General features: G+C 43.3%; 2 protein-coding genes across 4 annotated transcripts; one reads left to right on the forward strand and one right to left on the reverse strand.

The window, feature by feature from the left end:
- Positions 1 to 15,828: 15,828 nt before the first annotated feature.
- Positions 15,829 to 35,915, reverse strand: CLIC2 (chloride intracellular channel 2). The gene is made up of 6 exons (XM_081964155.1): positions 35,470 to 35,915; positions 27,091 to 27,200; positions 25,540 to 25,665; positions 21,160 to 21,266; positions 19,517 to 19,698; positions 15,829 to 18,518 (listed from the first exon to the last, which is right to left on the reverse strand). The coding sequence occupies exons 1-6, from the start codon at positions 35,524 to 35,526 to the stop codon at positions 18,357 to 18,359; spliced, it is 744 nt and encodes a 247-aa protein (XP_081820281.1). The 5' UTR covers positions 35,527 to 35,915; the 3' UTR covers positions 15,829 to 18,356.
- A 3,850-nt stretch (positions 35,916 to 39,765) lies between these two features.
- Positions 39,766 to 55,736, forward strand: LOC309397928 (protein eva-1 homolog C-like). 3 transcript variants are annotated; one of them, XM_081964375.1, is made up of 8 exons: positions 39,766 to 39,945; positions 40,365 to 40,564; positions 43,894 to 44,017; positions 45,278 to 45,430; positions 47,915 to 48,058; positions 49,386 to 49,460; positions 52,800 to 52,892; positions 54,919 to 55,736. In XM_081964375.1, exons 1-8 carry the CDS (start codon positions 39,792 to 39,794, stop codon positions 55,299 to 55,301), a joined length of 1,326 nt encoding a protein of 441 aa, XP_081820501.1. In that variant the 5' UTR covers positions 39,766 to 39,791; the 3' UTR covers positions 55,302 to 55,736. The 3 variants fall into 3 exon arrangements, with proteins under 3 accessions (XP_081820501.1, XP_081820502.1, XP_081820503.1); XM_081964376.1 differs by lacking the exon at positions 52,800 to 52,892; XM_081964377.1 differs by lacking the exon at positions 45,278 to 45,430.
- Positions 55,737 to 70,446: the final 14,710 nt, after the last annotated feature.

Here is a 70,446-nt window from a genome sequence, read left to right on the forward strand (position 1 = left end):
TGTTGCCAAAAGGACTCTATCCTGTTGATGGTTGATCCTTAACTATGTTGCACGCACCACTTCTTTGGATTGGGGTGCCTTTGCTGGAAAACGGTGGTCCCATCAGTTGATTCTCATGGGCCCACTAGGGTGAAATACTGTATGTACTGCTGTCTGTCCTGACAAATCAATATAATGTAATGTATTACCTGATCCTGGAGATCTGTAGTCATGATTTTTTTTTATTCACTTCAAACCATTGTCATCTTTGAGCATCATCTAAGGCTATTGGTACCTGTCAGGAATCAAGTGGCTGGAACATGCTCACGGTTGAAGATGTTGAGGCCTGTTCTCAACTCTATTCCTCCGTAAGTATGTCAAGATAGCTTGTCCCCCCAAATGGAAGTGGTGTCCGAAGAGACATTTCAGCACTTTACAGCGGGACAGTCAACCTTTCCTGGAGATTTTGAGGGTGTCCTCGCAAAATGACTTCCAGGGCGGGCACCGCCAGCTGTAAACCATTTGCATTCCAGAACTCCAGCTGCTGATGTTGGGTCAATTTGCCAGCAACTCTAACTGATCCCCCTTGTCAAGCGCGAAGTATCGGGGCCACATGTTAAATTCTAGCTAAGGTGATTTATTGCTCATGCGTATACAAATAATCTAGTCAACTTGCGCTCAGCATCAAATTGGTGCTAGATAAGAGTCAATGAATATATATCTGCTGAAAAAGAAACCTCTGCATTGGCGACATGAAGGGCATCTGGCCAGTAAACACACAGAAGATGATAATAATCAATGGAATTTTAAAAAGGGCTGGACCTTGACCGCTTGTGGGAACGTAATGATTCCACGCTGATTCCTCTCTTGACTCCACCCACAAGCTCTCCCTGTACTACAGTCCCTGCACGACACCCTCTGCTGATTTCTATTGCTTTACACATTTTTCTAGGCAGCTGAGAATTATTCAGATTGGGAGTGGGGGGCCGGAGGCAGTGCATTTAGACTTGCAAGACTCTGTTACTCTTACCTTTATCATAAACAATAATTGATCTGCCTGACTGATTTCCTAGTCAAGTCTACCTTAAAGGCTGACAGGCCAAAAGCGTGTGGGTTACGCCAAACCTGACTTTAAAGGTAAAGGTTCCCCTCCCACATCTGTGCTAGTAGTTCCTGACTAGGGGGCGGTGCTCATCTCCGTTTCAAAGCCGAAGAGCCAGCGCTGTCCGAGGACGTCTCCGTGGTCATGTGGCTGGCATGACTAAACGATGAATGCTCACGGAATGCTGTTACTTTCCCACCAAAGGTGGTTCCTATTTTTTCTACTTGCATTTCTACCTGCTTTCAAACTGCTAGGTTGGCAGAAGCCGGGACAAGTAACGGGAGCTCACTCCGTTACTCGGCGCTAGGGATTCGAACTGCCGAACTGTCGACCTTTCTGATCGACAAGCTCAGCGTCTTAGGCACCAAGCCACTGCATCCCTAAAACCTGACTTTACCTGCTTGCAAAATGCGAGAAGGTTGGGGGCCAAAGACATCACCCAAAAGTCCAAATTCGTGATGAGCATGAGAAAATACCCAGATACTTCAAAGCCAATCATGGCACCCTGTCATCTTTAGGCTCATTCCATGGATATTCTATAATGGTCCCCAACCCCATCTGTGGACTGACATTGGTCTGTGGCATGGCTGCACAAACAAGTGAAGCCCCATCTATGGGAAGATGACTTTCTCCCCCTAACTGAGTGTTGGGCATTTTCCCCCCTTTATAGATTCATTGTGCTTGTGTCTTCAAAGCTGCATTAGGATTGCTTTTGATAAAGTGGGATCTAAACAAATGTATCGCGTGTTTAAGAGGTGTTTGCTGATTGAGGAGGAAGATGGAAAACCATACTTCCACATCCTTACCCTTGGGCAGCTTTCTTTGATGCCCCATTTTGCCCTGAACTAGCCATAGCAGTTTAAATACTTTTAATCTGAAGATGCCTGACATCCAGTAAAAAAGGGACAAATTGAAAGCCAGGCAGAGATGGATGTGATTATGGGCAAGGGAACTCGAGCAACAATAAGCTACTCCAGCACACCAAGTCAAGATGGATGAGGACATGGAGATCATCTGTCATTTGCCACTCCTCACAGATGAGCCATAGATGGACGTCTAGAGGGAAAATGAGTCTTTTCAACACTGAGGATGACAAATGAGTTTCAAAAGAACTTCCATAACTTTTCTGAACAAGTTCATGGAAGCTTTTTTCTCATTTCTATTACACTACAGAAAAGCAAACCCTGCCATAGGGAGGAGGAGGCGGAGAAGGAGGAGGAGGAGGAGGAGGAGGAGGAGGAGGAGGAGAAGAAGAAGAAGAAGAAGAAGAAGAAGAAGGGGGAAGGGAAGGAGGGAAGGAAGGAAGGAAGGAAGGAAGGAAGGAAGGAAGGAAGGAAGGAAGGAAGGAAGGAGGAGGAGGCTACCATAGCTGAACTTTGAGGTGGATGGAGTTCAATTACCAAATGAAGCAAAGTTGGATTCCTACATGAAGAAATAGAGATGTGTGGTCTTCTAAAGTGCCCCCACCCCATTAAACCCTTAAATCCAAGATCTAATGATCAAATCTACTGTGGCCAGAAGTATGGGATGGAGAGAAACAAGAGATGGCAGATGCTACTTTTGGGTCATTCAGCCACAATGTGGATCTTCCAATATTGTTTGTTCCTTGTGTAATAAGGAAACACACACATTTTGGAAACACACACACACACAATTAGACATAGGTTGTCTGGAGAAAAATCATCAGTATCACCGACTAAGTTGCAATTCAGAAAGACTTGTTAGTCAAGCCTATATGGCCGCAGTGGCTCAGTGGTTAGAGTGCACTACTGCAGGCTACTTCTGCTGACTGCCAGCTGACGGCAGTTCAGCAGTTCAAATCTCACCAGGTTCAAGGTTGACTCAGCCTTCCATCCTTCCGTAGTGGGTAAAATGAGGACCCAAATTGTTGGGGGCAATAGGCTGACTCTGTCAACCGCTTAGAGAGGGCTGTAAAGCACTGTAAAGCGGTATATAAATCTGAGCGTTATTTCCATTGCTATACACAAGAATGTAGGCAAGGAACATCCCTGTGCTAGATAAGGGTCAATGGAATTCAAGAGGGCAGGGACTTGAATCTTTGGTAGCAATGGTAAGATAAGATCTTTGCTTTTCTGGGAAGGATATTTAACTGCTGTGATACGCCTACATCAGTGAAGTTCAGAATGGTTCAGGCAACAATTGTCCCGTCCCCCCCCCCCCTGTTAAATTGTATGGATGTTAAAGCTGCACTTGGAAGAAACAAGACAGAACGAGCAATTGAACTTTGGTGCTAGAGAAGCAAGCAGGAAAGCAAGCGCATGGGCTACAAAACAAATCCTCTGTAATTCTCACAGGAAACTTTAATGATCAAGGCAATGTAATATTTTGGATGTATTATGCAGAGACACAGTTTCCAGTTAATATTTGTGGGAAAAGTCAATGGAAAGAGGAAGAGACAAAGAACAGCAAAGAGATAACCATTAGCAGACTTAAAAGGCCACGTTGAAGACAGATCATTCTGGAGAAGTGCCCGGAGAACAATCACCAACACTAACGCAATCAATCCATCAACAGAAGCCAACAAAGGCAGTCATTAATGTCTTCCGGAAGTGATCAAGGCTAAGCCCTTCTATAGAATCACATCCCAGTTACAACAATTGTGATATCTGGAGTCTACACTATTCTAACAAACCCTCCTTATACCTTATGCGTCATTTCACGACTCTACCTGTTGTGGGATCCGTTGAAGGATTCTTGATTCCAACGAAGCTTTCTTAAGAAGTGGGAGTGAACTCCGCTAAATGTTGGAAATGCCACCAAATACCTGGATCTTATTAACATAGGTGGTGAACATGTGGAGAGGCAAAGAAGTATTGGACAAAAATTAAGACACAGTTGGAAGAGATAATACAACAACGTATTGAGCTGAAGCCAGAGACATTTCTGCTAGGAATTCTACCTGAAATTTATAATAAAGAGAATGCATATTTAATCATTCATGTATTAACTGCAACTAGAATTGTATTTGCAGAACATTGGAAAAGTGTAGAGATTCCTACTGATGAGAAGTTGATAAGGAAAATATTAGAACGTGCAGAAATGAACAGATTAACATTAGCAATTAAGGAGAAAGAACAAACTAAATATTATATGCTTTGAGAAGTATTTTACCAATAGTTGGAGAGAGAAAAAAGGAGTTTGGAAATGAAGAAAGCTAAAAAATAAATAGACAATACACTTGGATAATGATACAAAACTGTTAATATGTGTATGATGAGAATAATGATGTTTAATGTTGATATATTATTACTAGAAGATAGTAAGAAGAAAAATGGAGAGTTTTATAACGTTTAAATGCTCAATATAATACTAAAACTAGGGAAATAATATTAATATGAAAGATGTAGCAAAAGAGGAACGATGTTGCATAAAGATGTTTGTACCCAAATGACATATTGCATAAGGAAAGATGGAATCTTTATTTTTGTAACTGAAAAATAATAAAACGCTCTAAAAGAAGAAGAAGTGGGAGTGAAATAGATCACTAAGGGAGAGATGTTAGAAGCACGTTCCTGCTTTTTTATTTTTATGGAAGGGGAAGATGGTTTTTGCACAGTAGTAGTATGTAAAAAGGAAATGCTGATTAGTTACTCATACCCAAAGAAAGCTTATACCCATTTCACTTTCAGTCCCATTCATTCCAGGCCAAAACCATCCATTTCCACGAGCATTTGACGTCAATTTACTGTTTCTATTCCAAGTAGGTCGGGATTGAAATAAACAGTGATGAAGTCTCCAGTTCAGGCCAAATATTTATTAAGGGCTACCTGTTCAAGCGATGATACCACTGAAGCGCAAAAGGGGGAGGGTGAAAATGATGCACCAGGATGACAAAACGTGCAATAAGGGCTTGTTGGTTTGTCACTGAAGTGGATGGATGGCTTGGACAATGAGAGTCATTTGCAAGTTGATGATAACGTATTGATCCTGCAGAGATGGATGGACGGAGAAGGTATAAAAGGAGTCCCCTTCTACTCGGCATTCTCATGACCGATCCAAGCTGCAAAGGGGTCAGAAAGAAACAGAGATGCATCCCCAGATATTGTATGTCCTGTTTATGCTTTCAGCGAACTGCTGTATGAACGCTTACCCAGTTTATCCAGATATGGATGGCATGCAAGGTAAGGACCTTTGCTTATCACGAATCTGAATGTCATATTAGCTTTCAAGTGCAGAAGGTGTAAGGAGAACCTGTTGGGTCAAGGTCTTATCCCGTTGGCTGCCCTCCATCTGGGAACTAAGGGTTTTGTTCTTCCAAGACAGCTAGAGGATGATCGGTAGGGGAAAGATGGGCCTCGGGCATCCTCTGGTTTGCTAAAGTGGCCATGCGTTTGGGGAGTCTATAAGTTAGATTATACAATTTATTGAATCCAAGCAATTGGCTTCGATATTGTACAACCAAGTCTCATGTAGTGTTGTGGCCCTCCAGCGGCCAGCGGAAATGGCAGCAGATTCGGGCAGTGAAAAGGTCGGGGAGGAACATGGGCCAGTCCTGGAGTCTGGGGAAGGCTCTGATGAGGGCTCTGTGTCAGAGGCAGAGAGGGGGCCAGAGCCAGATGCCAGTTATCAGCTGCTTTCAGAGTCAGAATCCTGCATGTGCAGGATTGCCAGGTGAAGGGAACAGCTAAAGAGCAGGGGTCGACTTGGGAGTAAGGTCACCGGTGGACGATGAATGGCCCCTCCCAGAGGAAATAAAAGAGGAGCGAAAGGGGAGTGGAGTTTGCAGGAGACAATTAGTTCGCTTCATTGGTTCGTGACTCTCCGAGACTCCTTGCCAAGTTTTGCAGATATCAGCCTGGCAGCTCTCCAAGCCAGAGAAGGCCTGTGACTATAAATCCTCCCTTGAAAGACTTTGCTGGATGTGAATGAGCAGAATTCACAGTCAATTAATAAAAGGGTTTTTTTGGGGGGGGACCTGGAGTTTGCTTCATGCTCTTGGGAAGCCTCGGTCAGAACATGTAGGAGAAATAAAGCCAGCCTCCAGGCTTTGCTTACTTCGGCTATAAAGTTATCTAATGCAATGATCTATTATTAAAATGTACAGATGAATAATAGCTGTACGGAAACATACTTCTGGGTGGAGTCTGCCCAAAGTTCTTGCAGTGTAAAACAAAACAAGATGACCTGACCCAGAAAAACCTGATGGGTTTTATAGTGGTTCTGGAGGACTCCATGTGAAATTTTCTTTAGATTCTTCCAGGTGAAGAAAATTGGCTTAAATTTATCCCTGAGTCTTTGGTCTTCCATCATCAACTTGGGTTGATATGATTACCAAGACATTATTTCTTGATAATACCATAAGCCTAAAACAGCTTCTGTTTTTAGTATTGTCCATGTGTGTACTGGTCTGTCTACTTCTCCTTAAGATGTTCGTAGAGTTGGAAACCATCCCACCCCATCACTTCTGCTCAGATTTTGTGCCTACAGATTTTAACTTGGTAGACAATACAATGAGCTTCGTGCCTGATGACGTACCTTCTATTGGGCTTCGTCAACCTCGGAACATGAATTCAGCTCACTCTGTTCTGGAAGAAGAAACTAATCAGATCCAGAAAGGTGGATGGTGGAATGGTTAGTGAAGATGAATGGTTTACCATCCTCTCCTTCCCCTTGCTTCTACCTGCTTCATTGTGACAATGCAAGTGATGTGTTGAACAAGATTGCATCTTAATCTCAGCCTTCATTGAATCTCCATCTTCAGTATCTGGGGTTTTGATCTCTTGTCTGGGTTCCTAGGTTGTTGTTTTTTTAATTTCAAAATCTTCAGCTTTTCTACATGCATGACATGTAGAGTTGGTCCCTTCCAACTCTGTTATTCTGTAAAAATAAAGGTAAAGGTTTCCTTTGCACAGATGTGCCAGTCATTCCTAACTATGGAAGCTCACTCCGTTACGCGGCACTAGAGATTCGAACCACCGAACTGCCAACCTTTCTGATCGACAAGTTCAGCATCTCAGCCACTGAGCCACGTCGTCCCTTTGTTATTCTGTATTCTGTATCTAATTTAGAATGTTTTTTTCTTCTTCCTGAATTAATTAAGGACATCCTTACTGTATAATTCATTTTCTCTTTCCTGGAAGAAAACCAGGAAGTATTTCCATACCGTATACAATTAGCTATTTATTTGTACATGCCCTTCTACACTACAGCATAAAAACACTTAGGAAGTAAAATACTTTCACTTCTGCTCTATGCTTTTCAGGTTCTTACAATTACTCTTACCCCCCGGAGCATCGCATAATCCCTGACCTCCGGTCCTTCCGACGCACCCTAAAAAGTTGGCTTTTCCAGCAAGCCGGCCTGGCCTGTTAATTTTAATTTTAACTTATTTTAAATGTATTGTTTTTTTAAAAAAATCAGTTTGTTTTTTTGGATATGGATTTAATCTTTTTTAACTTTTGGGATGTGTGTTTTTTAATGTTGTACGCCGCCCTGAGTCCTTTTGGAGAAGGGCGGCATATAAATCCAAATAAACCAAACCAAACCAACTCTTACAACTAAAAAAACAAATCAATATATGAAAGGAAGGGAGTTTCATTTAATTTATTCAGGGAGATCTGAACTGATGCCTGATATTGTTTTCTCTCCTTTTCCTTCTTTTCCTTTCTTACCATTTTCTAAAGTCAATTATAAATAAGAGAATGTCCATCCCCCGATTTACTACATTCTTACACATAATGTTGATCTTAGCTACGATAACTGTACGATTATTAGCAAGAACTCAATTCAGCTTTTTTGTGTTAATCGTAGTCAGTCCACCCATTTAAAATGCATGTCTTTAATTGTGTTTGGATGGAACTATTCCTAACGATACAGAACAGGGTTGCTCAATCTGTCGGTCTTAGTTTTCAAACAGTATTTATTCAGATGCAAGTTTCACCAAGATTAATAGATCCATGGATTTCTTGAAATTTGCACTGGCATAACAGTAATGGGAAAACTCAAGTGTCATAGAATGGAATGGGAATGGCATAGCATAGAATAGAATAGAAAGGAATAGGAATAGGAAAAGAATAGCAAAAGAATAGGAATAGGAATAGAATAGCATAGAATAGAATAGAATTCTTTATTGGCCAAGTGTGATTGGACACACAAGCAATTTGCCTTTGGTGCATATGCTCTCAGTGTACATAAAAAGAAAAGATACATTCGTCTCGAATCATAAGGTACAAGCAATCAAAACATATTAGGAAACAATCAATATAAATCATAAGGATACAAGCAACAAAGTTACAGTCATACAGTCATAAGTGGGGGGGGGGAGATGGGTGATAGGAATGATAAAAAGATTAATCGTAATAGTAATGTAGACTTAGTAAATAGTTTGACAGTGTTGAGGGAATTATTTGGCAGAGTGAAGGGGTTCAGGTGAAAACTCTCCTTGTGTCTAATTGTCTTGGTGTGCAGTGCTCTATAGCGTCATTTTGAGGATAGGAGTTGAAACAATTTATGTCCAGGATGTGAAGGGTGTGTAGATATTTTCACGGCCCTCTTTTTGACTCGTGCAGTGTCCAGGTTCTCAATGGAAGGCAGGTTGGTAGCCATTGTTTTTTCTGCAGTTCTGATTATCCTCTGAAGTCTCTGTCTGTCTTGTTGGGTTGCAGAACCAAACCAGACAGTTATGGAGGTGCAAATGACAGACTCAATCATTCCTTTGTAGAACTGTATCAGTAGCTCCTTGGGCAGTTTGAGCTTTCTAAGTTGGTGCAGAAAGAACATTCTTTGTTGTGCTCATCTAATTGTACCTATTTCCAGAGTTCTTCAACACTGCATGATGCAACTTCAAAAAACCAGGTGCAATTAAAAAAAGGTTTGAGGAAAAAAAATCAGATGCAATCAGGAATCCAGAGGCTCAAAGTAGAAAGAGGAAGGAGGCATTCTTCCTAGTCAAATCTATTTGGTGATTTGACGGAGTCCCGTGACAGATGCATAGATCATAAAATGTTCCACTAATAGCGCCCTCCTTGTCTTCGCTCTCCTCTTGTTCTTGCAAAATGACCCCACAACATTTCAGTGGTATAAATTTTTCATTTTCTCTCTTTCTTCTTCGCTGTTTGGGGGAGATAACTATGTTTAGATCTCTTTGTCTCTTTGTAGGAGGAAAAGAACCAAACCAGGACGATGCCCCTTCAAATCTGGTGAGCCTTCTAACGCAGTCTGTCCAATTTGTGGTGTGTAATAAAGGACCAATTTTACTTAGTGCACACATATTCTGCATGCACAGACCAAAAATGGCTGAACCTGTCCAATTCATTTTTCTTCATTTTCTCACTCTTCTCCATCACAAGTTCATTTCCTCTGATCTCATTTGGATTGGAAAGGCTTTTTTAAATTGAAAAATGCATGATCATCTGTATAAAATGCTGTGCATATTTCTTCAAGCTGGTGTTTCCTCACTGGCAAGATTAGCCAGTGTTCATGAGTTGGACAGATAATTCCACCCCCACCTCCCTCATGTCTGGAACACATATTTTCACCAAAGATGCACCTTCTGTTGATTGCAGAATCAACATTGCAGAATTCAGAGTAATGCAAATTCTGAAGAATGTTTCTCCCATAACCAAAAGGTTACAATAAGAGGTTAGAGTGGAACGAATTGCCTCCAGAAGTTGTAAATGCTCCAACACTGGAGGTTTTTAAGAAGAGATTGGACAACCATGTGTCTGAAGTGTTGTAGGTTTCCTACCTAAGCAGGGGGTTGGACTAGAAGACCTCCAAGGTCCCTTCCAACTCTGTTATTCTATTCTGTTCTGTTCTGCTCTATTCAAATTCTATTCTATTCTGCTCTATTCCTATTCTGTTCTGTTCTGTTCTGTTCCTATTCTATTCTATTTTATTCTATTCTATTCTATTCTATTCTATTTCCTTCCCTTCCCCTCCCTTCTCTTTCATTTCTTTCTCTCTTCTCTTCTCTTCCCTTCCATTCCTGTCTTTCTTTTCTTTTCTTCTCTTCTCTTCCATTGCATTTCATTCCATTCCTCTCTCTCTTCTCTTCTCTTCCATTCCATTCCATTCCATTCCTCATGTTTAGCAGGGTCATTTCCCCCAATAAGCCATTGGTCATTGTAGCAATGTTATTTTTTTTTAGATTGAAGATGTCAAGTCAATACTATGGAAATTGGAAGCTGCCGATAAGCTCCGGACTCAAGCTTTTCTCAAAGCAGATCAGGCTCCTCAGAAACCAAACAAGAGAGGTGAGCTATCTTTCAGCCTCAAATCTCCTTCTCGAACAGAGTTGAGTTCCATCGCTGGTGACTTCATGGACAACTCCCCGAGATGGTTTGTCATTGCTTTCTTGCAGGATGTTTTTTTTTTTTTGCTGAGCTCCCTAAATTAGTCTTCAGTTCTTGGACTTCCTGGTGGTCTCCTACACAGACAATAACAAATCCTGATTTTGCTTAGTTTTTTGAGATCAGCCAAAATTAGCTTGGTTCTTACCCCAGTTGAAGAACTCTGTGGCCTGTATAGAACAAGGATGGGCAATCCATAAGTTACCCCTCCCAAGCTTACTTGCAGACCCCCAAAGAATCTTGATATTGTAGCATAAGCTGTTCTGATCTAGGCTTCCCCAGCAGCACGAAGTTGAGTCCTTGGCCCAATAAACCCCTTTTATTTAATATACAGTGAATTCCCCTCCAGCAAAGTCTTTCCTCTCCCACAGTCTTTCAAGATAGTTCACAATTACCCACCTTTATCAGGCTTGGAGAGTGGCCAGGCTGATATCTTTCAGATGCCACAATAGTTGGCAAGAATGAAGGAATGAACTAATTGCCTCCTGCAAAGACCCCTCTCCTTTCGCTCCTCTTTTATTCCCTATGGGAGGGGCCATTTAACGTCCACCTGGGGCCTTACTCCCAAGTCGACCCTTGTTCCTTAGCTGTTCCCTTCATCTGGCAACTCTGTGCATGGAGAACAGGCTGTCCAGCTGTTCTTCTGCCCCACTGATCTCCGACTCCGAAGGCAGCTGATAACTGTCAGACGGCCCTGGCCGCATCTCTGCCTTTGACGCAGGCCCTTCCCCAGACTCCAGGGCTGGCCTATCTTCCTCCCCAACCTCCTCACTGTCCGAATCTGTTGCCAGATCTACTGGTGGGCCACAACACAAGCAAAACGTTTGCATTGGGGAGACTTTTTTTTTTAAAAAATTCAACTCTTAAAAAATAAGAATGGAAAGGATGTTCTACATCCCTAAAGTGAAACCACACCCATTTTCTATTTTTTTAATAAAGAAACCATGCCCCAAACAAAGGCATGGGGCTGCCAACTATTCATGGCTCCTGTAGTAGAACCTACACTTGGTTGCTAGAGGGACATAGGAGATACAGATATCATGCGTTCATCATGTAAACGCTGGAACTGATGTATGGGATCAGATGTCATGACTGCATTATGTTAATCAATGAGATTGTGACTCATGTATTGTCACCCTGATGTCATTGTAGATTGACATGGACACCCCTGAGTGGGTCACCATTTGCCCAAAAGTAACACTTTAGGTTGCAGGGAGGTGACTTCATAAACACATCTGAGCCAGGAATGAGGACAAGATTGGGGGAGAATTCAGGCAGATTGATTGCTTTGATTTATATCTCCTCAGAGGAGAGCTTCCTCTATCATAATGCTCTCCTGATGTGTGGACTCCAGTCCCGCTAATTCTCAGCCAACCAGAGTGGAAGGTAGCTAGAGGATGGGGAGAATTCATAATACTGCAGTTCTAACAGCAGAAGCCTTCGGAAGGAAGAGAAGCGCAGACCATTCCTTGCTGTTCATTCATTTCTTCTTTTTCTTTTTTTTCCCAGCTTGTTTCTGGAAGTACTGTGTCACCAACTGAACTTGGGAAAGAGCTGTGTCTTGTCTGCTCAAACTGCAATTTCCACCCACCCACCCCTAAGAAAACATCTTCAGATCAATCCTTCCAGAAAATGGCTTTCCCTTTTGCAGCCACCCATCACTTCCCCATCTAATCCAGATGAGCAAAGTCATGTTGGTTACGGTTAAATACTTCGCCTCGCCCTGTAAATAAAACACTTCTGAACTCTGTGAGTTTCAGTTTGCTTCCTGTTTCTTCAGCAAGGTCTTTGTTTTACCGGGCAGGGGTGCTTACCCTATGCCCAACACCCCCCTTCAATTTATCAGGACTTGGGACCAACTGGTTTATCTCAAAACAGAGTCGGCCCAATTGCAGTTATTAAGATAAGGTACATAAAGGTAAAAGTTCCCCTCACACATATATGCTAGTTGTTCCCGACTCTAGGGGGCAGCGCTCATCTCCGTTTCAAAGCCGAAGAGCCAGCACTGTCCAAAGATGTCTCCGTGGTCATGTGGCCGGCATGACTAAATGCTGTAGGCACATGGAACTCTGTTCCCTTCCCACCAAAGGTGGCTCCTATTTTTCTACTTGCATTTTTACCTGCTTTCGAACTGCTGGGTTGGCAGAAGCTGGGACAAGTAACAGGAGCTCACTCTGTTACGTGGCATAGGGATTCGAACCACCGAATTGCCGACCTTTCTGATTGGCAAGCTCAGTGTCATAGCCACTGAGCCACTGCATCCCTTAGTTAGTAAGATAATTAAGCTTAAATAAAATTATTGTGTGGAGTTAAGATTATTAATGCCTCTTGGGAAGATGCTGAAGATGTTGCGAGGGAGCAAAACCTCTGGAAAACACTCGCTGCCCCATGTGTTCCCCACAGGATATGATGATGATGATATGATGATGATGATGATGATAATCTGTGAAAGCCTTCGGATGGTGAGCAATTTGTAAAGAAGGTGCTGCCGTACTCTGTCTTGTAAAAGAGAGATGGCGGGTACTTCAAGCATCTTCCCACTGGAATCACAAACCCAATCTTACCAAAACAGAATAACAGAGTATGGGAGGGACGTTGGAGAACTTCTAGTCCAACTCCCTGCTCAGGCAAGAAGCCCTCTCATATCAGACAAATGGTTATCCAGCGTCTTCTTAAAGACTTCCAGTGTTGGGGCATCCACAACTTCTGGAGGCAAGCTGTTCCACTGATTAATTGTTCTAACTGTCAGGAAATTTCTCCTCAGTTCTAAGTTGCTTCTCTCCTTGATGAGTTTCCACCCGTTGCTTCTTCTCCTGCCTTCAGGTGCTTTGGAGAATAGGTTGACCCCCCTCTTCTTCATGACAATCCCTTAGATATTGGGACTCTGCTATCATGTTCCCCCCTCGTCCTTCTCTTCATCAGACTAGACATACCCAATTCAAGCAACCGTTCTTTATAAGTTTTAGCCTCCGGTCCCCTAATCATCTTTGCTGCTCTTCTCTGCACTCTTTCCAGAATCTCAACATCTTTAACATCTCGTGGCAACCAAAACTGGATGCATTATTCCAAGTGTGGCCTTACCAAAGCATTATAAAGTGGTATCAACACTTCACGTGATCTTCATTCTATCCCTCTGTTAATGCAGCCTAGAACTGTGTTGGCTTTTTTGGTAGCTGCAGACATGGCTGGCTCTGGGTAGCATTTTTTCAGATATACGGATTTCATTAAAAAGCAGAAGCTCATTTCCTCAAATGCAGAAACTCCATGAATCTGATGAAGCTTGTAGATCCTCCACACCACACTATAAAAACATGTTGAGACTGTAGAAAGAGTGCAGAGAAGAGCAACCAGGATGATTAGGAGACTGGAGGCTAAAACATACGATGAACAGTTGCAGGAACTGGTCTTGGCTAGTCTAGTGAAGAGAAGGACCAAGGGAGACATGATAGCAGTCTTCCAATATTTGAGGGGCTGCCACAGAGAGGAGGGGTTCAAGCTATTTTCCAAATCACCCAGACAAGGAATAATGGATGGAAACTGAACAAGGAGAGATTCAACCTGGAAATAAGAAGAAATTTTCTGACACTGAGAGCAACAAACAATGGAACAGAAGTTGCTTTTGGAATTTGTGGGAGCTTCATCACTGGAGGCCTTCAAGAAGAGACTGAACTGCCATCTGTCAAAAATGGTGTAGGGCAGTGGTCTCCTGCTTGGGTGGAGGGTTGGACTAGATGCCTTACAAGATCCCTTCCAAATCTTAATCTGTAATTGGATGAAGGGAGTCATAGTTCAGGAAAGTTTATGCTTTCAACAAAATTTATCCCTCTGAATAGATGCTACCAGGGACCTTCTGATCGGTGGCTATCACAGCCTAGCATGGCTTTCCTCCTGGAACTTTGTTGTTAACACAAAGTTGTGTCCAACCCATTTTGACCCCAACGTTCCTCCAGGCCTTCCTGTCCTCTACCATCCTCCGGAGTCCATTTAAGCTCATGTCGACTGCTTCGGTGACTCCATCCAACTACCTCATTCTCTGTCATCCCCTTCTTCTGTTGCCCTCAGTCGTTTTCAGCATTAGGTTCTTCGCCTGGAACTTTAGCTATTCATGTTTAATGAGCCATACTTGGAGCTGCAAACTGAAGCTTCCTTCTCATGAACAGTTGAAGATAAGATGTAATTGTGTTTCTTCAATGAAGAGAAAGAAAGTTCAACAACCTTTCTGACAGATTTATGATGCGCAACAAGCTAGAACAGTGTTTCTCAAACTTGGCGACTTTAAGTCCTGTGGACTTCAACTCCCAGAATTCCCCAGCCAGCTATGCTGGCTGGGGGATTCTGGGAGTTGAAGTCCACAGGACTTAAAGTTGCCAAGTTTGAGAAACACTGAGCTAGAAGAATGTTTCTATTCTTTTTCTCCTTCCTGCTCCACCTGTTTTGTAAATATCACGGTGGGGAACTCCAACTGTTCATGAGAAGGAGCCTGAGAAGAAAACTATTCAGAATGAAGGGGCATTGTAGGGGAAAGGCTGACTTACTACCTTAGTTTGGTTTGAGATTTATCAAACTTCATTTGCATCAAATCTTCAGCAAGATTTTATAATAGTGAGCCTCAAAAGAGTTCTATTGTTTCTGGAAGTCTATGGACATTCTCAGTCATTTTGGTCATTCTGTGCTTTTTCAAAAGGCAACTGGACTTTGTTTTTCCTCAAAGATGTTTTGCTTCTCATCCAAGAATATTGATATTCCTTGCCGTTATCACTCAGAGAGAGTACTAAAGACCAGATGGTGCAAAGGAATATCAATCCTTCCATTCTCCACCATTCAACCACAACTGAAGAAGCTTCTTGGATGAGAAGCAAAGCATCTACAAGGAAAACAAAAAGTCCAGTTGCCTTTTGAAAAAGCACCTTAAGGGACATTATTTCTGGAAGGTATTTTCTCTTGGATCTGTGCATTTTTGGATGTAAGGTGTGACTTTAACATCTCTTGAACAGTCTACAACATTGTAGCTGAGTTTGATGGAAGAAACACTTTGAACCCATGTGTTTATTTTACATAAAAGCAATGTGGTGGCTCAGTGGCTAAGATGCTGAGCTTGTCAACCAGAAAGGTCAGCAGTTCGGTGGTTCGAATCCCTAGCATCGTATAACGGAGTGAGCTCCCGTTACTTGTCCCAGCTTCTGCCAACCTAGCAGTTCAAAAGCATCTAAAAAATGCAAGTAGAAAAATAGGGACCATGGTAAGGTAACGGCGTTCCGTGTGCCTTCTGTATTTAGTCATGCCGCCCACATGACCACAGAGACATCTTCGGACAGCACTGGCTCTTCGGCTTAGAAATGGAGATGAGTACCGCTCCCTAGTGCCGGGAACAACTAGCACATCTGTGCGAAGGGAATCTTTACCTTTAACTACCATAAATATCATCTAAGTCAGCAGTGGAGGTTGTATATAAAATAAAGTTTATTATCATTACAGGAATACAAAGTAAACAGACACATCTATTTTTTTTATTAAAAAAGCCAGGATTTTTCCTTTTCTTGTTGCCACAGAGGAAATAGAAAAGCTCTTAGATATATTGTGGCTTAGTATTTTGTGACTCCTAATGTGTGTTTTGCATGAGAAACTCAGAGGTATGACTTAGGTTAAATGAAGGCTTTCACTCTTCAATCACGCACAGTTTCCCAATACTATATGAATATCTGTTATCTTTGCTTTGCAAGTGGGCTGTGATTCATCTACAGCAGGGGTGTCCAAGCTTGGCAACTTTAAGATTTGTGGACTTGTGGACATGCTGGCTGGGGAATCAAGTGAGGTCCTAATACCACTCTATAAAGTCTTAGTAAGACCACACCTAGAATACTGCATCCAATTTTGGTCACCACTCTATACAAAAATATATTGAGACTCTAGAAAGAGTGCAGAGAAGAGCAACCAGGATGATCAGGGGACTGGAGTCTAAAACATACGATGAACGGTTGCAGAAACTGGGCATGGATAGTCTCGTGAAGAGAAGGACCAGGGGAGACAGGATAGCAGTCTTCCAATATTTGAGGGGCTGCCACAGAGAGGAGGGGGTCAAGCTATTCTCTAAGACACCCGAAGGCCAGACAAGGAATAATGGATGGAAACTGAACAAGGAGAGATTCAACCTGGAAATAAGGAGGAATTTTCTGACAGTGAGAACAATCAACCCATGGAACAGAAGTTGTCTTTGAAGCTGTGGGAGCTTCATCACTGGAGGCTTTCAAGAAGAGACTGGGCTGCCATCTGTCAGACATGTGTAGGGCAGTGGTAGTCAATCTGGTCCCTACCACCCACTCGTGGGCGTTCCAGCTTTCATAGTGGGTGGTAGGGGTTTGCTGTAACTCTGCTTTATAAATTTTATAAAGTAAAGTTACTTTCCTACTTTATAAATCACCATTACGGTGGAACCGGTGGGCGGTTAGAAAATCTTACTACTAACAGAGATACAAAAGTGGGCGGTAGGTATAAAAAGGTTGACTACCCCTGGTGTAGGGTCTCCTGGGTGGGGTGGGGTTGGGGGTTGGACTAGATGACCTACAAGGTCCCTTCCAACTCTGTTCATCTGTTATCTGTTTCTAAATTATGGAAGTTGAAGTCCACAAGTCTTAACGTCGTTAAGGTTGGACACCTTGATCTACAGTATCTTCTTATGTTACGTATTTAAGTGATGGACCACTTTAACTTACAAAACACCTGTTTCCCCAAGAGAGGTCACAGGGCAGAGCCCTGATGCCAAGGAACTTGAAAATGGTGCAAAATGATAAGCAGGATGATAACTGTTCCTTAAAGTCTTAACCAGGCAAGCCATGGTTTGACTTGCAGGTAAAGCTAAGCCAGTATTATTATTATTTTTTAAAAAAGCTTGTTAAATAAACCACCTGGCTTGCATGCCATGCTGAGATTAAAAACAAGCATGGTTTAGGATAATCTACAAACTAGGTTAATGGGAGTATTTCCGCCAGTTCGCCCCTGCGATACACAGATCTGTTTTTACCTCCCTCTTGAGTGTGTCCTTCTTACACATCACTGCCCTCTCTTACAGGTCGTCCTTGTTTAGTAACTGCCTCGTGTGTGACTGATCTCAAAGTTATGATAGTGATGAAAAAGGACCAATCCTTGCATCTGTGACCTTCACAGGTTTGAAAAACAAAGGAAAGCTGAAGTAAGTGTTGTGATCTAGGCTTCCCCAAAAAGCAGGAGGCAGAGTCCTGGTCCCAACAAAACCCCTTTTATTAAACGAATGTGAGTTCCTCTCATTCCCATTCAGCAAAGTCTTTCATAGGAATATTTATGACCACGGACCTTACCTAGCTTGGAAAGCTGCCATGTAAATATTTTCCCAAATGAGGTGCTGTGCAAGGAAAGACTGGGCACAGAGTCTCTGAGATTCAGGGACAGATCTTCACACTCCTGAAATGAATCTAATGAACGAACGAACGGATTGTTTCCTGCAAAAGCCCACTCCCCTTTCACCCACCTGCGATTTCCACTATCTGTTGGAGTGAACTGGTCCGAACGGACTGAATACTACCTCTGGGTGGTGATCAGGCTATTGCTAAACCCCAACCTAGAAGTCTGGATGGAAAAAAATATCCTTTCTAGTTGCAGAGGCACGTAATCCTCTTCAACAAGGTAGTGTTTGATCAGTTGATTCTTGGAAGCCTTGCAAAAATGTCCCGGAATCTCTTAACAGAACTAACCATGCTGGAGGGTCAGATTTAACTACCTTTGCACCATGAAAAGTGTACACAATCTCTCATATATGACCAATTCATGGTCAAAAGGTTTGGCAGGAAAAGATGACTATAATGATTCTCCCCCTAAAAATACCAAGTATTTTTTTTAAGACTAGCATATGAAGAATATTCAGCTTGGGGTTAGCATTGCACACCCAATTCCCCGGTAGACCTTTGCAGGCACCAACTTCCAGAGCTTGGACTTTAGCTCATCTTCTTAGCCACGCTGGCATAAGTGCGTTCGATCTCCTCGTCAGCTGGACAAGTGTGGCTGAACTCATTCCGCGCATAAGCCTGGTGGAGATAGCGCCAAACTGCAGCCATCTCCAAAGGGATCTCAAAGTTGCGATACTTCTTGGCAGCAATCTAGAAAATGGGAGAGAAGCAATGGAGAAAGATTTGCCAGTGAGAAAATAAGCAGATCTCTGAGTGTCAGAGCAAAGGATGAGGGACCCAGGCAACTGGTTCTTTTGGATCCAGAGACAATGAGCAAACCAGTAAATAAAGGGGGAAAAATTAAGCTTTCTTATTAATCTTATTAATGGGAAATGAAAGTTGGAAATTTTAACCGTTTTGCAGCTAAAATGAGGACCCAGATTGTTAGCTGACTCTGTAAACTGCTTAGAGAGGGCTGTAAAAGCTCTGTGAAGCTGTATATAAGTCGAAGTGCTGTTGCTATATGAAGATTTTCCTCCCATCTTCTTTATTCAGCAAGCAAGAGCGGAGAACAAGCAAATTAGCTAAGAACAAGCTCTAGACTTCTAATATTTTTCTTAATATGAAGACAAAATCAAAATGGGTCACTAAACTCCTCGGGATAAGAGTGGTCTTCCGCATTGCCACTACAAGACCCAACCTAGTTTCGGGTTTTATATACATATATATTTATGAGCAGCACAATGGCCTAGTGGTGAAGACGCTTGCCTCCCACTTGGAAAGTTGAGAGTTCAATTCTTGAAAGCGGCAGATGTCTTAGCACGCAAAGAAAAAAAAATCTGCTGTGAACTTCATGTAAGCAGCAGGAAGGGCATCCGGCCAGTAAATGCTCAGCTCCATCTAGTTGCCTGACTTTACCCTGAATTAAGGGATTACAGGATCATAAAAAGGGAGTATATGGTGATTTGTTATTCAGATATATTTTTCCTTCCTTCCTTCCTTCCTTCCTTCCTTCCTTCCTTCCTTCCTTTCTTTTTAAATTTCCAAACAATAGAGACCGGAGAGACTGAGATCAAAGGGTTGCTACTACAATTCACCAATAAACTGCTTCCCCGCACCTTTGGATGAGAAAGGAAGACAAAACACAGGGGCTGTAACTCATCTGAGAAAAAGAAATGGAAGTCCATCAAAGAGCAAGATAGATTCACCTTGATGATGTTGAGTTTGGGAAGAAGGTTGCAGTCTGCTAACGTCAACCGGTTTCCATCCAAGAATTTCCTCTCAGAAACCAGAATGTCTTCAGCACAGTTCTGGTCAATTTCTTCAGGCAGGGGGTTTCTTAAGTAATCATCCAAGCGCTGGAACTCTTTCACTAAAGCTTTCTCCAAACCTGAAGCACAAGAAAAAGAGGTGGAAACTAATGCATCGTTCTTCACTTCTAATGGATTATAGATGATCCTTGACTTACGGCCAGAGTGGGGATCAGAATTTTCATTGCTAACCAAGGCGGTTGCTTTGTGATAGCACTAGCATTTAGACTTATATGCCGCTTCACAAGGCTTTGCAGCCCCCCTCTAAGCGGTTTACAGTGTCAGCATTTTGCCCCCAACAATTGGGGTCCTCATTTCACCAACCTCAGAAGGATGGAAGGCTGAGTCAACCTTGAGCCGATCAGGATCGAAATGCTGGCAGTGGACAGAATTAGCCTGCAATACTGCACTCTAACCACTAGGAGGGAGGGAGGGAGGGAAGGAAGGAAGGGAGGGAGGAAGGAAGGAAGGAAGGAAGGAAGGAAGGAAGGAAGGAAGGAAGGAAGGAAGGAAGGAAGGAAAGGCAATAGCACTATCAGGGCTCCTAATAGCAATAGCACTTAGACTTATATACCGCTTCACAGTGCTTTACAGCCCTCTCTAAGCATTTTACAGAGTCAGCCCATTGCCCCCAACAATCTGGGTCCTCATTTTACCCACCTCGGAAGGATGGAAGGCTGAGTCAACCTTGAGCTGATCAGGATTGAACTGCTGGCAGTGGGCAGAGTTCATTATAGCAATAGCACTTTAGACTTACATGCCACTTCACAGTAGTTTACAGCCCTCTCTAAGCGGTGTACAGAGTCAGCCAATTGGGTCCTCATTTTACCCAACTCGGAAGGATGGAAGGCTGAGTCAACTTTGAGCCTGGTGAGATTTGAACTCCAGCCTGTGGGCAAAGTTACCCTGCAATACTTCATTCTAACCACTGTGCCCTCCTTCCTTCCTTCCCAATAGCACTTAGGCTTATATACCACTTTACAGTGATTTACAGCCCTCTCTAAGCATTTTACAGAGTCAGCCTCTCGCCCTCAACAATCTGGGTCCTCATTTTACCCACCTCGGAAAGATGGAAGGCTGAGTCAACCTTGAGCCTGGGGAGATTCGAACTGCCAAATTGCAGACAGTCGGCAAGTCAGCAGAAGTAGCCTGCAGTACTGCACTCTAACCACTGCGCCACCACGGGTCTTTCGGTACCACACTTGTTAAGTGAATCATGTGGTTGTTAAGCGAAACCAGCTTTCCCTATCGACTTGGCTTTTCGGGAGCCATCTGGGAAGGTTACAAATGATGTTCACTGACCTGGGACATTAAATCATCCTAAATGCATGCCGTTTTGCCAAGCCCTGTAATTTGGATCAGGGGAGCATGGGGAATGGTTGTAAGTGAGAGGACTGGTCATAAGTCTCTTTTCTCAGTGCTGTTGTGACTTCGAATGGTTGTTGAATAAATGGTGTAAATGAATAGTGAATGGTGGCTAATTTTGCTTAGCATTTGTAAGAGTTTTTTCCCCCCTAAAGAGTGTTTCCCTTCTTCCTTACTTTTATTTGCTTCCTTATGGGGGTTCTTGATGTATGCGGAGAATTTGGCAAAAATGTTTCTGCCCACATCCACGGACTCCTTGTTTTGGGGGGTGAGCTGTGGGTACCTTAACAAGAAATGGCGACGTTAGTTTTCCACCACACCAATGAATAACACAAGACATTTGCTTCCAAATCAATTGTTACAGAAATCAATCTCTGAAGACAGACAAGACTTTTAACGCAGAAAATGTTAACGATGATTCACCTGGGATCAAAAACCTGAATAACCAGAGTCCTAGATAGGTAAGAAATAAGAACAGTCTTTCTCCACCATTACAAAGTGGAGTTAGTAATGTGGAATTACTAATTCTTACAAGAATTAGTGGAATTAAAAGTGGAATTACTAATTCTTACAAGAATTAGACAAACGTCTAATTCTTGTAAGAAGCAATTTATGATAGAATTCTAGACTAATAACCAAGGATGTTATTAGACTACAATTATTATTAGGTTAGATCAGAGGGGCCTCCAAGCTTGGCGACTTTAAGACTTGTGGACTTCAACTCCCAGAATTCCCCAGGCAGCCATGGCTGGGGAAGACATGCTGGCTGGGGAATTCTGGGTGTGGAAGTCCAGAAGTCTTTAAGTCGCCAAGTTTGGAGACCTTTGGGCTAGATCGCAATGACAAGGAAACCGGGAATGTAAATTTGAGAATGCTACAAAGATACAGAGTGAAATGGAGGAATATCTTTATCTGCTTGCAACTCCATGTACTATAGAAATAGTCAGTTTAAGGGGATAGAACCCAGCAGATTAAAAGCAAGCTTGTGAGAAGGGGTCAGACACATTGAGCAAGGAAATAATTAAATGCTTAATCAATCAGGGCTGCTCAATTGCAAGCTGTGCGTTTCAGCTACTGTAGCCTAGAAGCCAAAGAGCATCATCTGAAATCTCCTTGTCATCTCCCTTTCATGACCCAATAATCCCTTGCGGGGGTGGAGTCTCGGCAACTGAACTGAGCGGAGTGTTTTCTGGCCGGATGCCTTTCCTATCGCCAATGCGGAGTTTTGTTCAGCAGATCTATTCTCATTGTGCCCAGAGAGAGAGAAATATCTGCCTCTACCTAGGATCGAACTCACAGCCTCCTGATTGTGAGGCGAGAGCAACACCTCTAAGCCACCGCACCACTCATCATGTGGAATCTTCTTATGAACATTGGGAATTATTAAAGGTTGCAGGTCTTCTGCACCTAGGAGGAGGGAGGGGAAGGAGGAGGGGGGAGGAGGGGTGGTGGCGTTCAGGATTCAGGCTAAACCAGGGGTGTCCAAACTTAGGAACGTTAAGACTTGTGGACTTCAACTCCCAGAAGTCTGGGAGTTGAAGTCCACAAGTCTTAACGTTCTCAAGTTTGGACACCCCTGGGCTAAACAAAAAAGAGACAGAGAGCTAACTACAAGCAATTCAACGTTTTGGCCGCTAGAGAGCAACATTACCAAGCCCTCTCTATTTTCTTATCCTTCCATTTGCCTCTGGATATTTTAGTGCCTTTTCTGGTGAGTTTCCACAATGCAACTGAGAAGCCGAGAGCATTAAAAAGAACACGGTTCTCCTGGCATAATCTGTGGCAGTTTCCTCCAGACTGGTCCCTTTTCGGATGGGATGGGTTACAGTTCTCAACATTTGTTTGTTTGTTTGTTTAATACGTGGCCCATCCAGTGATCTGGGCTGCTTTATTTCCCTAAATTAAAGACCGTGCCGACTGAGGATGATGGGTATTGTAGTCCAAGACATCAGAAGGGATGCTCATTGTTGGAAGCCCACTTCATGGACTGCAGTTCCTCTCTCTCTGTGTGTGTGTGTGTGTGTGTGTGTGAGAGAGAGAGAGAGAGAGAGAGAGACAGAGACAGAGACAGAGAGACACACACACAGAGGGACAGACAGAGAGGCAGAGACAGACAGACAAACACACACACACACACACACAGAGGGACAGAGAGAGAGAGAGAGAAAGAGAGAGACAGAGAGAGGAGAGAGACACACACAGAGACAGAAAGAGACAGACAGACACACAGAGAGAGACAGATAGAGAGAGAGAGAAAGAGAGAGAGACAGAGAAAGAGAGAGAAATAGAGAAAGACAGACAGAGAGACAGACAGAGAGAGAGAGAGAGAGACACACACACACAGAGAGAGATAACACTATACCTGTTACCTCTCTCCACTTCATACTGAATACTGTCTGAAATATTTGGGTTTGGCTGCCATGTTAAGCAAGGATAAAAGGCATGAAACTTTCTGTTCTTGTATCTTAAAAAGACAGATTATGCCTCCCTCCCCCCCACCACACGTGTGACGCGCTGCAAGGAATGCTCTCCTTTGGGGCTCTTGTCCTTTCAAGAGCCTCCTGTTTACTGCAGCTGCAGCCAGACAATTCAGACAGTGGTTGCCAACAATGAGCGCATCTTGGCCTTCCTTCGAACCTTTGGAGCTGAGCATTTCTTTTGGCTCCGTGGCTACTTTTTAATCCTTTAAAAAAAAGAGGGAGGGAGGGAGGGGGCTATCTTAAACAAGCCTGCCTTGGTGGCGCTGTAAAGAGACACAAAACTACCCACATAACCCACAAATGTGACCCTTTCTTGCAGCATTTGCACCCCCTCGCAAGAAAACGCGCCCATCTTTCTCTTTTCCCCTAGCTTTCCCATTTGTCCTCCGTCCGATGCTTGACTTCCCTCCATTGTTTTTAATCTCTCTGGCCACCACATTTCCTCCCTGGTCCTGGTGGGAAACAGATGGCTCTTGCAAGCTGTCCCTCTCTCATCGCCATCGGATCGCAGCCTCTCTGCCAGAAGCCATCTCTGCAACATGCATTGGTCCTTCGGTGTCAGCAGCAATTCAGAATTTCCAAGCAGAGGTTAAATGACCTTGAGCAAAGCAGACCTAGTTGTACGTGGAGATTGTAGGAAGTTAGCACCCACCCCTCTCGTAGAGAAATGAAACCTCCTGGGAAATATTGAAAAAGGCAGAATATTATATTTCCCTGGATCAGAAATGGAGAAACAGCCTCTTAGGTAGGAAACAGACTCACTCTTAATAGCCCCCACCTTTGTCAAGGGGCCATTAAAAGGCCTGATCCAGTCTATTCTACATAACAAAGATCCCCCCTTCAGCTCCAGGGTGATGGGATTAAGGCATGAGAGCCCTTTACCCATCTCACCACAGGGCACCTGGGAAGAAGCAATGCTCAACCAAACGTGGACTCAAAACACAACCTAGAAGTCGCCCCTGCATGCCCCCATGGGAGTCTGACAACCAATCAGAATACAAGGTCAAAGGCCAGAGAAGGCATAAAACCAGGGACTTTCAGCATCTCACTCTCTCTTTTCTTCTTCACCCAACATCTGGAAGCATCTGATCCCCCTTTTCTGTTCAGGAGCTCAAGCCATGTGGTCCTGTCCACCATTAAACCATCTTTCCAAGCAGCCTCCATGTTTCCAGTGTCTTTCCCCCCACTTGGAACTGAACCCAGAAGGACATTTCTCCCAACAATTCCAACAAGACTTTGGAAAGAATGCAGAGAAGAGCAACTAAGATAACGAAGAGGCTGGAGACCAAAACAGATGAAGAACGGTTGCAGGAATTGGGTATGGTTAGTATAGAGAAAAGAAGGACTAGGGGTAACCCTGATAGCAGTCTTCCAATATTTGAGGGGCTGCCCCAAAGAAGAGGGGAGTCAACCTATTTTCCAAAGAACCAGAAGACAAGACAAGAAACAATGGATGGAAACTAGTCAAGGAGAGAAGCAACCTAGAATTAAAGAAAAAAACTTCCTAACAGTGAGAACAATTAACCAGAGGAATGGCTTGCCTCCAGAAGTTGTAGGTGCTTTGGAGGTTTTTAAAGAAGAGACAACAAATAGAATAGAATAACAGAGTTGGAAGGGACCTTGGAGGTCTTCTAGTCCAACCCCCTGCCTAGGCAGGAAACCCTACACCACTTCAGACAAATGGTTATCCAACATCTTCTTAAAAACTTCCAGTGTTGGAGCATTCACAACTTCTGGAGGCAACTTCTGTTCCACTGATTAATTGTTCTCACTGTCAGGAAATTTCTCCTTAGTTCTAAGTTGCTTCCCTCCTTGATTAGTTTCCACCCATTGCTTCTTGTTCTACCCTCAGGTGCATTGGAGGGTTGTCCAAGAGACTGGGCAACCATTTGTCTGAAATGATATGGGGTCAAATGCTTGAGCAGGGGGTTGGACTAGAAGACCTCCAAGGTCCCTTCCAACTCTATTAGCCAGAGCTCTCAAAGGCTCTCCCCCTCCAAGTTGCACTACATAAAATTTGCAAAGAAATTTGAGTAAGAAAATTGAATGGACATTCAAAATAGGGAATGAAGATACTTAGGCGGGGAGAGGGTCTGCTCCAGAAAATCTTCAATCTTCAGAAAATCTGTTTTCAGCTCCTTGTTGAAGACTAAAAATGGAGGGTTGATGCCAGGGGCCAAATCCTTCAGCTCATCCGGTTTCCTAAACAGAAATTACAACAGAGAGGAAGAATCTATATCTATATCTATATCTATATCTATATCTATATCTATATCTATATCTATATATCTATATATCTATCTATATCTATATCTATATCTATATCTATATCTATATCTATATCTATATCTATATCTATATCTATATCTATATCTATATCTATATCTATATCTATATCTATATCTATATCTATATCATCTATATCATCTATATCATCTATATCATCTATATCATCTATATCTATATCTATCTATCTATCTATCTATCTATCTATCTATCTATCTATCTATCTATCATCTATCTATCTATCTATCATCTATCTAAATGGCTCTGTATGTGTGTGCGTATGTGTATTCCAGCATAACTCTGCAATGCCTGGAGCAATTTCAACCAAACTTAATACACAGATGACTTACTCTCTGGAAACAAGTGCTGAGGGGGTAAGACACCCCTAACACCCCTCGGGATGTGTGTTCCGTTAAGATACAGACGGTTGTGCCTTAAAATGGCTTCTACTGTACTGCCACAAAATGGCTTCTACTGTGCAGCGCAGTGGAGTTGCCATGGTAACAGCTTCACAGTGCTCCACTAGGAGGATCCCTCCGATAAGGGGGAAAATCCAACATTAGAAATTACGTTCAGTCCGGACATTTTCCCCCTATAAATAAATACCTGGGCAACGCTGAGTTATTGGCTAGTAAATAAATAAAGATGCTCCTGACTTTGATTTCATTTCCCCATCTTACTCCATCTTACCTTCTTCTTCTTCTTTTTCCTTAGCTCACTCTTCATTTAACTCCTAGGAATATCTAGAGATCCACCTGCAAAGGGTGGTCAAAAATCTCGATTTTGCTTTGCCGATCTTGAAAAAAATATTGAAGTTTGCCTGGGTTTTGTTGGACACTTGCACAAATATGTCTGCAACGGAGTTTGCAATTTCCCAGATATGCTGCCTCTTTTAACCATCTTTTCACAAACTTGAACATTTTTGTGCAGACTTTTCCTTAGTATATGTTGCAGGATTTGATCAAGGTCCCGTTAATAATATTGACTCATGTGCTGCTATTACCCCTGTCATCTTCTCGTCTTTTCCATCTTCTCATCTTCTCATCTGCTACTATTGGTAGCCTATGATTTATCAATCATTCGCATCTTATGATTTATGATTGTAGCTTATGATGTATGATTGTAGCTTATGATTTATGATATGTGACTTATCCCTTTGTTGTTTTTATGTACACTGAGAGCTTCTGCACTGGAATTCCTTGTGTGTCCAATCACACTTGACCAAGAAAGAATTCTATTCACTCAGTCGTTTTCGGATGCTAGTTTGGTTTAAACGCAAGACTTTAGTTGTGTTCACAAATGAATGGCGAATGCATGAAATCTCACCTCCGTCCCTCTTACCTGGTCATATCTACGGTGGTGACATTAAATCTGACACCTTTGAGCCATAACACCATAAAGAGGCTTTGACAGAAGGGGCAATTTCCAATGTTCTGTCCATCCAAGCCAGCCTGCCATAGGAACAAAACAAAACAATATCTTCATAAACGACAGATGAGGGAATAGAAGGGGAACTTAATGAGAAGGGAATGAGAAGAGAATGAGAAGAAGGAAGGAAGGGAATGAGAAGGGAATGAGAAGAGAATAAAAAGAGGGAAAGAAGGGAATGAGAAGGGAAGGAAGGAAGGAAATGGGAAGGGAATGAGAAGGGAAGGAAGGAAATTGGAAGGGAAGGAGAAGGGAAGGAAGGAAGACTCTTCTGCACCTATATACTAATAAAAAAAGAAGGGAAGCTTAATAATTTGCAGATGATATTAAGCTGACAGGAATAGCCAACACCCTAGATGATAGGCTCAAGATCCAGATGGATCTTGACCGACTTGAACACTGGGCCCTCTCTAATGAAATGATATTCAACATAGAGAAAAGTAAAGTCTTACACTTAGGCAAGAAAAACCAAAAGTACACATAGAGACTGGATGAAATCAGGCTTAATAGCAGTGACTGTGAGAAGGATCTTGGAGTCTTAGTGGACAACCAACTAAATATGAGCCAACAGTGTGTGGTGGCAGCCAAAAAAGCCAATGCAATCCTATGTTGCATTAACAGAGGAATACAATCAAGATCAAGTGAGGTAGTAATACCACTCTATAAAGCCTTAATAAGACCACACCTAGAGTATTGCATCCAGTTTTGGTCACCACACTATAAAAAAGACGTTGAGACTCTAGAAAAATACAGAAAGAAGCAACCAAGATGATTAGGGAACTGGAGGTTAAAACATATGATGAATGGTTGCAGGAACTGGGCATGGCTAGTCTAGTGAAGAGAAGGACCAGGGGAGACAGGATAGAAGTCTTCCAATATTTGTGGGGCTGCCACAGAGAGGAGGGGGTCAAGCTATTTCCCAAGGCACCTGAAGGCCCGACAAGAAATAATGGATGGAAAGTGACCAAGGAGAGATTCAACCTGGAAATAAGGAGGAACTTTCTGACAGGGAGAGCAATCAACCCATGGAACAGAAGTTGCCTTCAGAAGTTGTAGGAGTTTCATCACTGGAAGCTTTCAAGAAGAAATTGGACTGCCAGTTATCAGAAATGGTGTAGGGTCTCCTGCTTGGGTGGGAGGCTGGACTAGATGACCTACAAGGTCCCTTCCAACTCTGTCAATCTAATCTAAAACCGAAAAGTGATATATTTGTTCTGAGTGACACTTTCTCCGTGACAAGCAATTAGATTGAGCCCGACTTGTTTAGCTTTCTAGATGCGGTCTCTCTGCTCTCCTCAAAGGGGTTAAACCCCTGGAATTTCATGCTAGAGCATTTCTTTTCGGTTTGAATTAACTCAGCAGAAAAATGACACCTTGATGACAATGGAGCTCTCTCCACCCATTGAAAATGCTTGAAACACCAACACCCCCCTCTCCCGAGTCTTCCTACAGATGTGCTTTTGTTACTGAGCTTGCTAATATAAACAATGAATGGGGGAGTGAAGTTTGCTGCTGTTTGTACATGATTGTTTGTCCAGTCAGCCTTAATTAACTCCAATCAAGAATAGAGCTGGAAGGGACCTTAGAGATCTTGTAGTCCAGCCCCCTACTCAAGCAGGATACCCTATACCATTCTGAACAAATGGCTGTTCCGTCTTTTCTTTCAAAAACTCCAGCGATGAAGCACCTAACAACTTCTAAAGTCAAGTTGTTCCACTGGTTAATTGTCCTTACTGTTAGGAAGTTTTTCCTTCATTCCAAATTGCTTCCCCCCCTCTTGATTAGTTTCTATCCATTATTTCTTGTCCTACCCCCCTTTCGACCCACACAAAAAGACCCCAAAGGGGGAGACTCTCTGCAACAACACAAACATTCATTGCATGTATCCGGCCCATTGGCCATAGTTTGAGGACCCTTGATTTAGTGCAATATAAAAAATGCAAATAATTTTTCTGGGGACCAACAACATTTTCTCGGTGACCACCAGTTGGTGACTGCTGGACTAGAAGACCTCCAAGATCCCTTCCAATTCTGTTATTGTATTTGTTGTCTCTCCTTTAAAAACCTCTGTGGTGATCAAAACTAGATGCAGTATTCCAGGTGTTGCTGTTAGCGTTCTAAATACCATGTATGAAATAAATCATTGTCCAAGGCAGAATCTTCCTTAAAGTTCCCATTTATTCATAACAGGCATGTTAGCACGGCTATGGAATTCCAACTCTGATTTGCATCCTGGAATTCCACCCAGTTGAAAGTTCATGATCTTATCCCCACACCCACAAATCCATCACATGTTCCAATCATCATTTTCCACGCTGACATCTACACCCCTCTGCTTCCGGTCAGGTGTCGAGGTGCAGAGACAAAAGATGACCTTGGCTTCTATAAAAGAATGATAACAATACATACCACAATCCTACTCCTTTCTATTCCTCCCTCCCAACTACTACACTAATGAAACAGCATAGGAAATTATAAGAAAGTGTGGCAGGCCAAAGATCCTAAAAAGAACATAACTACAGGCCTGACAGTTGCCTTACTAAGGATTTATAATGTGGAACTAATACATCATGTGATTTTGATTCTATGCCTCTGTTTATTCAACCAAGGATTGCATTAGCTTTTTGGGCTGCTGGCTCATGTTTAAGTGATCGAAACCTGTTGGAGAAGTGGAGTTTTCTGAACAACAACAACCACAAAAGGGCAGAAAAAACAAGCAGACATAGCTTCATTCCCTGCTGGGCTTTAAATACATGTCCTCATCTCATGCTGGGTATAGTTTTAGATGGCTGGTTGGACAAATGGCTATATAAAAACAGCCAGCAAACCTTAACCGTCCCTTGTGCTGATGAAATTACCTACCTAACAATAGAGAAAGAGAAATAAGCTCAAAGAACATTAGGGACCCATTAGACCCAACAATTCAACCCTGTTTTCGCCCTCCCCAGGCTAGGTTTAGGTTTAGGTTTTATTAAATTTATAGACCGCCCCCTCTCCCCGTAGGGACTCCCCGTAGGGACTTTATAGGCTCCTATAAAGCCTCTGGAGCCCGGGGAGGGCGAAAAATGACTTTTAAAAAGGCTGAACTCAGCTGGCCAGCGCGCACATGTGCGCTGGCCAGCTGACAGGGCAACGCCTCCGTGCCATAGGTTCGCCATCCCGGCTATAGGGTTTCCTGCCTGAGCAGGGAGTTGGACTAGAAGACCTCCAAGGTCCCTTCCAACTCTGCTATTCTGTTATTAGGAGCTTCTCACTTTCTCTTGCATATTCAGAAGACTATGGAGATCCTCAACCACCCGGGTCATGCTTGTCCCAAAGGTGCTTTTCAAAAGACAGCTGGATTTTCTTAGTGTTTTTTTTTTCCTCTTGAAAACCTTTCGCTTCTCTTCTAAGAGGTTTCTTCGGAACGAGATGAGACGCGAAACATTTTCAAAGATTAAAAAAACCAAGAAAGGTCCAGTCATCTTTTGAAAACCACCTTTTGGGTTCCTTCCTAAAGTTGACCCAGTCCTATTTCGGGCAGATCCCTGCTGCCCGAACAGATCTTTCCTAACTGAAAGGGAGCAGGACTGTTTTGTTCTGTTTTCAAAGCAAATAGCACATGATTTCCGCTTCCTTAGGTGCGGGCTGGATCAGGGGTGAAAGCAATACCGAAAACTCCCCATGTGCCTTGCCAGCCTATTGTAGCCTTCTTCGTCTTCGGGGTCTGCGATTGTGAGTTGTTCAGGAAATGAGATAAAGGATTGCCGAGCACAGCCAGTCCTCCCAGTGGGGGAACCTTGGACACCACACAAAGTATTGGTGCAGTCGGCTTGCAGCAAAGGAGGAGGGAGGGAAACCCCAGAAGGAAAGGTGTGGAAGAAAAACACAAATGTTTTCCCTATGAGTCATCGGAGGCTTTCTCCATTCTCCTCCCTCCTCCTTTCTATTCCTTTTGATTAGATCTTATAAGGAAGCGGTAGCTGAATTGATCAGAATTTTCCATGCATATTCTTTTAAGCTCTGACCGTACAATGTGGAAAGGATTTCTCACGAGCTGGCTTATTTCCGTTCCTCTTCCCTGGACAACCCCGCCTAAGTGGAAGATTCCCGGTTTAAGAACAAGGAGAGCTTTTCTCCCCAAATAGAGTCCCAGTTTATAGTATTATAGGAATACTATATAGGGACGCGGTGGCTCGGTGGCTAAGACACTGAGCTTGTCGATCAAAAAGCTCGGCAGTTCGAATCCCTAGCGCCATATAACCGAGTGAGCTCCTGTGACTAGTCCCAGCTTCTGCCAACCTAGCAGTTCGAAAGCATGTAAAAATGCAAGTAGAAAAATAGGAACCACCTTTGGTGGGAAGGTAACAGCGTTCTGTGCACCTTCGGTGTTGAGTCATGCCGGCCACATGGCCACGGAGACGTCTTCAGACAGTACTGTCTCTTCGGCTTAGAAACAAAGATGAGCATCGCCCCCTAGAGCCGGAAATCACTAGCATGCATGTGGAGGGGAACCTTTACCTTTATCTTATATAGGAGGCTATAGGAAAATTTACAAGTCAGTTTCTATTATCTTCTTCTTGTGCCATATCAGTCATCAGATGTTGGTGATCATGCTGGCAATCCTGTTTTTACCAACAGCCACATGAAAAAGTGCTGCTGAGTTTTGTCCAAACTAGACCCTTAGATTTTGAAGCCAGGATGTTCTTCTTCTGCCTGGACCTTGTTTGCCTTCAATCTTTTCTTGGAGGATTAAGTGAAGGATGCTGTATTTTTCTGGGCGTCGCATCACATGTCCAAAATATTATTTCACTTTTTAATGGTTTTGATGACCTCCCTTGGCTTTCCCAGGCGGCTTATCACCTCCTCATTTCTGATTTTGTCATCCCAACTTATACGTAACAGCTGCCTGTAAATCCACATTTCAAATACTTCTAGTCTCTTCAAGTGGCTTTCTGTCAGAGACTGACTCTCCACTCCGTAGAGCAGCGGTAGAAAAGATGTAGCATCTGACGAGCCTGATTTTCAGGCTTATGTTGGGACTGCAGAAGTCCTCCTTCATTTTGAAGAAATGCTGTTTGAGCTCTCTCTAGCCTTGTCTTTACTTCAGTGGTCATGTCCCAGCTTTCATATAAATTAGAACTGAGATTTTTATTGCAGCTTTTATTGCAGAACTGAAAATTGGTCTACCAGCTAGAGCTGAGTGCCAAATTGTGGCAAATGGCAGAATCAAGACCCTGAAAGCAGAGTGACTTGTCTATTGCACACCTGAGGAACCATAGTTAATTTACACGTTGCCTGAGGTCTTTTGAAGGATCTTTTTTAAAAACATTTCAATCACATTCAGCTTAATGCTCAAACATGTTAAAGGCTTAAAGCCTGGTTTACAAGCCATAATTTGGGTTCACCCAAAACGCCACGGCAAAACAGCATGTTCTGCTACCGTGCATCTCAATCTTGACAAAATTTAAGATGTGTGGACATCAATTCTCAGAATTCCCCAAGCCAGCATGTTGGGGAAGTCCACACACCTTAAAGTTCCCAAGAGAAATAATGGTCTATGCATGAGCTATAGAAATAGCAGTAGATTTATGCATCACTTCACAGTGCTTTACTGCCCTCTCTAAGTGGTTTACAGAGTCAGCCTATTGCCCCCCAACAATCTGGGTTCTTATTTTACTGACCTCAGAAGGATGGAAGGCTGAGTCAACCTTGAGCAGGTCAGGATCGAACTCCTGGCTGTGGGCAGAGTTAGCCTGCAATACTGCATTCTAAACCACTGCACCATCAGGGCTCCTAATAGAAATAGCCGACTTATATACCATTTCACAGTGCTTTTCTGCCCTCTCTAAGCGGTTTACAGAGTCAGCCCCCAACAATCTGGGTCCTCATTTTACCCACTTCAGAAGGATGGAAGGCTGAGTCAACCTTGAACTGGTCAGGATCGAACTGCTGGCAGTGGGCAGAGTCAGCCTACAATACTGCATTCTAAACACTGGGAGAAAGGGAGGGAGGGAGGGAAGGAAGGAAGGGCAATAACAACAGCAATAGCACTAGTACTTAGAGTCATATACTGCTTCACAGTATTTTCCAGCCCTCTCTAAGTGGTTTACCGAGTCAGCCTACCTACTGCCCCCTACAATCTGGGTCCTCATTTTACCAACCAGGGAAGGATGGAAGGCTGAGTAAACTTTGAGCCGGTCAGGATTGAACTCCTGCCAGTGAACAGTGAGTTAGCCTGCAAAACTGCATTCTAACCACTGCACCACCACGGCTCTTACCACAGCAAACGGTTTCCACATAAATCCCTGGAAGGATGAGCTGTATCAATTTTTTAAACCAGTTGCTCTTTAGATTTATTGGGGCCAAGCTAGGAAGCTCTGCCTCTGGCCCTTTACGAAAACTCCTTATGTATTTTGGTGCAGATTTTCAGTAAGAGAAATTTGCTACTTACAAACATAGTAACTCCCTAGTCAAAACTCGTCTCCAGAAGAAGAAGAAGAAGGAGGAGGAGGAGGAGGAGGAGGAGGAGGAGGAGGAGGAGGAGGAGGAGGAGGAGGAGGAAGAAGAGGAAGAGGAGGAGGGGAGGAGGAGGAGGAGGAGGAGGAGGAGGAGGAAGAAGAAGAAGAAGAAGAAGAAGAAGAAGAAGAAGAAGAAGAAGAAGAAGAAGAAGAAGAAGAAGAAGAAGAAGAAGAAGAAGAAGAAGAAGAAGAAGAAGAAGAAGAAGAAGAAGAAAAAAAGAGAAGGAGGAGGAGGCTGGAGTTGAAGGCAGTTATGAAAGCTGAATTATATGAGTCACAACTACACAAAGAATGAAGTCTTTACACAGAAGTATAAGGATAAAATCTTTTCTAAGAGCAGCCAACCAACATTATTAAATGCCACCCAATTTATTGTGGCATCCATTTTTATGGATAGGAATTAATTTCATCAGAATCATATCAGTGCACAGAATATGGCACTTGCACATAATTGTTTTGGAAGGGGAAGGGAGAATGGAAAAGGAAGAATAATTTTTAAAAAGGGATTAGAAAGAGAAAGCTGTCTGGTACATCATTAACTCAGGAACACTCACTTTCCCCATAAGTTGGTTCACACATGGATAAAGGAACTGCACCTCTGATTTTTTTTGCCTCCCTAAGAGGACAAGGATTAAGTTTACTTGTGAATTCTAACTGAGTTCAAGTTCTTGTATCAGAGTTCAGGATTTCCACCATGAGTTATACAACAGTGCAGGGAGACTTAAGTATAAAGTGTCATCCTTGGCTAGATCTCACCGGATTTTTTCCATCCTACCTCCCTCATCTCATCCATGTTACTTTTAGCTTAGTACAGTACTAAGAATTAATTGCAACAACATCACAAGAGTACCACTCTAATGATGCCCAACTAAGTCTTTTGATCAGCAAAATCAGCCCTTGAACCTTTGGTCAGCTCAGTTGGAAAAAATGATAAAGCAACATATAGATTTGAAAGCAGAAGTATTTTTCTTGCGCATCCTACTGGAAAAAATTTAATAAAAGGAATACATACTTAATCCTACACAGGCTAACTACAGCTAGAATTGCGTTTGTGCAACAATGGAAAAAGTAATGATATCCGTACATAGGAAAAATATTAGAATGTGCAGAAATGGATAGATTAACACTTAAAATCAAGGAAAAGGAAGAAACTGAATATTTATTTAGCACGAAACTTATTTGATCAATGGCTAGACAATAAAAACAGAAGTTAGAAATATGGACATATAAGATTAATTTTATAACATATAAGGATGAATTTTACAAGGAGGGTTTATTATAGGGGATAAACAAATAATATTATTATGTGATCAGCATCAATGTTATGAATGATTATTTGTTATCATGATTATTTCTCAAAATTGATTGCACTCAAGGCAACACACTGTTTACATAAAAGTGGTTTTTTGTTTCATATTAAATAAAAACTTTTTAAAACTTTTTAAAAAAAAACCCAAAACATTTGGTCAGCTCCAAACAGGAGGCAAGATTTCTAAATGGCCACACCCAAGCTCTTAACCAAACGATTAGTAAGATAGAGCTCACGCAGTAGCAAATGTCTGGAAACCTTAATTTAATCTACCAAAGTAGTAGCATAGTTTCATAATGGTACACTCTTCTAGACCTAAAGGTCTCAGCCATCCACAATCATCCCCATTACGTTTTTATGATTTCCTGTTGTGGTTTGCCAGTCCTCTGGTATTCTGACCCACAACTGCTTATTTATTTATTTTTTGAACAAGGCCTCTGACACTTGCCCCAAAGCCTACCTTTGCAACGAGTAGGAACTGACCTTTACAAACAGCTCAATCTCGGGGTCCTTTAGGGGATTACGAAGCCAACTCGCCATCCTGTCTTTAGCTGGCCACCAATTGTTGCTGAGATCTTCCTTCCCACCATGGATTGTTTGCCACCAGGCTTCCCCACCGATGCGCTGGGTAATTTTTCAGGGCAGGGACTCTCTAAGGGAGACGATGACATTTCATGCCTGAAATGCCCTTGGTTGGAAGTGTCTGTCCTGTCTCAGCCAGAAGTCGTGAGGTGGTATGCCGAGTAACTTGCTACCAGCTGGACGGGGATTTCCGTAAAGACCTCTCTGCCATGACTCAGCAACACGGTTTATCAGAAAGCCACATACCACGTTCTTCTCCGTGATATCAAAAGAGCCAGATGTCTATTTCTCAGAGAAGCGACCCAGAATAAGTCCTTTGCTGGAGTGCTACTCCGCAGCTGCCAGAATTTCTATAACAGGAAGTGAGCCGGGAAGCATCTCGTACCTCAGTAGATAGAGAGGTCACTCACTTCATACATTTCTGCCGTATGAGAATTACTCCACCCAAGGACATCCTTACATTTTATTTACAAACTCATTTCCCATATGAAATGAAGTTTTTACATAGATAAATGGCCCCGTCCATGAATCAAAGGAACGGTGTAACAAATTTGGGGCGATTTCCGGACTTTACAGGAATGAAAATGTGATTTTGGGATAGAGACTGCTGTGGAGGTGAGCAGCTGAACGATCCCACTTCCCAACCGGTTCTAGTCACGCTCCAGAATGCTCTCTAGAAAGAGAGAAGAGTGACCGTTGCGCTAGAAGAGGTGTAATCAGAGGTGGTATTCAGCAGGTTCTGGAGAACCGGTAGTGGAAATTTTGAGTAGTTCGGAGAAACGGCAAATACCACCTCTGACTGCCCCTGCCCCTATCTATTCTCTGCTTCCTGAGTCCCAGCTGATCAGGAGGGAATGGGGATTTTGCGGTATCCTTCCCCTGCTATGCCCATCAAGCCACTCCCACAGAACCGGTAGTAAAGATTTTTGAATCCCACCACAGGGTGGAATGCTCTCTCCAAGAAGAAGAACATGATTGGATGGTCTTTCTGAAGAAAAATACTCCATTTTATATAACATTTTATCATGAATCACAATTGGATGGATGCCTGGATGAATGGGTGGGTGGATATCTGGCTGGTAAGTAGGTGAATGAGTGGATGTAGGTAGATGACAGATAGACAGAAAGACAGACAGACAGACAGATTTGAGAATGGAGGATAGAATGGATTCTAAAAGAGCATAGCTTGCTGCTGACTGCCTGAAATTCTCTGTGTGTGTGTGTGTGTGTGTGTGTGTGTGTGTGTCTGCCTGTCGCTGTCTCTCTCTCTCTGTCTCTCTCTCTCTCTCTCTCTCTGTGTGTGTGTGTGTGTGTGTCTCATCTCTCTCATCTCTCTCTTTCTCTCTCTCATCCCTCTCTCTTCCTCCCTTGATTCAATCATGTCAGAATCTTGGAGACTGCCTGAGCAAGTGCCTGCAGTTTTCTTGCAAAACTTTTTCTGAACTGGTTTGCCATTGCCTCCTATCTAGGACTGAGAGAAAGTGACTGGCCCAAGGTCACCCAGCTGGCTTTGTGCCTAAGATGGGACTAGAACTCCCAGTCGCCTGGTTTCTGGTCTGAAGCCTTGAAGAATGATACCAAACTGTCTCTCTGACCTTCTCTAGGCCACTTGTCCTCATTATCGTCATCTTTTAATGACCCCATAATCCCTTGCGGAGTGGAGTCTGGGCAACTGAATAGAACTAGCAGAGTGTTTACTGGCCAGATGCCCTTCCCTCTTGCCAATGCGGAGTTTCGTTCAGCAGATATATTCTCAGTGTGCCCAGAGAGAGAAATATCTGTCTCTACCTAGGATGGAACTCACAGCCTCCTGATTGTGAGAGCTCCACCTCTAGCCCACCGCAGCATTCCCTTCTCTAGACCGCTTGTCCATTCACTAAATCAATTTACTGTACCATTTGTGTGTTTGTGTGTATGCTTTACAATGCAAATGCAGAAGAATCTTTCCCTTCTGGATTTTCCTTCCGAAACAATTTAATAAAGGCCGAGCATTGGAGGAAATTATGCTGTTGCTGTTATTTTTCTTTTCCAAAACAAGCCATGAGGAAAAGCTGGTGATGTTTGTCCATTGACATTGCATTTTTATACAATACCCTTCTTTCAAAGCCTTGCTTAAGAAGCAGCCTCTGCAAGAAACATTTGCCTCTTGTTGTTTTGTCCTTGTTGACCTCAATTTCTTCACTCACCGTGGAAAGGGGCAGATAAGACAGCATCTTCAACTCTAATGCATTGGTGCTATGCATTTATTCGCTGCTGAAAACTTCACCTTTTAGAAGCATATTTACTGCTGAAAACTCACCTTTTTAAAAGCACATTTGCTGCTGAAAACATCACCTTTTTAAAAAGTGCATTTGCTGATGAAAACTTCAAATTTTAAAAAGCGCATTTGCTGTTGAAAACTTCAAATGTTTAAAATCACATTTGCAGCTGAAAAGTTTGCCTTTTTAAAAGAGCATTTGCAGCCAAAAACGTCACCTTTTTAAAAGTGCATTTGCAGCTGAAAACACCACCTTTTTAAAAGGGTATTTGCTGCTCAAAATGTCACTTTTTTCAAAAGTGCATTTGCTGATGAAAACTTCACCTTTTTAAAAGCGCATTTGCTGCTGAAAACTTCGCCTTTTAAAAGCGTCGCAGCCAGAAGCACTGGATAGCCGAAGCATCTAAAAAATGCCTTTTTAAAACATGGTCATAAGTTTCCTTCTACCAAATCTGAGCTTTCACCCTCAGTATCACTTTTGCACATTGTTAACATGTGCAATGTGTGTTTTGCTCTAGTAGGGTTCTTCCGCTTTAAACCATTCCCTTTTTTTTGGCAGGGAATCTCTAAGTTTAACTGGATGTCTTGGAGGCTCATGGCACAATGCAGTCATTTAAATAACAATGTAAACATTGAATTAATGAATGCTCTACTGGAGCATTCATCTCTGGCTTTCAGATGTTGCTGATTTTTTAAAAAACCTTCGGCAGGATTAGCAATGGTGAGGGATCTTGGGAATTATATTTCAACAACATCTGGAAGGCCACGACATACTTTTCTCTGCTCAGTTAGAAACAGAAAAGTGCCACCATTGGGGGAAATAGAAACAGTTTAACTAAGGAAAACCCAAAGCACGACGCTACCACAATGTGAATAGAAATAATCTAATTAATTGGCTAAATGTTATTGCTGAAAAGAAGCGTAAAGAGTAAACAGTTAATTAAGATAACAGTTGCCGGAAGAAATTGGGTTTCAGCTAAATGAGCTTTTGCGACTAAGCAAGAATGAAATGGAATTTTGCTGGTAATGATGAGTATTTCTGGATTTATTTGATGGAAAGAGATTTGCAATTTTATGAGCTGTGTGGGGCCCCCGTAAACATTTAGATTCTTGCCATTCTAGGAAGGCCATGCCTCAAGGGCGTGGCCTGCCCGGGCTCCGTTTTCGGCTACGACGGCCTCCTTCAGCCCTCTGCTAACGAAAATGGAGCTTGGGGGTGCCGTGCGCTGCTCCATTTTTGCTGGCATAGGGTTGCAGGAGGCCCTCACAACTGAAAATGGATCCTCAACAAGGGACGTTAAGCTGGCCACATCCCCTGGCCATGCCACCTGCCCCCCAGCCACACATGCCCCAGTCAGTGGTGGCATTCAATTTTTTTTTACTAACGGTTCTGTGGGCGTGGCTTGGTGGGTGTGGCATGACTTGATGGGTGTAATTTGGTGGGCGTGGCAGGGGAAGGTTACCGCAAAATCCCCATTCCCTCCCGATCAGCTGGGACTCGGGAGGCAGAGAAGAGTTGGGGGCGAGGCCAGTCAGAGGTGGTATTTGCCGGTTCTCCGAACTACTCAAAACTTCTGCTACCGGTTCTCCAGAACTGGTCAGAACCTGCTGAATGCCACCTCTGACCCCAGCCTTCCCAGGGTCAAACAAAACCCTGATGCAGCCCTCAATGAAATCAAGTTTGACACCCCTGGCATAGAGGCTAAGCACAAAACTAAAGTAAAATAATATCATGAACTCAGAGAAAGAAATGTTGTACATATCACTGGAACAGCAAACATTATTTTGCTTTTTAATTTGGGACCTCCTGATGTCTGAAGCCAGCACAGATTTACTGGATCTCTTTTAGTTAGCTAGCCAAACACACACACACACACACACACACAAACAAATGCTGCCAGCCACGTACAGAACCAACTCATTGTTAATGGACAATAGGAGTGTTTAGTTCCAGCAGCAGGAGGAGATGAGAGAGACCAAGATTGGAGTCTGGGCTACACCAGGCAGGCTATGCGATGCAATGCCTGGATCTTGGCTAATGGGTTGGCCTTGGGTGGTTGCAACCGTGGTGAGCTTCTCCTGTTATCCAGCAGTCCTGGAGGCAGCTCCTGAGTTTTCAGGTATGTTTCTGAGCCGGTGTGCTAAAACTGGGAGGAAGGATCTGGGTTTAAGATGGGCAGTTGGGGTTTACTGGCTAACTGTGGCTGAAGATGAGAGAGATGACCACTTCTAACTTAAGTCCGTCAACGTCTCTTATTCCGGCAGAGAAAACTGCAGGGAATCAAAAGAGAGCAAGGCCAGGTGGAGAGGGATGGTGGGAATGACAAATAAAGGACTCTCTGTGTTTCTGATTGTGTGTGTTTCTTCTTTTGAACGATGACTCCAAACTTTTTTAAAAAAAGAACAAGGGAAAAAATTGGTTGTCAGGATAACAAAGTTGGAAGGGACTTTGGAGGTCTTCTAGTCCAACCCCCTTCTCAAGCAGGAAACCCTATATTATTTCAGACAAGTGATGTCCCTGACGTTCCTCTTTCACAAGGGTATTTGAGGAAGGTGTTGAAGAACCATACTATCCATGCCTGCGATGGGGAGCAGCTCACAATACTTTGCCCCCACAAGACCTCCATTACCATCCTGTCTGCTTTCTATGGGAGAAGGGTGCCCAGCCCAAACCTCTGCCCAGCCACAGGAGAACTCTCATTGGAAGACATTGATTGCTCATCTGCAACAGCCCATCAGGTAAGACCAAGGGCCGGCTTCAAAAATTGCAGCCACAGGTAAACAATGATTGCTTGGGGGGGAAATTTTGGACATGGGATTGATTTAGAGTAATGGCAAAAAATTGTGGTCTCAAAATTACAAAATGACAATGTCAACAGCATATAAAGAAAATTTATACAATAGTAGAGTTGGAAGGGACCTTGGAAGTCTTCTAGTCCAACCCCCTGCCTAGGCAGGAAACCCTATACTATTTCAGACAAATGGCTATCCAACATCTTCTTAAAGACTTCCAGTGTTGGGGCATTCACAACTTCTGGAGGCAACTTCTGTTCCACTGATTAATTGTTCTGACTGTCAGGAAATTTCCCCTCAGTTCTAAATTGCTTCTCTCCTTGATTAGTTTCCACCCATTGCTTCTTGTTCTACCCTCAGGTGCCTTGGAGAACAGTTTGACTCCCTCTTCTTTGTGGCAACCTCTGAGATATTGGAACAATGCTATCATGTCTCCCCTAGTCCTTCTTTCTCTTAAGCTAAACATACCCAGTTCCTGCAACCGTTCTTCATATGTTTTAGTCTCCAGTCCCCTAATCATTTTTGTTGCTCTTCTCTGCACTCTTTCTAGAGTCTCCACATCTTTTTTACATCGTGGCGACCAGAACTGAATGCAGTATTCCAAGTGTGGCCTTACCAAGGCATTATAAAGTGGTATTTGTATAAGATGTTTGACAGGTAGCACTTACCCACGACGAGAATAGCAGCAATGTTTAAGAATAAATCCGAAAAAAGTTGGAAATGTCATCAGACACCCAGTTCATATTACCATATGTGGTGGATATGTGCTGAAGCTAAAAAATATTGGACTGAAATCCACACATGGTTGGAAAAAATGATAGAAAAACATATAGATTTTTAACCAGAGAAATTTTTATTGGGGATTTTACTGGAAACATACAGTAGAGTATTGAAATATTTGATTGTAAATGTGTTGACAGCGTCTAGAATTGTACTTGCTAAAAACTGGAAAAATGAGAAAATACCAACGCAGGAGGAAGTTATTCAGAAAATAATGGAATGTGCCGAAACGAGCAAATTGACATTTGAAATTAGAGAACAGGAAGATAAACAATTTTAGAAGATATGGGATTTATTTTATCAATGGTTAGACAAAAAAAATATGGAAATGAAATACGATAGAAAATTTTTACAATACAAGGACAATGGAATGACACAGAATATAATATAAAGATGTACTACTATTGGATGGTTGTTCCCTTCCCACCAAAGGTGGTTCCTATTTTTCTACTTGCATTTTTTAACGTGCTTTCGAACTGCTAGGTTGGCAGAAGCTGGGACAAGTCACAGGAGCTCACTCCGTTACGCAGTGCTAGGGATTCAAACTGCCAAACTGCCTACCTTTCTGATCAACAAGCTCAGCATCTTAGCTTAGCCACTGCGTCCCTACTACCAACCCCAGCTACTTATATTCAAATGCATTAAGTGAAAAAGCTAGGAAGAGAGAGAGGGAGAGGGGGGGGGGAGAGAACTAATCTCCCTACCCTTTAAAAAAAAGCTGTTTTCCTCTTTTAAGTGTGGAATCATTAAGCAGATAAAGCAATCAACAGAAATGAAGGGAGCATCAGAAAAATAAAGTCTTCTATGCTGCACGACCAACGCTATTTTTGAGGGCAATGGAAGAGCAACAGAGAATGAGAAAGGGCTGTTCTGGTGTCAGCCTTCTCAACGTGGGGCATCTCAGCTAAATGAAACCCCTGCCAACCCCAGTTAGAAATTCCTTTTTCGGCTACCTACTGTATCTCTAAGTGTGACAACTAGGGCGTTGACATGCTGCAAATTTCCTGCTTTGATTGTTGAGTTCTGTGAGCCAAGGAGAGAAGTGAGGAGGTTGGGGAAAGACATATTGCCATCTAGTGGCTAGCACAGCAGTGCACTTGGGAGCTGCCCAAAATCTTGACTGGTTAAGATTTCTCCTGTAGGTTGCTTGAAAGATCTGGGAAGGAATGGTCTGGAAAAGTGTTTCCCTGCTTTTTTTACACAAAGATTACAGATGAACTGAATCGGAAGGGACCTTGTAGGTCATCTAGTCCAATCCCCAACCTAAGCAGCAGACCCTAGACCATTTCTGACAAATGGCAGTCCAGTCTCTTCTTGAAAGCCTCCAGTGATGAAGCTCCCACAACTTCCGAAGGCAACTTCTGTTCCATTGGTTGATTGTTTTCACTGTCAGAAAATTTCTCCTTGTGTCCAGGATGAATCTCTCCTTGTTCAGTTTCCATCCATTATTCCTTGTCTGGCCTTCGGGTGCTTTGGAAAATAGCTCCTCTCTGTGGCAACCCCTCAAATATTGGAAGACTGCTATCATGTCTCCCCTGGTTCTTCTCTTCACTAGATTTGCCTTGCCAAGTTCCTGCAATGGTTCATTGTATGTTTTAGCATCCAGTCCCCTAATCATCTTCGTTGCTTCTGCATTCTCTGCACTCTTTGTACAGTCTCAACATCTTTTTTATAGTTGGTGTGGAGGATCTACATTCTACAAGCTTCATCAGATTTATGGAGCTTCTGCATTTGACGAAATGAGCTGTAGGATCACAGAAGCTTCTGCTTTTAAATCAAATCCCTATTGCTGAAGAAAATGCTACCTTGAGCCAACCGTGTCAGAAGCTGCTAAAAGAGCCAACGCAGTTCTAGACTGTATTAATGGAGGGATCAAATCAAGATCGTGTGAAGTGTTAATGCTACTTTATAATGCCTTGGTAAGGCCACACTTGGAATACGGCATCCAGTTTTAGTTGCCACAATGTGAAAAAGATGTTGAGATTCTGGAAAGAGTGCAGAGAAGAGCAACAAAGATGATTAGGGGACCGGAGGCTAAAACTTATAAAGAACGGTTGCTGGAATTGGGTATGTCTAGTCTGATGAAGAGAAGGACGAGGGGTGACGTGATAGCATAGTGTTCCAATATCTAAGGGGTTGCCATGAAGAAGACGGGGTCAACCACTTCTCCAAAGCACTTGAAGGCAGGAGAAGAAGCAATGGGTGGAAACTCATCAAGGAGAGAAGCAACTTAGAACTAAGGGAAACTAAGGGATAGAATCAAGATCACGTGAAGTGTTAATACCACTCTATAATGCCTTGGTAAGGCCATCCTTGACACCTGCCTATCACCAAAATTTCCCATCAACAACCATAAATTAACTGGGAAAGAGAAAGCTTGCAACCCCCAAATACTAGAGAATATTGAGATGTGGAGAGCCAATGCCCTTCTAAGGACTATTTATGTCTTTCTAAATTAGATATGGCTATGCTTAATGCTTGTCTTTTCCCACCAGAAAATGATGGACGAATGCCAGGACCACCGATGGTGCCATTTCCTTGTCCACAGCCACGTGTTTGGGCCTGATCCATGCCCAGGAACACACAAATACTTGGTGGTTTCGTACAAATGCAGACCTGGTGAGTGATTTTGGCAAGGCAGGAGTGTGGAAAAGGAGAATATGTGTAGTTCTACTTTATGGTCTTTTTGAGAGTTGCAGTAGGTCATCCATAGTTGCTATAACATCATTGGTAGAGATCAAAAGCTTCCATCTCTCTGGAGGGCTTTGGGAAAAAGGCAGAGGTGGGCTGCTGGGGGTTCGCACGGGTTCGGATGATTCTCTAGCGAAGATTCCGCATGGTTCAGCAAATCCCCAAATACCACACCTGGCTGGCCCCGCCCTGTGAGGTCTAGTCCTCCTTTCGGCACAAAAGCCAGCTGGGTTACCTTGGGCCAGTCACTCTTTCTCAGCACTAGCTGAGACAATGCCCAGCCGCTTCTGAAAAATCTTGCCAAGAACGTGTCAGGGTCTTGTCCAAGCAGTCTCCAAGAATCACATGAATGAATGAATGAATGTGAATGAATGATAAAGAAAGGAAGGAAGGAAGGAAAGGAAAAAAAAGAAAGAAAGAGAAAGAAAGAAAGAAAGAGAAGGAAGGAAGGAAGAAATGAAAGAAAGAAAAAAGAAAGGAAGAGAAAGAAAGGAAGGAAGGAAAGAAAAAAGTAAGTAAGAAAGAAAGAAAAGAAAAGAAAAGAAAAAGAAAGGAAGGAAGGAAGATAGAGAAAGAAAAACGAAAGAAAAGAAAGGAAGAAAGAAAGGAAAGAAAGAAAAAAGTAAGTAAGTAAAAAAAAATAAAGAAAGAAAAAAGAAAGAAAAAGAGAGAAAGAAAGAAAGGAAAGGAAAGAAAGAAAGAAAGAAAAAGTAAGAAAGAAAGAAAGAAAGAAAGAAAGAAAGAAAGAAAGAAAGAAAGAAAGTTTATATGATTGCCTGTTGAATTTCAGTTGAAAATATGACATCTAAAATTAGGAGAAGTGATTTTTAAGCTTTACCTGTCAACACCTATAATCGAAAGCAAAACCAGTTGATTAAAATATTTGAGGCTAAATCATATTTCATTGTAGTTTGACTAACTGTGGTCATTGAATTATTGCATGAAACGTAGTTGTCCAGGTCTGTGCAATACATTATCTAGCACTTACAACCACTAACGGTTGATATCAACTCAAAAGAATTCATTTTCAGATTTAGCCTGTTGTTCAACTTGTACTGATAAGTCCCTTCCTTATCTCAAATATGGCCTTAATAAAAGCAAGAGATATTTTTTTAAAATATATATATATATTACAGAGCCAGGAGGGGGTAAGAGACTGATGAGGAATGACTTGTGTCTCATTTTCAGCCAACCATCGTCTCAAGACCGTATGTGAAAATGACAAGATGAGGCTACAATGTCGGAGCAGCTCAGTTCTAGCCATTTATTCTTCAATTTATGGGCGACCTTTGCAGGGAAAGTTGGAGTGTAATTCTATGAATGGGACAGAGCCTGAAATAGGTACACGAGAACTCTGCTAAGACAATCCTAAGCATTGCTGCACTTGGTGAGTCTATGGGCCCTTCCACATCAGGATCTGGTGCCAGCTTGAAGGTTGCTCCGGATCTCTGTATTTCCATCATGGAAACTGGTTGGAGAAATTTCCCCCATTGCACCAAATCCTCTGACAACATCCTGGGTCCTGAAAGGGGAAGGGTAGCTGGTTGGCTTTGTAGCTTCCTTTAAGCAACCCACTCCAAGCAAACAAAGCTGATATTGACCAGCGTTCCATCATTGATCTTAGGGTGGTGTGTAAAATGCCACAGTACTGTTTTCCCTCCTCCTTTTCATCCCCCCCGCCCTTTGAGTTGAAGTGGAGATGAGGGAGCCTTTGTTGTTGTCGAACCAGTTGTGATGGATTTCAGCCTCTTGAAATGTTGAGGAGGTCTTCTGAGCCTTGGAGAGGGAAAGTGGGGTGGTGGTGGTGTACAGGTGTTATAAAGGAAAGAGAGCCCTTTAAGTATGACCTCTTTCAAACACGCACTCTGATTCATCTGCTGTGTTGGATATTTCTTTTATCCTTGTACCTGAAGATCTGGCTCTGCAGGTTGACCAGAGGACCAAATGGGGCAGTTGGAATTCATGGTTGGAATGTATTTTTGTGCAACAACTACAGTAGTATTCAGCCAGTAGACAGCAATGTGTACACGTTTGGATCTCTATGGTATATGTATTCCATGTTCTTTTGTTCTAAGTGACAGAAAAGCAGTTAAGCAGTAAAGCACATGGTGACAGTACACTGATCTGTGGTGCTACATATAAGCAGAATTTCTAACACGGTTTGATGGCAGATTCCACCTAAATCCTCTCCCCTTGCTTTCTGCTCTCCACCCATCCATCTTCTTGATGATCATATTGATGTATTTATTCTAATTGTGCACCTTTGTCATAGTTTTTTTAATCATTCTATTATTATACTTCTGCTTATACTCCTTTCATTTTTCTTCCTTTTTAGTATTGTGAGCCACATAAAGTAGCCCCACAGTAAGATAAGGCAGCAAATAAATGTAATAAACAAATAACTAACCAATTGATGGATGCAGCTACTTCTGAACAAAGGCTTCATTACTGGACACAAAGAGTCAACAATTGGTGTAGCTGGGCAACTACCAAGAGGCACACGCTAGCAAGGGCTGGTGCCAACCTCTCATGTCCTTGCCTTTCAACTCCTTTTGTTGCCTGTTTGTTGTTGGCTCAGCTCTGGCCCTTTCGCCAGTTATAGTACCGACTCTCCGTCCATCAAGAAATTAACATTGGCAGGAAATTCGCTCTCCACTTAACCAACACTCTATTCTCCCTTTTATGGCTTATTTCAGTTGAAAGGTGGACAAAAGAGATGTTGGGGTCAAAGAGAATACACTTCGCGATGACACCGCTGTGTTGTGAGACTAACATTGAAGGAGCTTGGGCACTATCCAGGAAAGCTTTCCACAGCAGGGTTTTTATTCAAACCATTCTGCAGGGTTCCCAGAGAGACGAAGGAGAAAAAGGAGAAGAATGCGTGTAGGACACCCGTTGTTAAAAAAGGGTGAATTTGTTCTCCTGCAAAAAAATAAATAAATAAATCAGAAACCCACACCTGACATTTTGTGGGTTCTGGTGTTTTGTTTTGTTTTTTAAAAAAGAAGCTAATAACTTCGTGGCCTGACAAGCTGGAAAGACTCCTCTCTGGGACACCAAGTGTGGTCACCTGAGTCTCTCCAAAATATTTTAAACTCCAGGATCTTCTCAGCATCACCTAAGCAAAATATCTGGAACATCTCTTGATCAACAGCTTTCTTTGCTTTCAAAATCTGAATAAGATGGAACAGATTCACCCATGCCACGCTTGCATTTTATGAACGACTAGCTATTTATTCATAGGGGGAAAATGTCCGGACCAAGCATAATTTCTAATGTTGGATTTTCCCTTTACCAGAGGGAGCCCCCTTGTGGAGTACTGTGAAGCTGTTACCATGGCAACTGCGCTGCGCTGCACAGTAGAAGCCATTCTACGGCAGTACAGTAGAAGCCATGTTAAGGCACAACAGGCTGTATCTTAACAGAACACACACCCTGAGGGGTGTTAGGGGTGTCTTACCCCCACAGTGTTTTTCTCCAGAGAGTAAGTCCTCTGTGTACCAAGTTTGGTTGAAATTGCTCGAGGCGTTCCAGAGTTAGGCTGGAACATACACACATACACAGCCATTTATATATAGAGAGAGATGAATGAAAGCCACGCCCACCAAGCGGTGGGTGTGGCTATATCTAATACATATCTGAGGGAATAATGCGGTGTCCCAACGCTAACAAAACTTGCGACCACCCATTTGAGACTGGACTGTGGTAGACAGTCAGTCTTGGAGGCCTCTTTGGAAAGTCCGCAGCGGAGATAACCTCCAGAATCTGCCATTTTGCCACCCCTACTTGGGCTGACTGTGTTGTGTCTCTGTGTGTGATTTGTAGAATGCATAGCTCCCGATGCCTTGAGAAGAGTGTCCCACAGATGCCACAAGAAGAGGAATTGCACCCTTGTTGCTAACTCGGCTACATTTGGAGACCCTTGCTTTCCGGGGGTGAAGAAACAATTGAGAGTGTCCTACACTTGCGGTAAGCAGGACAGCAACTTAACCTGCTGATATTTGAGGTGGGATGGACAAGCAACCGTCAAGCTAAGTCCGTGATGGCGAACCTATGGCACTCGTGCCACAGGTGGCACGTGGAACCATTTCTGAGGGCACACAAGACATGTGCATGCTGGCCAGCTAATTTTCGGCCATTTTACACCTTCCGGAGGGAGAAATATGCACGCCCCCCCCCCCCACGTGTCCCATTTTGGGCCAGGCTAGAAGGCCTCCTGCCCCAACCTGGAAGCCAAAATGGGGCACAAGGGCGCTGTGCGTGACCCCACCCGCACCCAATTTTGGCCCTGGGAGAAGCCTCCTGCACCAACTTGGAAGGCAAAAATGGGCGAGGGGGGCGGAGGATTTGCGTACATGCATGGGGTCCTTGCATTGCATTTCGGGGTACTGCATGCCCCTGCAAGCGCTTTGGGCACTCGGCACCAAAAAGGTTAACCATCCCTGGCCTAGCATTTTCCCCAAAATAGATGAACCATCATCATCCCCAAGTAAGTAAGTAAGTAAGTAAATCTTTATTATGGTCAAAGACCAGCAATACACATTAGTTTTTACAATATGTTAAGAAGTACTGACATTAAGATATAATTAAAAAGTATTGACGTTAAAAGTGGAAAATAACATACATGTTCTCAGATTGTTCAGGTCACTCCCTGGTTTACCTGGGTGCAATGCTGTTAAGTATAGGAGTAAATACAACGGTCCAAAGATTGTTAGAGATATGTCCAGATAATTTGTACAAGATGACAACTATACTTCTGTAGCCAATTTTTTTCTTATGGACATTGCAGCAACACAGAACTTTGCCACTGCATACGTGGTAACCGGGTTAGTGTCCTGGAGGAGATAAAAATTGTCTGCCCTCCCTGGCAATCTCTCTACTAAGGGGAGAATATGTGCAGACCTACAAGCTCTGTATAGCTCGCAGTGTAATAGAACATGTGAATTATCTTCCACGTCTCCTTTACCACATATACAAACCCGTTCTGCTATAGGTGTTCTCTTATACCTGGCCTGGAGGAGTGCTGAAGGAAGGATGTTAAATCTGGCTCTGAAGAAAGCTATTCTTTGTTTTGGAAAGATCAGGTCATTTAGATATCTTGCCGATTCCCACCCACCCTGTTTGATTCTGTCCCTAAGTATTCAGTGACCCCCAGGCATTTCTTAGTGCTAGTATAACCGATGGCCTCCTGTTAGCAATTCTATTTTTCACGTATGTTAAGATTATGACAACTATTTATACAAGCTTTGGTTTGCTTCCCCCCCCCCCATCAACTGCACTCCTGTGTGTCTTTCAGTGCCAAGGCAGTTGTTGGAAGAGGTGACCCGCGAATCCCGAGAAGACCCCTTCTCAATTTCTGATTACACCCACGGTAATCGTTCTGCCTTGATTTTAATCCACCGTATGGCTCTGGGTGGAGAAGGGCCTGGGAAACGCTTCCCTCCCCCACACACACAACCTTCTCCTAGATCTACGGAGAATCTCAACCATGCAGGTTATGATTGTCCCGTGGGGCTTTTCCAAAAGGCCACTGGACTTTCTGGGGTTTTTGTTCTTTGATAATGTTTTACCTCATCCAAGAACTGAAGAAGCTGCTTGGATGAGAGGTGAAACGTTTCCAAAAAACTAATGGTGAAATTGAAAAAAATTCCTACCGGTTCTGTAGGCGTGGCTTGGTGGGGGGGTCATGTGATGGGGTGGGCGTGGCTATGTAGTCATGTAACTGGGGGATCAAAAGACAGAAACTCACTTTAACAATGTCCTGCTGGAGCAGGGTTGGACTAGATGACCTCCATGTCCTTCCAGCCCTGGATTATCTTTTGAAGCTGCTTCTAGTGCCGGGTTTGTAGTCCTTCTTTCCTCTCCTTTTTCCTTCCCTCCCTTTCTTTCTTTCTCTTTCTTTCTCCTTTCTCCTTTCTTTCTTTCTTTCTTTCTTTCTTTCTTTCTTTCTTTCTTTCTTTCTTTCTTTCTTTCTTTTTTTCTCAGCACCCCTCACCCCTGATTTTGGCCTAGCAGGCCTCCGGGGAGAATGCTGGGAGCAAAAATGGACCCACCCACCCCATTTTCCGGAGAACCTATAGTAAAAAAATGCGATTGTTGGAACTTTTTTAAAAAAACTTTTTTTAGTATTTTTTACTACCAGTTCAGGCGAACTGGGCCGAACCGGTAGCATTCCACCCCTAAAAAAAAACCAAGAAAGTCCAGTTGCCTTTTGAAAAAGCATCTTTGGGACAATCTTCTCCAATATCGAATGGAGAAGGTAGAGGTAACAGTCCCTGAATTTGTGAATACCAAGAGTGGGAGCCAAGAAACCTGGGGCTACTACGTGGCTGCAGAAGAGTAGAAGAGAACAACAGTGTGTACATGAAACTCCAAAGTTTGCTACAAGGACTTAACTCCCTCCCATCCAAGAAAGATTTCCATAGAGACTGGGTCTGGTTAGTAGCCACACAAGGCGAAACGAGAGTTGGATATGAAAAATAGTATATTTAGAGAAAGACAATATATCTTTGAACGAAGCCAGCCAATCACAGGCTGGAAATATGAACAGAATCAATTGGAGGGATGAAGTTGTTGCTCTTTGCTGATTTCCCCACGGCAGGAGATTTCAGTTGGGCTCCCCACCCAAGGGAAGGCGGCATTCCCTCAAGAGACCTGTCGCATTTCCCTAGATCTGTGTTTCTCAAACTTGGCGACTTTAAGTCCTGTGGAAGTCCACAGGACTTAAAGTCGCCAAGTTTGAGAAACACTGCCCTAGATAATAAACATGTAGCAGCCTGTAGCACTGACATAATTCCCTTCTCTTAGAACATAATCCCTTCCCGGAATCTTGCTCCTGGAACACGGAGGCACGTTTGCCCAATAATAACCAAGATGATTTCCTGCTGGCTTTGGGTGAGAAATGAAATGGTTGTGAATTCCCACCACGTAATAGGCTTTGCTTAAAGGCTTGTTTGGTGCTTTTGTTGTCGATAGCATAGCATGTTGTACATAGCAGAGTATTAGGTTCACTGCCGTGTGGCAAGCCAGAAATGCATTAATCTGGTAACCACATGGTGCCAAGGGGGCTGTTACAACTGTGAACAGACCTAGTGGAGTGTCTTGCCTTGAGGTCGCCTGCAGTCAAGCTGGGGAAATCATCGGCATCCTTCCGTCTCGAGAGACGATGGTATCGTGCTCTGGAAAGAGGTCCTAATGCAGCATCTTGTGTGGTTAAAAAGTCCAATTCGGGAATGGCAATCCCTTCCACAGTGAGGGCAGATACGTTCCGTCTCCTGCCCAGCCCCCAGATTTCGCTGGTTCCGGGACTGCCTCTTTGCCTCAGCCTGCTGAACAAGCATCTCTTCGAATTGGAGAGGGCCATGCTGTGTCTTTAGCCTCCAAGCTGAACGACCAGAGGTCAAGGTTTCCCAGCTGTTAGTGTCCATTCCCAAGGCCTTTAGATCCCTCTTGCAGATATCCTTATATGGCAGCTGTGGTCTCCCTCTGGGGCGCTTTCCCTGAACTAATTCTCCATACAGGAGATCTTTCGGAATCCGACCATCGGCCATTCTCACGACATGCCCAAGCCAGCGTAGATGTCATTGTATCAATAGTATATACATACTAGAGATTCCAGCACGTTCCAAGACTGCGCTATTTGGAATTTTGTCATGCCAGGTGATGCCAAGATCTGGAGAAAGAGTCATAAATATCTCTTCCATTTTCGCACAGTTTAGAACAGGGGTGTCAAACTCAAGGCTCAAGAGATGGAAGTGGCCCACAAGATGCTTAGATCTGGCCCACGGGCCCATCCTGGAAACAGTGAAGGACCAGCCCATGGTGCCTCTGTCTGCGAAAAGGAAGGTCTCTCCAAGCTCCATTTTTGTTGGCAGAGGCCTGCAGGAGGCCAAAAATGGACCCCAGAAGGGTCCAAAAACGGAGGCTCAATGAGTGACACCCCACCCTGGGGACACACACACACTCACACACTCTGACCCCCTGAGGTCAAACACAACCTTGATGTAGCTCTCAATGACATCAAGTTTGATACCCCTGGTTTGTTTGTTTTATTTGTCAACTAGTACAAGGCATGAAAAAAATGGCACAATTAAGTGGATAAAAATAAGCAAAACATAGCCATAAACACATAAAAAGAGCACATATAAATGGGACAGTAGGACAGAGATGGTGGGCACCTGTCGGTAGGTAGATGATAGGTTTAGAATATTGGGATGGATGGGTAGAGAAGCAAAATGGCTGCCTTAAACTTTTCTCACTCCCTCAATGGGATCTGATTCCACCTCACTTTTTTTTGAAGCATGGTCCTTCCCATGCCTTCTACTTGACCAAAGTTGCGTGTTCCTAGCCAGGTGGATCTCGAAAACCTCCTGTGAGATCATATCAAGAGAACATCATCATGTAAATAGCATCAGGGTTTGCCATTTGCTTGATGATGCCATCAGTGAGACACTCCCACTTCCTTGTCCGATGTCATTCTTGCTCCTTCTGGAGTGCTTGGTCACCAAAACTAGTGGCACAGAGGAAGGCATAGGTTATGGTTGCCAAAAAGTCACCCATCCCCTATCAGGAAGGTGTGGCCTTCAAAAGATGCACGAGCCGGTGAATTTGTGCTTGTCCCTTAAGCAATCTAGAGTAAGAACAGGAACTTTGCTCTCTTGCTACTGGAGACATCCTTAGTAAGACCACCCTGTCCCCTTGTTTGCTACAGGTGGCTGGTACACCGGGCCGAGGCTGTCCAAGCGGTTCCAAGAAAATCTGATGATATTTACTAACTCTCTGGAAACAATAGCCCATATTTGGGGTACGTGCGATCCTTCTGGGCTGTACAGGAGTGCATGGTGTGACATGAGATTTCCATCCTACAGAAAACAGAATCTTTGACCTCCTCAGGTCATCGATTACCAGATTCCTACATGCCTTCAACCACGGCACAGCTTCTAATGTACCTGAGAAGTTCTTCCAAACGCAGGCAGATTATTTAGAGGTGAATCGCATGTTGAAAGTATCCCATGCAGCAACAGTCAAACGTCAACAATTGACCCCAGGAATTCTTCCATGGTGTTTGGCATTCTGTCATAACATGCTTTACAATTTTATGTTGCAAAGGGTTTTTATAAAATTTCCCAAATTCTAACTCCACGGGAGTTATGCTTCCCAGATTTTGGACAGATTCTGTAAGTTAGCCAATTTAAAGTACCTTAATCAAAGCCAATGCAATCCTAAATTGCATTAACAGAGGGATACAATCTAGATCAAGTGAGGTACTAATACCACTCTACAAAGCCCTAGTAAGGCCACACCTAGAGTACTGCATCCCGTTTTGGTCACCACACTATAAAAATATGTTGAGACTCTAGAAAAAGTGCAGAGAAGAGCAACCAAGATGATTCGCAATGAACAGTTACAGGAACTGGGCATGGCTAGTCTAGTGAAGAGAAGGACCAGGGGAGGCAGGATAGAAGTCTTCCAATATTTGAGGGGCTGCCACAGAGAGGAGGGGATCAAGCTATTTTCCAGAGCACCTGAAGGCCAGACAAGAAATAATGGATGGAAACTGATCAAGAAGATATTCAAGCTGGAAATAAGGAGGAATTTTTGGACAGTGAGAACAATCAACCAGTGGAACAGAAGTTGCCTTCAGAAGTTATGGGAGCTTCTACACAGGAAGCTTTCAAGAAGAGACTGGACTGCCGTTTGTCGGAAGTGGTGTAGGGTCTCCTGCTTGGGTTGGGGGTTGGACTAGATGACCTACAAGATCCCTTCCAACTCTATTAATTTGCCAAGTGAAAAAGGGTTTCCCCTACCATGTGCACCATTTTGCCTAGTTAAAGATATAGACCTTTGAATAGTATATAGATAGATTTTCACAATCCTTTGGGATTCAGCTAGCCCTGTGACACTTTCATTTCTTTCTCACCATTGAGAATTTAGGACAAGTTTATCCTCGAGACCAGAAAACTATTTAACTTTTCATCTTTAAGATTAAGGGATTAGAGGATGTGGTTCATCTCACATGCAAAGCCACACTATATGTTGGTTGAAAATTAGTAGAGAAGAAACAGACTAATTGTACTTATTTTTCATTAAATGTAAGAGAACTTAAATTTATTTATTTTTCTCCTGGCCTCACCAGTTAATTTTTGGATTGTAGGACCCAGGAGGCTACTACAAAGCCAAATATAATAACGGATAACAGATTATCAAAGTTGGAAGGGACCTTATAGGTCATCTAGTCCAACCCCTCACTCAAGCAGGAGACCCTACACCATTTCAGACAGATGGCAGTCTAATCTCTTCTTGAAAGTCTCAAGTGATGAAGCTCCCACAACTTCTGAAGGCAACTTCTGATCTATTGGTTGATTGTTCTCTCTGTCAGAAAATTCCTCCTTATTTCTAGATAGAATCTCTCCTTGGTCAGTTTCCATCCATTATTCCTTGTCTGGCCTTTGGGTGCTTTGGAGAATAGCTTGACCCCCTCCTCTCTGTGGCAGCCCCTCAAATATTGGAAGACTGCTGTCATGTCTCCCCTGGTCCTTCTCTTCACTAGACTAGCCTTGCCCAGTTCCTGCAACCATTCATCGTATGTTTTAGTCTCCAGTCCCCTAATCATCTTAGTTGCTCTTCTCTGCACTTTTTCTAGAGTCTCAACATATTTTATAGTGTGGTGACCAAAACTGGATGCAGTACTCTAGGTGTGGTACCTGGACAAACACTGCACAGGGAACTGTGATGGGTTCATTAAACAAGGGTTGAACAAGCCATGGCTTATTGACGTTTCTGAATTCAGACCAAATGTTTTGAACATTCGTCATCTTCTCTCTTTGCAGGTGTTCCTGAGAAGGTGGGCTTTTATTTCCTATGTGGGGTATCAGGAGGGCTGCTGTTTCTCCTCCTCTTCTTTGCCCCCAAAGCAACCTTCTTGCAAGACCTCAAAGGGCCCTTCAAAAAGGCAGATGTGACGGACTCCTTGCAGCTGGAGACAACCAAGCTACAGGATGACCAAGATGAAGACAATCGGGAGGAAAGCTCTTCTGAATCCTCTTTCAGCCACCTTACCTCCAATTACCGGAACACCAACATCTTTGGGCCGGAACTGACCGCGGCCTTGGAAGGGGCAGCTGATCAAAGAAACCACGAAGGTGAAGAAATTTGGATCCCCAAGGAATCCAGCCCATACGCCATCCACAAAATTAAGGCGGCCACCAAGTGAGAAGGACCAACGTTGGAAGCAATTGGGCAGAGTGAGCTGCGCTTGGTGAACGCAGGTAGCCCTTCATTTCTGATTGCAGTTGGGGACCAGGATTGCTGTTGTTAAGCGAAGCAGTTGTGAAGTGAGTCCTGCCCAATTTGATGAGCTTTAATACAGGGCTGTTAAGAAATTCGCTGCAGTTGAAGGAATCGCAGTCACTAGAAGCAAAATCTGGCTTCCTCCATTGGCTTTTGTTTGTCGGAAACTGGCAAGCTGGGAAGGTTGCAAACGGGGATCACATGACACCCCCCCGCGCCTCCCCGAGATGCTGCAGCTATCATCAATACATGCAAACTGCCAAGCACCTGAATTTTGACCATGTGACTGTAGGGATGCTGCAGTGGTTATAAGTAGCAATTGCAATAGCCCGTAGACACATACTGTATTTTTTGGAGTATAAGACGCACTGGAGTATAAGTCGCACCATGATTTTGAAGAGGTTAATTTTTTTAAAAAGGTTTTTGCACTCTGCACGCCTCCCAAATCCTCTGCATGCCTCGTTTTTTTGGGGGGGGGGAAAGGGGGGCACGCAGAGGATCTGGAAGGCTTGTAGAGTGCTTCTGGGGGCTGAGGGGGCAAAACTGGCCTGTTTTTTGCTTGATTTTGCCCTCCCCAGCCCCTAGGAGCACTTTGCAAGCCTCCCAAACCCTCTGCATGTCCTTTTTTGCAAAAGGGGCGGGCTTTCGGTGGGCCACAAATGCTGTATTCGGTGTATAAGACGCACCCAGATTTTCACTCTCTTTTTTTGGGGGGGGAAGGTGCATCTTACACTCTGAAAAATACGGTACCGCTTCACAGTGCTTTTACAGTCCTCTCTAAGCGGTTTACAGAGTCAGCCCAACAATCTGGGTCCTCATTTTATCCACCTTGGAAGGATGGAAGGCTGAGTCAACCTTGAGCCTGGTGAGATTCGAACTGCCAAATTGCAGGCAGCCGGCAGTCAGCAGAAATAGGCTGCAGTACTGCACTCTAACTACTATGCCACTGCAGCTCATGCCTGTGGCATGTTCCTTTTTTCAATGCTGTTGTAATTTTGAACGATTGCTATACAAATAGTTGTAAGTGGAGGACTACCTGTATGTGAACTTCAGATTTCGTGAGGATGGAGGGCAGTTTGTTACACCACCCACCTTAAAAGTTTTTTTTTTGGGGGGGGAGGAAGAGACCATGGGCACAGGTACCTGCTATATCCAAATTTCCTGCAGAGTTAGGGCCAGTTCCTTTGGCCATGTTTACTGAAAATGATGCTAACCATGTAACGTTATATTTTCAGTGTAATTTTCAATAGAATTTCCTAGGGGGGAAATTCACCGGAGAAAGCAATTATGTTTGGGAAAAATAACCATGAAAGGAAACCTCTAAGCAATGGGCTCTCCTAGCTTTGTCGGCTATACCAGGGGAGAGATTAAAGTGTTTTTTTTAAAATCAGGGCAACCTGGTCTACCCAAATATGGGATGGAACATACTGCTTCCACGTTCGTCCTTTCAACCCCAATCCAGGAGCCTTCCCAGGCAGTCGCTTCCGTGACAACGTCAACTTGATAACAGGCATGGAAATTTTTGTGTTAACACAAACTATTTTGTGTTCAATTTAAATTTATTGACAAACAAATAAAGGGAGACTAGTCTAGCTCTTTCATGCTGTTTAGCTCTTCTCAGTTGCCATACCCATCTGGGATTCGAATCCAGGCTGCTTGCATATTAGGCAGATGTATTAACCTCTAGGCCATGGGCTCTCCTTGTTTTGTTGGCTGTACCGTGGGGAGGGGGGGGGGGAGACTAAGCGTTTTTCTGGTGAGACCAGTCTATAAGGGCAATGTGGTCTACCTAACTATGGGGCAGAGCATACTGCTTCCATCTTCGCCCTTTCAGTCCCAATCCAGGAGCCTTCGCAGGCAGTCACTTTCACGACAAACTGTTTTTGCGTTCAATTTGTATTTACCCACATAAATATAATTTGTTGTGAAAGCGACTGCCTGCGAAGGCTAATGGATCGGGACTGAAAGGCAAAAACGGAAGCCGTGTGCTCCGTCCCATATTTGGGTAGACCAAGTTGCCCTGATTGGAAAGAAAATAATATTCAAAGCCTGAAATTATTCTGATGAAAACAACTTGGAAGTTGTTTTCCTGCCACCTCTCAGGGGACACCGAGGTTGAGAGAAGTCTAAACCAGGGATCTCCAAACGTAGCAACTTTAAGCTTGGCGGATCTCAACTCCCAGAATTCCCCAGCCAGCTGGCTGGGGAATTCTGGGAGTTGAAATCCGCCAGGCTTAAAGTTGCCAAGGTTGAGATCCCTGGTCTAGATTGCTCCTTTCAGTTTCTCTTGCTTATTTTATGTACTGAACGGTTTGGATGTCTGCCTCAAACCTTCACCCCAAATGTCCCAGGGATAGCTGAGTTGAGCATACCTTTTAGCACTCAGTGGCTTGTGGTTTTCCATGTTCCATTAGTGCCGTTTATGTGTATTTCTCGCATTCATCACCTCACCTAAAACCTTAAATGTGTGCATTCGCATAAAAATAACAAATGGATGTTTAAGCTGTGTCAAAATCATACTCTTTCACAATGGTGTTTTTTTTTAGAGGCGTTGTTGTTTGTGGTACGTCATTCTGCGTACGGATTTCAATGTGCAGTATATTAAACTGGGTAACCTCAAATTGTGACGCTGGGTTGTAGGGAAAAAATAGATGTCACCTCACACCAGTGGAACAGAAGTTGCCTTTGGAAGTTGTGGGAGCTTCATCACTGGAGATTTCAAGGAGAGATTGGGCTGCCATCTGTCAGAAATGGCGTAGGGTCACCTGCTTGGTCGGTGGGTTGGACTAGATGACCTACAAGTCCCCTTCCAACTCTTCTGAATCTATCTCAGACGATCAAAGGCCTGGAGATTAAAACAGATGAAGAACAGTTGCAGGAACTGGGCATGGCTAGTCTAGTGAAGAGAAGGACCAGGGGAGACATGATAGCAGCGTTCCAAAATTTGAGGGGCTGCCACAGAGAGGAGGCGATCAAGCCATTTTCCAAAGCACCAGAAGGCCAGACAAGGAAATGTAGGCTAAAACCTATGATGAACGGTTGCAGGAACTGGGCATGGTTAGACTAGTAAAGAGAAGGACCAGGGGAGACATGATAGCAGTCTTCCAATATTTGAGGGGCTGCCACAGAGAGGAGGGGGCCAACCTATTTTCCAAAGCACCTGAACGCCAGTCAAGGAATAATGGATGGAAACTGAACAAGGAGAGATTCAACGTGGAAATAAGGAGAAATGTTCTGACAGTGAGAACAATCAACCAACGGAACAGGGGTTGCCCTCAGAAGTTATGGGAGCTTCATCACCAGAAGCTGTCAAGGAGAAACTGGACTTCCATCTGTCAGAAATAGTGTAGGGTCTCTTGCTTGGGCGGGGGTTGGACTAGATGACCTACAAGGTCCCTTCCAACTCTGTTAATCTGTAAGTATCTCAGATGATGGCTCCTGGTTTTCTCTTCTTTTTGGTCACCGACTGTCCTTGTTAGAAGCAGGCAGAAGAACCAGCTGTCAAAATATCTGAGACACTAGATGAAGATTGCTACGCTACTGTTCCTTTGAACATGGACAGGAAAACATCTGAAGGGGTAGCAGCAGATGGTGCTGTCTTCATAGCTTTATTTATAGCCTGTGATTTAGATTGATGAGGTTCAATCCAAAGACATGTGGAGGGCCATGCATGATTTGAGAAAAAAACATCCTGATAAGGTTTAGCACATTTCCCCATCTCTTAAAACACACACACACACGCACACACACACACACACACACACACACACACACCAGGGAATATTTCCAAAAGATATAACAACATTCGCACTGTTTCTCTTCCACTTCAATTGCAGTGGAGTGAAATCTACTTAATGGACCATTTGGAAAGAGAGAGAGAGAGAGAAGATTCCATTACTGCCAAATGTTTATTACATTACAAAGTGTTGGTGGTGATTTATGTCATTTGGATCCATTGGTGTCATTCATCCAATGCCATTATGCAAATGAAGAGAGCAGCAATTGATGTAAAAATGCATGTAAATGAACGGGCTTGCCTGACATTTCTGCGAAGAGGCGTTCAGATGGAAATTCGGCCTCTTGCATCTGCTAAAAGAGGTGTCTTAAAATCAAGATTTCAACGTGCATCTTTTCTCAGTGCCTGGTTTTGTTTCTGATTGCTATTAACGCTTTATTTGAACAACCCATTGTAGGTCTCTTATCTATTTGTTAAATTTATGTACTACCCATCTCGCTATTGAGTGTGTTGTGGCCCGTCAGCGGCAAGCAGAGCTGGCAGCAGAATCAGGCAGTGAGGAGGTTGGGGAGGAACATGGGCCATTCCTGGAGGCTGGGGAAAGTTCGGACGAGGGCTCTGTGTCAGAGGCAGAGACGGGGCTGAGACCGTTTGGCAGTGATCAGGTGCCTATGGAGCTAGACAGCAGTGAGGCAGAGGAACAGCTGGAGCCTGTTCCCAGTGTGTGCATGCACAGAGCTGCCAGAAGAAAAGAACAGCTCAGAAATCAGAGTCGATGTGAGAGCCACAGGTGGACGGTGAATGGCCTCTCCAATAGGAAATAAAAGAGGAGCGAAAGGGGACTGGGCTTTTGCAGGAAACAATTTGTTCATTTGTTCGTTCATTTCAGGAGTGTGAAGTTCTGTCCGTGAATCTCAGAGACTTTGTGCCAGGTTTTTCTTTGTACTGCACTGCATTTGGAAAATATTTACCTGGCAGCCTTCCAAGCTAGATAAGGCCTGTGGTCATAAATGCACCTTTGAAAGACTGTTTACCAGGCCTTTGCTGAATGGCACCAAGGATCCTTCAAGGAGAACATCTAGCCTTCTTCTGTCCTGTATCTTCCAGCATCCCTGATATGAAGACATGCTGATGAGGCCATCAGACAATCCCTGGTTTCTCCCTTTTGAACAATTCGTTCAGTGAATCCACCTTTCCCCAACTGAGTTGGACTTCCAGTCTTAGAATACAAAATATAGACAGATGTAAGCAATTGCAGGAGACTGAATCCGAATGAGCCCGCATCTCAAAATATTCTGTCTGCTTGAAAACCTCAACCCTGCCTCCTATTTATTCCTTTCTATGAATACCATTGACACTTGGGACTGCTGGCTGCCAACTTTCCCTCCCACTTTATGTCCAGCTGGTTTCCAGGAGATTTCATCGCACTTAGTCAACATTTTAAGACATTTAGATAATATATTTACCAAGCTTGCAAGGAATAAAAAGTACAACATTCAGAAATGTTGTAAAAAGTTTCGCTTAGGCATTTCTGGATACTGTAGAAGGTCTAGAATTCAAAAGGAAGATGTATTCCCTGCATTTCAATTTCTCATCACCGTGCATCAAGGGATTTTTTAAAAAAGAAACAAAACAAAACTTTCTATCTTACAACTGGCTTAAGGCAAGACCAACTAGTATAAAGACAGTGCTAGCTGGATTTTAATGTAGGCAGATGACTTAGGTTACCTTGGCTGTACACAAACTTCTCAGAGAAAAGATGTTTAAATCCATCTAGATGTACACGTTTCCAGTTGCAATGGATGGCTGTGAAGGTTGGACCTTAAGGAAGGCTGAAGGCCAAAGAATGGAGGCCTTTGAACTATGGTGCTGGAGAAGACTCCTGTGAATCCCTTGGACTGCAAGGAGATCAAACCGGTCAGTCCTAGAGGAGATCAACCCTGACTGCTCTTTAGAAAGCCAGATCCTGAAGAGGAAACTCAAGTACTTTGGCCACCTAATGAGAAGGAAGGACTCACTGGAGAAGAGCCTCATGCTGGGAAAAATGGTGAGCAAAAGAAGAAGAAGGAGACGGCAGAGAATGAGGTGGCTGGATGGAGACACTGAAGCAGTCGGCATGAGCTTCAATGGACTCCAGAGGATGGTAGAGGACAGGAAGGCCTGGAGGAACGTCGTCCATGGGGTCGCGATGGGTCGGACATAACTTCACAACTAACAACAATAAAAGATGTACAAGGAACAAAAATGAATTTCTAAGGGTTACCAGAGGGTGTAGGAAAATCTAACATACATAAAAAAGTATTAGAGAAGCAAAGCACTGGCATCCTGCAGCAAAAATAAAAGATTTTATTCCTTTACAGACAGATTGTTCATCTCAATATTGTGCCATCCAGGGCAGTGACCAACTCACCGCGGCCACCTCACTGCAGCACAAGAGAGATACTAATATCAAGCAAATGATGAAGTAGAATCCTTAAAGAAAGGATGCAAAAGGAGGGATAGAATGAACTGGGAATGACAAAAAAATAAAATATTTTTTTATTTACTCTAAATAGCTAAATTGAATTGTTAAATTGTTCCCTTGCACATATGGACTTGTTCCCTTGCACATATGTGCTAGTCATTCCCGACTCTAGGGGGCGGTGCTCATCTCCGTTTCAAAGCCGAAGAGCCAGCGCTGTCCGAAGACGTCTCCGTGGCCATGTGGCTGGCATGACTAAATGCTGAAGGCTCACTGAACGCCGTTACCTTCTCACCAAAGGTGATTCCTATTTTTCTACTTGCATTTTGTACGTGCTTTCAAACTGCTAGGTTGGCAGAAGCTGGGACAAGCAACGGGAGCTCACTCCGTTTCGCTGCGCTAGGGAGGCGAACCACCGAACTGCTGACCTTTTTCATCGACTACCACATATGTGCGAGGGTAAACTTTACCTAATTATATATTTGTGTTACAACCAGGGGTTGTATATATATAAAAGATTTCAAGATAACTTCAGATAGCAACAGCTTCTTCTTCTTCTTCTTTTACTAAACAATTGGAGGGAAAGAAAAGTAAGGAGGGACATTTATTTGACTCAGCTGTAAGCTCTGATACATTCACACATTGCAGCAATTGTTCAAAATGTTAGCTAGCTGTCTGTCTCATCCTCTCTTTCCTCTACGCTCCCCAATGTCTGTTATTATTAGTTATAACATCTCGGGCAAGATTTGGGACAAGAAGCCATTTTTAAAAAAAACAAAAGTCTACTGGAAGAAGTGGGAGAAAACCCAGGAAGGCTAACTAAAATTGGCTTTTGTCTGTGGGAAATTTGTTCTTTGCTTTCTCACCCAAGAATTCATTAATAGCCACCTCAGAAAGTAGTTCGTCTTATCAAATTTTAACCAATTTTCTAGGTCACGGAGAGAATTCAGGCCTCGCTGACACCCAAAGATATTTTATCTGTCCTGAAGATGAAACTTCATCTAACATTTTGGAAGTCAAGTGGCAGCCTTGCTTGTCTACAAAAAGAAAAGAAAAAACCCTTCAAATTTGGCCTTGAGGGTGAAACAAAACAACCAACAGTGACATCTTATTAATCAACTGAAAAACCACAAACAAAAATGCAAATCCCATACATTTTCTACTCAGAAAAGAGCCTCTTTGTGTTTAGGGAAGCCTCTGGGCAGAGAAACATGTCCAGGATTAGAGGTTTAATCGTTTAGATTCATCAGAAAGAATTCATTATATTAGGAGTCGTGTTGCCCAGCTGAATATTTTTGAACTCCTTTCTAATGGGATCTAGAATTAGGAATCGGAATTCACATTTTGCCAAGCAAATCTGACTACCTTCCTATTTCTCTTCTTCCACCCAATTCATTGAAATCCCATTGTGTGATGGAATGTGTACTTGGGAGAAGCAGCGGGGGAAGATTTGGCAATGCAGAGCTTTCCCAGAGAAGGGCCCAAGACCAGCGATGGCTTACTATTGAGCTGAAGGAGGTAGGAAGAAAGACGTTTGGGGTAACTATACCCTAGAATCATGATGGCAAACCTATGGCACAAGTGCTGGGCACGCCAGCCGTTGCCCGTTGCTCTTCTGGGGTCCGCCGCACACATGAAGCCAGCCAGCTGGTCCCTGGCATGCATGCACGGGCTGGGAAAATGAGTTTTTGGTTCCTGGCATGCACATGTGCGCCAACCAGCTGGCCTTTGTGCGTGCATGTGCGCCAGAAACCAGAAGACCAGGTGACCGGCGCGCATGCGCACACCGGAAACTGGAAGCTCAGTGTCCCGGCACATACATGCGTGCTGGGGAGCTGTTCTTCCAGTTTTCAGCACTCCCCCCCCCCCCGTATGTGCTCCTGTTTCGGCACTCGGTGCCAAAAACACTGCCCTAGAATCTCTCAAGATATGTCATATAGGTTAGAAGGTTATGCCTTTAGTCTGGCAAGATTCTGTCCTTTAGGAATAAGCAAATCAACTGGACTCAATCAGATTTCATTGTTGTCTTTGGGCTGCTACCTGACAATTGGGCTCACCCTAGTATCTCTCAGGATTTGTCAAGTAGGTTAGAAGGTTATAGCTTTAGTCTGGCAAAATACTGTCCATTAGGCATAAGCAAATCAACTGGACTCAATCAGATTTCATTGCTGTTTTGGGGCTTCTTCCTGACAATTGGGCTCACCCTAGAATCTCTCAGGATATATCAAGTAGGTTAGAAGGTTATAGCTTTAGTCTGGCAAGATTCTGTCCTTTAGGAGTAAGCAAATAAACTGGACTCAATCAGATTTCATTGTTGTTTTTAGGCTTCTACTTGACAATTGGGCTAACCCTAGAATCTCTCAGGATATATCAAGTAGGTTAGATTATAGATTTAGTCTGGCAAGATTCTGTCCATTAGGAATAAGCAAATCAACTGGACTCAGTCGGATTTCATTGTTGTCTTTGGGTTTCTACCTGACAATTGGGCTCTACCTAGAGCCACAGAATGAATTTGGCCACTGAGGTATGAGCGTAGAAGTGTTTGCAATCTTCTACACCAGGCTCCTACTATACATTTGCTCTGGAAAGAATTCAGGAGGTTTAAAATTGCAATCACTGGTCCATCAGCAAGTTCCTGAATTTTCCTAGGGATAGACCTTTTGAACTACAGCCCCCCTCCCACAAATTCAATTCTCCCTCCTTCTACCTAATACCTGAATGAAGAGGAAGAATTACACAATCCCCTTTGCAGTTGGTAAATTGTCCCCTCTGTCCCCTTATGAGAAAGGATAAAATTAATCATTTTAAATTTAATTCTTTTTCCCCGGAATATGCCATTTGGATCCCAGGGACCTTGGCATATGGTAATTAGGAGTCCCTCTCTCTTCTCCAGCCTTCTCTTTCCAAAATTCACAATCCAAACATATTGTGTTGGAAGAATCATCTTGACAGAAAGTGGATAAATACACTGAGATGTAATAGGAAAGTGTTGACAGTCGGCATCCTGGTTCCTGATTGTTCGTTCCAAATTTATGAGTAGGTGGGAATACAAAGCCACAAACAATAGCCAGAAAATTATGAGTGGGATCAATGGAGCTGATTATGTAAAGGTTTCCCCCCCCCCATTTTACGCTTTTAGCTTTTCCAAAAAGCCGAGATTCTCCAAAGTAAAACAAAGGAGCATGATCCACAAAGCAGTTGAAATGAAGAAATACAATGTGTCCCATGTCCTTTATTAAAGGGAGGGACACACAGAATTCTTCTTATCTTTGTAACTCCATTGTCCATCTTCCTATCCCAAGGATCTCCAAACTTGGCAACTTTTAACATTTACGGACTTCAACTCCCAGAATTCCCCAGCCCCAGGCATGCCTGGCTGGGGAATTCTGAGAATTGAAATCCACAAGTCTAGAAATTGCCAAGTTTGGAGACCCTTGCCCTATCCTAAACCTCCTTCATTGGCTGTCTTAGGGACTGCCACAGAGAGTGGGGGCAGTCAAGCTATTTTCCAAAGCACTTGAAGGCCAGACTAGGAATAATGGATGGAAAGTGAACAAGGAGAGATTCAATTTAGAAATAAGGAGAAATTTTCTGACAGTGAGAGCAATCAACCCATGGAACAGGAGTTGCCTTCGGAAGTGGTGGGAGCTTCATCCCTGGAACCTTTCAAGAAGAGACTGGACTGCCATCTGTCAGAAATGGTATAGGGTCTCCTGTTTAGGCAGGGGGTTGGACTAGCTGACCTACAAGGTCCCTTCCAACTCTGTTAATCTGTATCTATGGACATGTTGAAGGCATGTTGGAGACTTCATCTTCCCTAGTGTTCTACAATTACATTTGGACCATAATGTTTGATGGTGGAATTCTATCTTCATAACATCAATCAGGGCACCTTGATACCAGGGGTAGGTTCCTGCCAGTTCTAAGCTCTTCAATAGAAGAGGTTCCACAAATCTACAGTGCCATTTAGAACCAGTTCCAGCTCCCTCCCCCCGCCCATCCGCACATCATCAAGATGAAGAGCGAGAGGAGGAATTCTGGGAGTTGAAATCCGCAAGTCTTAAAGCTGTCAAGTTTGAACACCCCTGGGGTTTTTTTCCTAAAGGGTTAGGGGTGCAAGGGTCTTGTAACTTGACAGCTTTAAGACTTGCACACTTCAATGCCAGAATTTCTGAGCCAACGTTTTGGTTGCTAAGCAAGAGCGTTGTTAAGTGAGTTTCACCTCATTTTACAAGTTGGCCACGCCCATCCAGTCACATGACTGCCAAGCCACTCCCACCCAGACACGTGGCTGGCAAGCCACTCCCACAAAGCAGGCCACACCTACAGAAGAGGTTCTAAAAAATGTTGAAACCCACCACTGCTCGATACCCACCTAGTTGGGAGAATTGATAAACGTTTGTTACCTATTCAAGCAAATTCCATACTGATGCTCAGCTGCTCGGCAGCAAAGAATGTAAAAAAAGCCTGTCGTGCTGGTAGGATAGAAGATGAGCTTCTTCCATTAGCACCACACTTTCTATCCTGAGTAGAAGAATAGCAAAAAAAGAGGAGAAAACAAAAGAGAAGGGGGAGTGTTGAGAGAACTTGTCACGATCACCAAAGCACAACATTTTTATGATATGTATTTTTTTCCCCCCTCAACTTCTGAGCCAGGGACGTTAATTACAACCTGGATTGTGCAAATCCATGGCAACGGATTGTGGAATGTGTAATTAAAGCCGAAACAAGCAGGGAGCTAAGTGCTTTTCTGAGCAAATGTTGCTTCATCTAAGCAGAAAGGATAGGTGATGATTCCGTCCTGCATACAAAGGGGTATTAATAGAAAGGATGGTGGCTCTTCTGAAGGATGATGATAACGGTGCAGAAGTGGTCCACAGGAGAAGGTGAGAGGCTATGCAGAGGAAACCAGCATCATCTCCCTATCGGCCTTGGCGTGAATGAAGCCATTTTTAGAAATGCATTAACAGAAAGTAGAAGAAGGAGGGGAATTAAAAGACGCTTGCTCCTGGGGATGAAAGCTATGGGAAATCTAGACAGCATCCTAAAAAGCAGAGACATCACGCTGCCAACAAAAGTGGGTATAGTCAAGGCTACGGTTCTCCCAGTTGCAATGGATGGCTGTGAAGGTTGGACCATAAGGAAGGCTGAGCGCCAAAGAATGGAGGTTTTTGAACTCTGGTGTTGGAGAAGACTCCTGCAAGTCCCTTGGTGATCAAACCGGTCAGTCCTAGAGGAGATCAACCCTGACTGCTCTTCAGAAGGCCAGATCCTGAAGAGGAAATTCAAATATTTTGGCCACCTCATGAGAAGTAAGGACTAACTGGAGAAGAGCCTAATGTTGGGAACGATTGAGGGCAAAAGAAGAAGGGGACGGCAGAGAATAAGGTGGATGGATGGAGTCACCGAAGCAGCTGGCGTGAGCTTAAATTGACTCCAGAGGATGGTAGAGGACAGGAAGGCCTGGGGTTGCGATGGGACTTTGCAACTAACAACAACAAGGAAGAGGAGGAAGTACCTCCCTAAAGAATGAAGTAGGAGATTAAGAAAAGTTAAAAAAAAATCTTATACCTAATGTTGCAGAATAGATTCATTTAATTAATACGAGTCACAAGAAACTTTCATCCCAGAGCTTGACACTCCCATGATTTCTAATATCAGACTGAGATGAACCCTCAGTACTGTCTTCACTATCCAGATTATTTCTTAAGAGATGTGGGTTTCTGATCTCCAAAACTATCTAGAAAGCATGATCCCTATTGAGAATGGAGCAAAACCGGTGCCTGCAGATTGGTTGAGGAGATAAGGTCAAGGTATTGAAGCAAATGTTAAACATGGCTGGGAAACAGAGTTCATACAAGTCCATCATGTGGATGATCCACAAGAGACTGGGTGAACAGGCCACACTTGGGATTCTGCATCCAGTTTTGGTCGCCACGATGTAGAAAAGATGTGGAGACTCTGGAAAGAGTACAGAGAAGAGCAACAAAGGGGACTGGAGGCTAAAGCATATGAAGAACGGTTGCAGGAACTGGGTATGTTTAGTTTAATAGAAAGAAGGACTAGGGGAGACATGATAGCAGTCTTCCAATATCTCAGGGGTTACCACAAAGAAGAGGGAGTCAAGCTATTCTCCAAGGCACCTGAGGGTAGAACAAGAAGCAATGGGTGGAAACTAATCAAGGAGAGAAGCAAATTAGAACTAAGGAGAAATTCCCTGACAGTTAGAACAATCAATCAGTTGAACAACCTGCCTCCAGAAGTTGTGAATGCTCCAACACTGGAAGTTTTTAAGAAGATATTGGACAACCATTTGTCTGAAGTGGTGTAGGGTTTCCTGCCTAGGCAGTGGGTTGGAGTAGAGGTTATTCTATTCTACTCTACTCTACTCTATTCTATTCTGACAACTGCTCCCAAACAGGATATCACATAGAAGAGTAACCATATGATATGGCTGCCGAACAGTGGATATGCAATTGCAATTACTCACAACTTGCTGGATCTGAGAAATAAATTAAAGGATAGAACTCCGAATTAATCAAGAATGGGAAAAGTTCAAGAACCTTTTGTGTTCCTTCTTTGCTGGATGAAAACAGTCAAGCCCATCCAATTTTCTTGCAATGTATGACTTCATCAATTCATTCTCACATTATAATATAAGGCAGAACTTATAGAAGAAGAAACAGTGGACTGAGAAAGATTTTTAAAAAAGGAATGACAATTCTCTTTAATAGGAAGGACAAATGAAAGACCATCCAAGGTCAGAGAGCTCATTTGATGCAACTCTCCTATCTAGAAAAGGTCTGTGTGTATTTCATTGAGGTTTCCAAAGCAAAAGGGAACAACTGATTGGCATCACAGGGCTGAAGCAATCTAATGCCCTCTTTGATAAAATAATCTGCTTAACCTACAAAGAGGCAGAAGAGCTCATTGTGGTCTACTCCCTTGGCCTTTTCAGAGAAAAATTGCTACACATCCTTAACAAGAAAGAAAGTTTGGGTACAGAAAGAACTACCACAATAAGAGATAAGCAGCTTGCTGAAGAACAACTTGTGCTCCGTCCTGACCCACGAAGACAACTTGTACTGAAAGGGAGCTAAGTGCTTAACACACGTTATTTCAGCAACTGATCTGCCACAAAAACCCAGAATGGACTTTGTGAAAATAACGCTTCCTTTGTTTGTCATCAATATTGGATGAGCGCTTCAACTTTTGCTCTATGCTGGCGCTCAAAGCCTACTCAAGTATACAGCAGGTATTCCAGAGACACCTTGCTTGTTAATTCCCTGAGCCATCACTTTCTTTTTTTCCTACGGCTCTTTGCTCCAATTTTCTTCTTACTTAACAGCACATTTCAAACCAGGTATAGTCAAACTGAGTGCAATAAGTTTTATCTACTGACGAGATCTTCAGAGCAAAAGGAGCTGCTATTTCTTTTCTCTCATACAACTGGTCAAACATAAGCATTTGTTCTTCCTTCCTTCCTTTGTCCTTCCTTCTTTTTTCATTATTTTGTTCCTTTCTTCTTTCATCCACCCATCTATCTATCTATCTATCTATCTATCTATCTATCTATCTATCTATCTATCTATCATCTATCTATCTATCTATCTATCTATCTATCTATCTATCATTTGTCTACCTGTATCATCTCTCTCTCTCTATTCATCCATCCATGGATGGATGGATGGATCCATCCAGTCTACCTGTATTTCTCTCTCTCTCTCTCTCCATTCATCTATCTTGTCTACCTGTATCTCTCCGTATCATCTCTCCCCATCCATCCATCCATCCATCCATCTACATACACAAACACCCCATCCCCTCATCCTATTTTTTATTAACAAAATAACATCAGACTAAAGAACAGTTATGAAGTACTCAACCTCTTGAACAATTTGAGCCTCCTTTGAATGGCCCCGATAAAGGGATCACCTAGCTATTAGTGAGGGAACCAAATAAAAGAAAGAACAACGGAGTAGCAGGATCAGTTGGATGCAACAGGTCTTGGTGTTCTCAAATCAGTTTCTATTTTGAGACCATGTGTGTGCTCTTAATCTGAACCCCGTTTCTCTCTGCTTGATGATTTGGGGCTCCATGTGACTATAGCAGAACCCCAGAAAACTGCCCTTCCTTCTAGCTCTTAACACTTCTCCCACTGCACTGTGAGGCAGCTCAAGGAAAGCCTTCAGTAGAAACAGCCAAAATCGGCAGCTCAGATATTCCCAAACTCAAATGGGAGCCCTCTCTATTTCTCCCAGGTCTCCAACTGTTGTTGTTGTTAGTTGTGAAGTTATGTCCCGACCCATAGAGACTCCATGGACAACGTTCCTCCAGGCCTTCCTGTCCTCTACCATCCTCTGGAATCCATTTAAGCTCATGCCGACTGCTTCAGTGACTCCATCCAGCCACCTCATTTTCTGCCGTCCCCTTCTTCTTTTGTCCTCCATCTTTCCCAGCATCAGGCTCTTCTCCAGTGAGTCCTTCCTTCTCATTAGGTGCCCAAAGTATTTGAGTTTCATCTTACAATGAATCAAACAACAGTGTTATGGATGTAAATTAACCCAATAAAAGGGAGAATCTCGGCACACTTCAAGCCAGAGTCGATGGATTTGCGTGTTATTTTCCCTGTTCAATTTATTCCTAAAATCCAGCTTTCTGACCAAACTAGCCCAAGAGAAAAATATTGAGCCCCAATCCTTTCTTTGTTAAAACTAAATTTTCTTTGAAGTAAACAACCCCATCTTTGCGGTCATCAGTAGGCTAAACTTGGGGTTTTACAAAAGAGTACATATATGTTATACACTGTACTTTGTTCTCAATCTATGGATTACTGCTTAATCCCAGTTATGATTTTTCCATGCTTGAGTT

The sequence above is a fragment of the Natrix helvetica genome, assembly GCF_964273705.1.
Source record: "Natrix helvetica genome assembly, chromosome: 11".
NCBI lineage: Eukaryota > Metazoa > Chordata > Lepidosauria > Squamata > Natricidae > Natrix > Natrix helvetica.

Excerpts from the sequence above, each read along its gene's own strand:
- CLIC2 (XM_081964155.1), bottom strand. The coding sequence starts at position 35,526 with ATGGCGAGTTGGCTTCGTAATCCCCTAAAGGACCCCGAGATTGAGCTG. Across the intron at positions 21,267-25,539 it reads CAGACCCTCTCCCCGCCTAA|GTACCCACAGCTCACCCCCC; the intron begins GTATCTTCATTC and ends TTTCTTGTTAAG. Across the intron at positions 19,699-21,159 it reads CCATAAGGAAGCAAATAAAA|GTTTGGAGAAAGCTTTAGTG; the intron begins GTAAGGAAGAAG and ends CTTGTGCTTCAG.
- LOC309397928 (XM_081964375.1), top strand. The coding sequence starts at position 39,792 with ATGAGAGAGACCAAGATTGGAGTCTGGGCTACACCAGGCAGGCTATGC. Across the intron at positions 48,059-49,385 it reads GAGAGTGTCCTACACTTGCG|TGCCAAGGCAGTTGTTGGAA; the intron begins GTAAGCAGGACA and ends TGTGTCTTTCAG. Across the intron at positions 52,893-54,918 it reads AACAATAGCCCATATTTGGG|GTGTTCCTGAGAAGGTGGGC; the intron begins GTACGTGCGATC and ends CTCTCTTTGCAG.